General features: G+C 34.4%; 2 protein-coding genes across 2 annotated transcripts in view; both read right to left on the bottom strand.

Moving 5' to 3' along the window:
* The window catches only part of LOC106139233 (cytochrome P450 CYP12A2), a 6,406-nt gene extending 1,989 nt beyond the window's left edge, over positions 1-4,417 (bottom strand). The window contains exons 1-6 of the mRNA XM_013340630.2: positions 4,076-4,417; positions 3,453-3,583; positions 1,438-1,574; positions 724-848; positions 284-400; positions 1-210 (exon numbers count right to left, since the gene is read on the bottom strand). The exon at positions 1-210 is cut by the window's left edge and continues 69 nt beyond it. Of these exons, the coding sequence (XP_013196084.2) occupies positions 1-210; positions 284-400; positions 724-848; positions 1,438-1,574; positions 3,453-3,583; positions 4,076-4,143 (788 nt within the window). The 5' untranslated portion in view covers positions 4,144-4,417. The remainder of the gene's footprint in view (positions 211-283; positions 401-723; positions 849-1,437; positions 1,575-3,452; positions 3,584-4,075) is intronic.
* Positions 4,418-15,961: 11,544 nt separating this feature from the next.
* On the bottom strand, positions 15,962-46,750 carry LOC106139223 (uncharacterized). The gene is made up of 7 exons (XM_013340618.2): positions 46,612-46,750; positions 41,075-41,173; positions 34,513-34,600; positions 23,176-23,261; positions 22,361-22,468; positions 16,986-17,045; positions 15,962-16,450 (listed from the first exon to the last, which is right to left on the bottom strand). The coding sequence occupies exons 2-7, from the start codon at positions 41,171-41,173 to the stop codon at positions 16,364-16,366; spliced, it is 528 nt and encodes a 175-aa protein (XP_013196072.1). The 5' UTR covers positions 46,612-46,750; the 3' UTR covers positions 15,962-16,363.
* Positions 46,751-72,089: the final 25,339 nt, after the last annotated feature.

The following is a 72,089-nucleotide window of genomic DNA, read 5'->3' as shown; positions in this document are numbered from 1 at the left end:
GGCTTAAAATCTAGTTCTTCAGCTACTTTAAATATATCATGCACGACTCTTATCAGCTGCCTCGCAGGAGCATCTTCTGGAAGTTTCGGATCAAAGCAATTCAACCGACCTCCGAGGGCCACAACTCCTATTGATTCTAAGGCCCATAGATTCATTTCAACGTCAAACTTTGTTTTTAACATGTTATCTTCTCCTCTAACGGATTTTATCCTAAAAATTAAAATCTTCATTAAGCATTGAAACTAAGTTAAATTAATGAAACGAAGGATAAATAAATAAGTACCTCTTAATCATATCTTGAGCAACTTCGTCAAGAGCTGATCTGTACAGTTTTATAGTCTTAGGTTGCAATAACACTGGATTGACTGCAGACCTGAATCTTTTCCAAGTGTCACCATGACTGAAAATAAATGTTGAAATCAGTTTATCCTAGGATGATTAAAATAGAGAGAGATAGATACAAACATTATATCTTATCTTTATCCCTTACGGGGACGACAAAGGTAATGATAAAAGTAAAAGTATCGCAAAAGACACTAAATTGAGATTTAAATAATGTAGGTTGCTCATCGCTTTAAAGAAAATTCCCTTATCGCTTTAAAGAATTTCCTTTCATTGAGTTTAACAATCAGCATGACCATTACATTGAGTTTTACAAGAAGCAGCTGACACGCGCATTTTTTTTTCAGACCAGCGCGAAAGCTTATTTTATATTTTACTAACTCTGTAATCAGTCCTGTTGGCTCGCCTGTCTTTTCGCCAGTTCCTTTATATTTGTAGGTAGATCTGTAATACGCTAGAGATTGAAATCCTGGACGTACAGGTAACATATTCTCACCCCGAAGTATCTATAAAAAATATAATGTACTTTAAACTTTAACAGTAAATAACTAAAATTGACTAACACCGAAACATTGTATATTGACTTTTGTTTAGTTGTCATAAACTTAATATTTGCGTTCACAAGTTCAAACAGTTGTATTTGTTTACTATGAATTCAAAAAATATTAATCATGTTGAAGTTTCAAATATTAAAAATGGATTAATGTTAAAAAACATGGCAGTTTTAGCTTTGCACTTTTCAAAATAAAAAATTTAATATATAAATAAAGTGTCAATGAATTACACCTAAAACATCTATTAGACATATCTAACATGACATAATGAAATATTTTCGCGATACAATAAAAATACAGTTGTAGCGGGAGCGATGATTCGGCTCGACCGTCACCAAAGGGAAGATCTTCGGCCAGGCTGTCTGTGATGCCGGGGGACCAGGGCTCCGACGATGTTGTGTCGGAAATTGTATATATGATCCAATCCTTAAAATCTTTGCCTACGCGATTAAGAAAAATCTCGCTGCTATTGGCTGAGCGCGTCATTTTATTCGCTAATTTGTCGTGTGGCATTCAGTAATGAAGTTATATTAATTCTTACTTGGGCTGCACTTTCTGCATCGAACAACAAAACCATAGGTTCTCTGCCCAGCAGTCCATCTAGTCGTACCATTGGACCGTACAATTCGTATGCTTTCCTAGCATAATCGTTTCGGGTTGTGGTATTATAAAATATGCCTGTAATAAAAAATACAAGATAGCCCCAAAGTTAGTTCGAGACATGTGTTATGGGATACTAACTTAAACATACTGTATTTTATTCTTAAATACATCCAAAGATGCATTTAATAGGCGCCGTGTGGTTTTCGGCACCAATTGAAAATAATAGGACCACTCCATCTCTTTCCCATGGATGTCGTAGGCGACTAAGGGATAGGCTTATAAACTTGAGATTCTTCTTGTAGGCGATGGGCTAGCGACCTGTCACTATTTGAATCTCAATTCTGTCATATACAACCGATAGTGGCCTATCAGTATTCTCAAGACTGTTGGCTCTGTCTACCTCCCATAGTATAGTACCTATATATAATACGTGATTATATATATCCATTTAATAGATATATTGCCAAGACCGAGCCGACGGACCGCATAGCACGCGCGACGCTGCTATTATGGCGCGATAAACTATCGCTGTTTCGCTTTTCATTATGATGTGCAATGAGACAGCGATAGTTTATCGTACGATAAACCAGAGGCGCGACCATGCAACGGGTGCTGGTGCTTATCCGAAGTGCACAATATGTCAGCCTAATTGATCTCCGCAACTTTTACAGGGGAATCTAGCCCTTAAGGGATTATGGTTACACACTCATTTGCCTAGTGCAGGTTTCCTCACAATATTTTTCCTAACTGTTAGAGTATCGATTAGCTAAAAATCTAATGTAGCGTGGAAAAGGATCATTGGTAAATGGCGGCGGAAGGATTTGAACCAGTGTCTCCCTATGCATCGTTTTTTTATTCAGTCACTTTAACTGTTTGACCACTGACGTTAATTTGTTTCTTTGTAGTGTAATTGTAGGTCAAATTTATTTTGAACTGACATAAACTTACTGATCCCAAAATATCAGAAAAACTCACAAATAATTCTAATTCCGATTTCTGTAAAAAAAACATTACATTCAAATAATTTCAGGCTTTTGAAAATCATCAAGTGGAATTTTATCTGTTTCGTCAAAGTGTAATATAAAAAATAGGTGGGCTATTTATTTATATTTGACAACAGTATCTCACCTCTTACGAAAGCGATAATGTTTTGCTTATTCGAGGTGACTAAACATTATTTGTTCGTGATCATTTTGTCGATATCTAATTATAGTGCAATGTGTAGTCATAGAACCAAACATACATTTAGTGCCGTGTGATTTTCCGTAGTATCGTGTGGTTGCCGGCACTTTAACATCCAACCACTTCATATCTTTCCTATAGATGTCATAGAAGGCGATCGGCTTATTTTAAGATGACTCTTGTAAGCGATGGGCTAGCAACCTGTCACTACTTGAATCTCAATTCCATCATAAAGCCCATACAACTAAACGTGGCCTTTCAATCTTTTAAGACTATTGGCTGTGTCTACCCCGCAAGGGATTTATTTAGATATCTAAAGCAATGGACTAAACAAAGCGTTTTCAAACTTGCTGCGGTGAGTTTGCGTCTAGCATTGTGCTGATAACCGTTACAGTAGATAACTGTTGCAATTTAACTGTAACTGAAAGTAATAGATGGTACGAACGCGGCCCGCGAACTTGCTATAAACGTTATAAATACATACATAATCACGGCCTTGCGGGGTAGACAGAGTCAACAATCTTGAGCTGTTTGGCTTGATGATAGAATTAAGATTCAAATAGCGACAGGTTGCCCATCGCCTAAAAGAAGAATCCCAAGTTTATAAGCCAATCCCTTAGTCGCTTTTTACTACATCTGTGGAAAGAGATGGAGTAGTCCTATTATTTTTTCTCTTGGTGCCGGACACCACACGGCACGGCTTGTTATATATAACGTTTATAGTATGTATGTATGTAAATTTCAACAAAAAAATAAAATAAATAATATGACCTCCAGGTAAAAAGTGGTGTATTTGTCCGATCAAGGGAAGAGCCGAAGGGCCGGGTATCTCCTTCCATGGCTTCCCTTCCACCTTCACGTCTTGGTGTTCATTCACTGCAGCTGAGTTTACGGCTACATATCTGAATCAAAATTATCTATATTTAACTATACTTTTAGTCAAGATCTAAACTTATTAAACCTTGTTCTTCAATTAAGAAGTACCTATTCTCAATTTTATCCAAATCAAATCACATTACTACATATTTTACATACAAATAGTCACGTGTATATCCCTTGCGTGGTAGACAGAGCTAATAGTCTCGAAAAGACTGAAAGGTCACGTTTGGCTGAATGGATTTATGATATAATTGTGATTTAAATACTTACAGGTTGCTAGCCCATCGCCTACAAGAGAAATCCCATGATTATAAGCCTATCCCTTGGTCGCCTTTAACGACAACCATAGGAAAGATACGGAGTGGTTCTTTTCTAAAGCGTCGGTTACAACGCGGCACAGTTAAAGTGACAATTATTAACAGATGTTTACAAAATATGTAGGTAAGTAAATACATAACGCATAACCTAAAAACACTTGAGCGTTTCTAAATAAACAGAGTATTTGCATTATTTACCTCTGCAAAGGAAGCTTACTCCAACTTACAGTCGACGTCAACACAGATCTTAACTTACACGACTGCATATTGGCACAAACTAATCGACTACCGACGAAACACGGGTTATAAAGAACATAAAAAGAAGGTATCAGATTATCAGCCTGCTATCACAACTGTTCACATCATTACACTTCAAAATGATCAAAACAGAAAAACAGTTATAGATTAAATTGACTGTCAATGAAAGCCTTTATACGTATCACCGTGATACAATTGTTTTGTTTATACTGGATTAAACATATTGATAGTCAAGTTAAAACAACACACAACATTGCGTTTCTACGCGCAACTGGCAAGGAACATTCGGCATCGCGCCGGGCCCCAAAACTACACCGGTTTATAAATATCTAGTAACCTTGACAAGTCCAGCAAGATAAGGTCATAAATGTGGCTGATACTGTTAACACCATTTAGATTCTATCATGAAAGTGAAGAAGATCAAATTCGAATGGCATCTTTTGATTTTGTTAGTGTTAGCGCGGGGAATTTTTTGTTTACAGGAAAAATCAAATCAATATACATGTATACCTATGCTAATTATACTTACATATTCGTAAATAAACTAAGTCATAAAAAATAGGTACTTCATTGTAAGTTTTACTGGCAGGTAAGTACCTACTAATGACCGCGGTAAGTAAAAAAATTAAAAATAATTAATTGTAAATACGATTGTTGCTATGTCGAAAATAAGCTGTCTTGTGCTTCAAGCGCCAATGGATCGCTAAAATAGAAAGTTAAAGATATTGAACATACTACCTAAGGGAATTATGATTTAAGATAGCCACAAGTAAAAACTTGTAATACTTTTGGGATTGTAGTTTTTTGGATAAATCTAATAAGTCAGTGGTGAATGGTGAAACACAGAAATCGAAGTAATTTTAAATGCACATGTCGCAGCTGATACAAAAGCCACCGTCTAATGAAATTAAAACGTTCACCACCGCGGCGCTAGGTGCGCTTTGTTTTCAATATGGCGTCAACTAGCCGGTGTACCTGATTGATTTACGATATTTTTTGGGAAGACAGTAGTAAATATACGGTCCTTTGTAGTGTTATTAAAGAGAAGTAAAGATATTTATTTATTTAGGAAAGATGTTGATTTTATTATCTTCTTTCTAATACAAAGGTTTTTTTAGATAACAGCAAATAAATAATGCGATATATATTTCGCAGTTGTAAATGAAAAGAGATGATGAGATGAAAAAAAAAAAAGTAATCTGTTGTTAATTTTTAAATAACGTACGCATAAATATACATTTTTTTTATATTATGTATATGTCTAATTGATGACGACATTTCTTAAAATAGATTGTACTTACAAAAATATGCTAAATATGATTAATATCTCAAAACTATATTGATTTCTATAGCGACGATGTTACCAATAGATAAACCATATCAAATCATAACAAAAATGGTCAAGTGCGAGTTAATCTCACCCACCCAGGGTTAGGTACGAACTAGTGGGTAACTTATTTTTGAGACAATGTTTTTCTCATTTCATAAAAATAAATCGGTATTTATCGGTTTCAATAAAGTATCTTGCTTATGTACATATGTAAAAATTTACATAATTTTTTGCAAAATTTGCATTTGATAGGTAGTCATCACCCAAATGAAAAATAATATATTTTTTTTTAATTAAATCATACTATTTTCTTTTGACGAACGGAACCCTGAAATGTATTGTGTTATCTCGAGTTCTGCGATCAGCGTCTGATAACATAATCACAAGGTCACCACGAGGTGTCTGTCTGTGTATACGAGTATTTTCATTGTAAAAGGGTTAACGTTTGAAGGTATATAAATGTGTCTCGCATCATCTCAAATCATAGTTATAGTAGATCCCGGTTACCTCTTTAGCGAAATAAGGATACATAAAATCATCTCTCCTGGAGGGGCAGGCAGAGACTATGTAGGTATTTTCACTTGCCACGATCTGAACATGGCCTTTCCATCTTTCCAAGACTATTGGCTCTGTCTACCCCACAAGGGATATAGGCGCGACTATATGTTTGTATATATGGCGGCTTTATATCACGCTATGTTTTTCTTCGCCCGGAACATTTCCAACTTTACAAGTTAACATATTAGTGAACTTGTCGTGAAACTAGCAAACTTTTTAATGAGCGCTATTGCGAGCGTTAACAATGTAGTTGTATCGTTTAACTAAGTACAACTTACAGAGTTCCCAATATTAACTAACTTTTATTTATATTTTCTTCGCAGTGATTAGTTTTAGTTAATTTTTTTGATTTATATCTTTTTGTATGAAAGGGAATAAATCAAATAACTACTACTAATGACTGAAACGTATACGACTTTCGGTATGTCTACAATACGAAAGTTGTGTCCTTTTCTATGTGGCCCACTCTATCTAATAAATTAAAAAAGCATAAGAGTATCCTGACGTGTTCCCAGTTACATCCCCTGACATTAGGCTTCTGGGCCTGGCACAGAAGAGGAAGGAAATACAAACAAAATAACTTGTACAACCAATCCTTGATTTTTCTATGTTACAAAGGTCTATAGCAACTGTTACTATGGGTAGTAAGTACTATGGTAGCTGTGGTACCTATTGCTGCATTGGTACGTCAGCTGGCTTTGCTTGTCGATAATTAACTAATATCAATAAAGTAGCTTGCCAACAGAAATATTAGTAAGTTAGTAGACTCCTTTACTAAGTTAAATGAAAATAAATATGACAACGAAAAAAAACTCATCATGAAATGGTAAAGCGATGTTTTCCTTAGAAGATACCATTGTTATACAAACAATAACTGAAACAAAAGAATTTTTATCTTGCGGTATAAAATAAAAACTGATGTAAAACAGACATTTAGATATTTTTCAAACTACGGTTGCTTTCTTCAATGACCTTTAAATGATGATGAATAAATGACGTCTAATTTTACAAGGCAATATTTAAGAAATGTCTAAACAAAAGACAATTATATTGTAAAATATTGTTGTTGTAAAAAATATTATTTAAAATATTGTTTTGAAGATGCGTAAGTTATGATTTTGTTTCGTACTCTTATATACTCGTAACGAGTTGTTGGTTCCATATGGTATCCTGATCCCCCTACGTTCATGCACTTTTTCTGAGCTCCGACCAATGCGCGGATTTATTTACATGTTTACGGGAAAACTGAAGTCATGACTCAAGTCATCCTGTGACCACGGTCGGTGTAACCAGGTCGAAACGTTGGCAACAAAATCGGTATGTTCATTCGCATTAATTCTCAATTGCATATATTAATAATCATACAACGCGAAAATTTAAAATTATTTAATTACAAGTTAATTATTTACAACCATAATATTAAACACAAATACCATGTACCTTATCTTGCCTCATTCGATACACTAAATCTTGCGACAAAATTTAAGTAGATTGTCTATTTATAAGTTTAAACTACCTATATATGTAAATGTAAAACGGTTTTAATAGCTCTCAAAATAAATAATAACGAACAAAGGTAAATAAACGCCAAACATAAACAAAATTGTATTCTTCTAGTAAACAACGTACAAAATAAATGTTCAGATTATTGGAGCGTATAACTTCCTTGTATTGTAACAAATTACGGACATAGAACGAACGAATTAATCCACAGATTTATTAAGCTACTCTTCTGATAACAAAATGGATTTCCTTTGTCCGTCCGTCCATCATTTTATCGATGATGTAAAGATTTTCTGTTATTAGTTATTAAGGTTGTAATTTATTTTCCCTTTACTAAGGTAAATTCTTGGTTTACATAATGTTATACTATCTTTGAAATTTCAAATTGAGAATGTAAATACACTTTTAGAAATATAAATATACTGATTCTTAATTTAATACGCAAAACATTTAAATCCAAAACTGTTATTGCGAAAGATGAAATAAATACAATCCATTTAGGTACAATTGAAACCATGGCTCCAAAAATTGACTGAAATTGCTAACAAACTATTCATTTAATGACTGGAGTGTATACTCCAATAATGTAAATAATTTAATATTCCAATTCTACATACACGGTTGATAATTTATTTCCAATACGTGGAAACAGAGTGACCCATGATTGCCAATTTAATTAACTGGACCATACCATAAACGATTTTAGTTTCCAATATGTAGGTACATTCCTGATGGGCTAATTAGCTATCTGATTACGTCATGGGATGTTGTCTCAATACCAGTGTTGTTTTCATTATCCTACAAATTGTATTATTATCCTGAAATTGTGTAAGGACATACTGATGTATGTCCTTACACAATTTCAGGATAATAATCTAACTCCCACTACTCAAAAAATAATGCACTGATTACTATCAGTAATAATCATATTACTGATAGTAATCAGTGCATTATTTTTTGCAATGCAAAATGCAAAAATTATAAAAAAATATTTTGTTGATACTAATAGTCGAATAACCGAGATACTTGGAAAACCCTCTCTTATGAGTAAGGACTCAAACTTTGAGGCGAACTCGATCTGTGTAATTTGTACATATACATATATTTACTACTACTATGAATAAATAAATAACTAAATACTATGTGTTGTTGTTACATATTCTCAATTGCTGCCTCGGCTTGAAATGCGCTCTTCGATTAACGATGTTTCGGGCTCCACCACCACCGAAACGAAGATAATTCCGCCAGGTTAATGTTACAATCATTTTCAGTTAAACTAATTTCATGCCATCTGTTGTATCTCATCAAAGACCAGGGTTGCTGAGACAATGCTTTTGTCTTTTTAAGTATTGTCTCTTAGAGGAACACGGGCTTCCGAGTCGACTCTTAGTTTTATCTATTTATATGAAGTTATATAATGATATATAAATCCTCGTTCGACAATTTGATAATGTATACATATATACTCTAATCTTACTTGCCCAATTTTTCACTTATTGTACTTTAACCGCCGAGCTTGCATGAAGAGAGTTATGAATGTGGATGAAGCGAAGGAAGTATGCAGAGATCGTGGCAAGTGGATAGAGATAGTCTCTGCCTACTCCTCCGGGAAAGAGGCGTGATTTTATGTATGTATGTACTTTCACAATCCATTTACTCAACCTAAACACTGTAGTTTTGACCAAACCTCCCAAAAACCTTTTACACGTCAAAACAGTACACTAAAAGAGCGATGAAGCTCAAGTCTAGATGGGCATCCATTTATTTTCTCAAGGTAAAACCCTCGAAAGAGCATCACCTAGTGAGGACCAAAGAATAAATAAACAGACGCCACTCACACGCCGTCTCGCCATTTGATTACCTCCAGTACGTGCCACAGAGCCAAGTAATGGCGCCGGGACGTGCGGGGCGGTCGTGCAGTGTTCTGTGGGACGTGCGAAGTGTCGCCTTGATGTAACGTCGGGGGTAATGGCGCCAGGAATCTGCACCGGACCACAATTTTTTACACGCAAAATGATTGTGAGTGGATTTCGGCGGAGAAGGAATTGCTTCATCGCTTCTTCTGGACATCATCTTCTTCTGGCAAGCATTAAAAACTACTTAGGCTAAGTGGTCAAATAATCGCAATCACTTTGAATTTTCATCCAAATAAAAATATATAATTTTCAAAACGACAGCTGAAAATATGACGTTAAGACAATAAAGAGAGAAGGCATTTTCTTAAGATCTTATAAGTCGTCGTCGTAAACTTTCTATTTTTTCACGCCTATTACAACTCTCATATATCTTAATACAAAATTTTGTTGATCGTATATGGTTCGTAAAAGCAGCTTCAAAATTAATCGGCCGTTATCTCCAAAACGTGTCAATTTTCTTTTAGCAAAAATCTTTTGATCCGCGCTAAGCCTGAAAGGTTTGGCCGGCTACAAAAACACGTCGCCCTTTCAACGATTCAAGGGGCCTCACGTAACTTTTGACGCGATTATACACTGGTACAGTCACGAACATTTGTTGTGTTATTTTTTTGATAAAAAAAATATTTATAAAATATGAAGTATAAGAAAATCTTCATAACTTAAGCATCCGTCGAAAGGTTAAGGTGCCCGAATGAAACAAGAATAAAATAAAAAAGGTTGATGCACAAGGTGGCGCATGTTCAAATTCTACCGCAGCTGCGTAGGTATCAATGACCTTTTTTTCCAGTTATATTATTATTTTTACATTAGTTTAGTTGCTAACCGATGCTTTTACGATGAGTGACGAAACCGGCACAGTCGCCTTCAAAAACATTCGCCCTCTCAGCGATTGAAGAGTCTCACGTAAATGTTGACGCGATTATACACTGGTGCAAACACGAGCATTTATATGTCGCCTTTTGTGTTCTTGGCTTAAAAATATAATTGATATAATATTCAGAGAGTAGGTAGGTATCAAAGTTGTTAATTTATCTCGTGAAAGAAGAATCTCATCTTATAGATAAGCCTTTTCCTTTATTAGTTCACACTTTGTTTTTGCTTCGCAACCGGACCAGTAAGAAAGCCCTATCGGGCAATAAACATCCGAATTAATATAAATTAAGCTACGCACAGACACCTACCGGGTCATTTCAGATAACAAACAGCAGTCGTTTATATAAACTAGCTGCCGAGGCTCCGTAAATCAAACCCTATTTAGGTCCGCTCGTAATGAATAAGGATTACTTGCGCTTGGGCAATTAAGACTTGAGTTGCTGGGGAAAGGGAATTGTCTAGTTAAGTTTCTGGTAGTGTCAATATTTAAGTATTTGATACCCTGAATAGTAAGGGTTTATTTAATCTTGTAGCTCATGTACAATTTATATGAATTCATCTCAAAAGGTTTTCGAGAAATTCGGTACTAAAAATAAATTATATAACTGGATATACACAAAAAATGTAAGAAACAAAATAAATAAATTTAATCTATACTAATATTATAAAGCTGAAGAGTTTGTTTTGTTTGTTTGTTTGTTTGTTTAAACGCGCTAATCTCAGAAACTACTGAACCGATTTGAATAATTCTTTCACTGTTAGATAGTCTATTTATCGAGGAAGGCTATAGGCTACATTTTATCCCTGATTTTCTACGGGAAACGTCAACAATGCAGGTGAAAGTTGAATGAGTCGGCCATCTGCGAGCTTTCCACGCGAACGCTGCGCAAACCAACAAAGATATAGTAAAACAATGTACTAAAGATGTGAAGTACTCATTTTTTGCCACAAAAAAGTCCGCGAGAACATATATCTATCTCTTAAGGTTTACTTACAATAACCAATTTTATGTTCATTTTTTAAGATTATTTTTTCATTATAAACATAAGTTATTTTGAAACCAATTTTCTTTAATTCAGTATTAATCCTTATCCAAATAAATATGTTTATTACTTTCGGCTTTTCATGTAGACTAAAATTGCCATTTACAGTTTATAAATCAGACGAATAGGTTTTGAGATATAGTCGTTATAAGCAATTTGCAGCGAAACATTTAATACGGCGAACCAGCGTTCTTTCTAATACGCGTGACCGCCTGACATTGATAAAGCCGAGGAGGATGTTTGCAAAAATAAATATGATGCCCAAAATAACTATTCCACGCGGACGAAGTCGCGGGCACAGCTAGTATTTGATAAAAGAAAAGTTTTGCTTTATGAACCCTCCATTTTACCTGCAATATCTGGTTAAGGTTGTTGGCAGTATATGAATGAGGAAAGTTCAAGACCCAGAAAGAAATGCTTGTTTTGCTAGAAGCCTACATTTAACATTGGATTAATTGAGCTGTAGAAGAAAGTACAAGTCACAACAATGAGTAATTTAAGATGCTTTAATTTATAACGTATCTTTCGTAGGCGTCGTAGCATTCCTCGTAGTAACTACTAGTCGTAGCAGCCTTACCTATTTAGTGACGTAGCAAGTCTACGAAACTCGTAGCACCAGTTCTGTATAAATTTATTAGTGTTTGCCCGCAGGTTTGTTCCTATAAAATCAAATGTATTTTCAGATCCCGTGGTAATATTTGAAATTCTCTCGCCAATATTCCCTACGGAATCTAAATACTAAAATTCGTCTTTGTGCGACCCAGTTTTAGCTGTGCGTAGATCGATCAATCCGTGAGTTTTGTCTTTTACAAATTAAGAAGGATACTTTGTATTGCGTCTAACTTTTGACATTCATCAAAATGTAGTTTTTCTCAGTACTAACGTAGTGCCGTACAAAGGTTTGAAGATCAGGAAGTATCGGATAGAATAATGTTACATTGCATTGATTGGTTGTCTGGTTTTTTTATAGTTTCAAAAGTCAATACCGTTTGCTTTGAGAAGTTCCTACTGGCAAATTATTATGCAGACTTTCGCTTTTATTATTACTATTTATATTTATAGAACATTTCAAACATCGCTTAATAATTGTCACATCTTTTGGTTTCACAATATTGGTTGACGTCGAATAAATTACTTAAAACTAAGTTTAACGCAGCTTTCAAAGCGTCGGTGCAGAAGAATGTAATATTATCAATATGCATATTTTATAATGCAGCTTTAATCCGTTCTACTCTACAAAGTGACCTAAAAATAGTATAAACTAAAGGTCGTAGAAACAGAGTCATGCTCAATTACTACAATCACCCAAGTGTATACCTATTCAGATGAAAATCATAATAACAGCAACACCCACTAAGAACACATTTGTGAAATGTACACAAATATTTGTGCTAGAGAGGAAATTAAACCGGAACACACGATATAAAGCCGACACGCCATAACTGCGTAGAATGTTCGTACATGCTATACTATGTTCGTTTGTTGCAGACACAGCCTTGCTGCATCACTCAAATATTAATCTATTATTAATATTTTTATTATTATTTATTTATCTGTAACACCACCCGTACATGCGTCTTAGTTTGGTCCAAAGGTTCGACTGGCAGAAAATGGCATTAAGTCCACCTGTTGCACTGTACATTCTATGTGCATTACGAGTATGTTTAAATAAAATTATCAAACAGGATTCGTTTAGTGGCTTGTTTTACCATTCTCTTGCTGTTCGGGAAATTGACGTCGTGAAAGATGATTTGCGTGCCAATGGGCTAACAACTGAAGACGCGGTAGAAATGAAAAGAAAGAAGTAGGAAAGTGGACCCCAGGCCCGGAGCTTAATAGCAGAGGGTGCAACTGGGAAGATACCTTCATGAGAGAAAGATGTCACAATATAAAGCAGGTATCCCATAACTACGAAAAAAAAAAACAAAAAACACTCAAGACACATATGAATAATTACGACATGTCATGATGAATTACTTTACTACTAAAGGAGTTTATAATTACTGTGTTAATTACGCCACAGCTTTGTTTGTAGTTTTCGTCAAATTTGTCTTCCATACATGCAAACTTTCATGTAGGATTACTAAAAATTTTACAGTTTTTAGCAATTTGATTTTCAGTCTAATAATATATTGCAAAAAGCAACCCACAGATAAAATCGTCCTCCCAGCATTTTTTTCAGTTACATATTTCGTAGGCAGAAGCACAAGTTTAGATTAAGTGTCACGCGCCACGACGAAAATCTATCGCTGTTTCGCTTTTTATTATGACCCGAAACGGGAAAGCGATAGAAACGGCGGCGCACCTGCTATTTTGCTATGGAAGCAGGAGTGGTTGAGTCAAGATTTTTTCTAAACTTTTAGTTTTTCTTGTGAACTTTGATAGTAATAAAATAAAATTTTGTATCAACATTCAATTTATTACACGTATAACTTATATAGTAGATGTTGGAATCTCATTAACATTTTAGTCTCTTATTATATTTTTACACTTAGTAGTAGCCTAATTTTATAAGACTAGGTTATGCCTGGAACTTCGTTCCCAAAGGATTTCTGAAAACCCATTCTTAGCTGATTACTACGTAATTGAAATAACTTTAAAAACACATTTTAATAACTTTGGATTATTACGTTTTTTTTAAAAAAAAAAATCATTTCCTTATAAAAATGGAACAGATTATAAGTAGCTACCCGTATAGTATAAATGAAAAATCGGTGGAAATATTATGAGATAACTTCAACATCGGGAGTCACTATAAGAAACAGTTAAGTCAAATACATTTAAAGGGTTTATGATATTTTGTACACATATTTTTTTACAGACCCCCTTTTTGTTTAAATTTATTCATCCCTCTGCTTGAAAAAGGTCTCTTTTCTGTTTCCTTCCTTTTAAATTCTTATCCATTCCAATACAACTAACAATTTATACTATTTACAATTTATGCATTGGTAAATATGTCAACAACGTATACCTATAAAATAAAACTGGTACTAATCACTACAGCAAAAACATGACATTAGGATTGAGTGAATTACTTATGTATAAACTTTTTATACATATTTTTTACAGTTTTTGTAATAAAATGCTTTAAATATTTACATTCACTTTAAATTGAGAGGGTATCATCACACTTTTCTTACTTCCCTTGCCTTTCGACCCTCGCGTTGTTACATTTAGCATACCTCTCTCTTATTTTTAGGGTTAAAATCGTAAAAATAAAGTTTTTACATGAGAAATTTTATTAAAAATCTTACCTCAGGCTTATTTCATTTTAGTGAAGTTTGTCCTTAAATTAGGGCTCATCCCTTGAGCCGTCTCGAAAATTTAGTTTTTCAATATATTTTATCAACCTCTTTCGAAGTCCTAAAAAGTTCAATAAAACCATTATCCCATTCTTACCGGTGAATGACCTTTAGGAACTTCATCATGTTAATGGCAAGTTCTCCAGTATTTAGTAGGTACCAGGTTTTGTTTCCAGCGCTGAAAATGTTTTTTTAGAAACATATTTGACTGATATTTTCCTACAGTTTTTGATTGTCAAGTAAATAATAATAAATAATAATTTGATTGTCAAGTATAAAATAAATAAAATTAATAGACAATAAATTATATTATAGGCTTATAGATTAATTTTACCAATATAATAAACCTTGAATAAAACCAATATTATTTATAACCCTTATTATGAAGTCTGATATACCTACGTGTTATCAATATTTCCTTCTATAAAAATATGTTCCGTTTCTTAGCCCGAAACTAATATTTTTCTCAATCATTTAAAAATAATAACTACAAATGCAATCAAACACTTTATAACACTTGATTGCTTTATATTCCATTAAAATAAATACACTTATCTATTCCTACACATAAACAATTTATTGTACTCGTGACTTAAATAACATGGAAGAATGACATATTACCGCCCATGTTACCGGCTCCAAAATAAAGATACATTGTTTTACATAATTCATACTTTTTACTCGACCCATACATGTCATTTTTAATTTTTCATACAACAAAATTTACTAATCACGTCAACAACTATAGACTCAGTGGAATAGCAATTTACAAAAACATTTTACATCATAAGAAAAACAATTGGTTTACATTGCATACATATGTAAATAGCAGTCCTTTAAAGCTGACGTAAAAATTACTTTTATTTTATATTCTGTATGATATTTAAGTTTTATATTTAATGATATTAAGAGCTAATTCCACAGAAACTAAAAGGCACTATATTCATTGAAATTAAATCATTATTACGGGCAATGTCACATGACAAGGGCGAGCCTCGACTTTGCGTGCAAACTATGACGTGAACGATACTATTATGCAAACTGAAACATTTCATTTAAATAAAAAATCAACACTTCAATTTCAAAAACAAAAGTTTCTGTAGAAATTTCAAAAGTTATTTTGTCTTAACCAGGCTTCTTCATGGCTTATTAGTTGCATCCAAAACAAAAACAATTACTTAGCAAGTCAACACGACGAACTAAATTTCTATCGCTTTATAATGTTTGAGTTATGCTTTTACCTATATACCTTCAATTATATTGAAAATTATATTAAAAAGACAGACATGGCCGCACCGCATTCGCCGCACTGGTCGCATTTGATCCGGTCCTGTGGCGACGGAGGCGCGGGCGTGTGCGCAGGGATACATAGAACCATACAATATAATTTGATAAGCGCCTGCGGTGCGCGCAGCACAGCCATATGTGACTTCACTTTTATGATCAGTTTTCAGGGAAGAGGTGCTCTGTAAGAACCATTCTAAACACTGCAACATAAACGAATGCAACCGGACAAGTCCATTTTGTACTTGCAAGTAAACTCTCGAGGCAAGCAACATGACACATAAATACTTCGTGTGACGTCAGAGGGAGTGCAGACTCGCGTCAGTGTCGCTCTCCGCGTTGCCTAGCAACAAGGAGGACTCGCAGGGCGCGTTTCTGGAATCTTCTCTGGAGTTTGGCAGCTGGGCGGGTGGCATTAGTCACAGCTCGATGGCCGCCGCGCCTTTCCACGTCACTCCGGCGCGGAGGAGGTGGTAGAGGCGCAGCACGCACCATATGCATAAACACTGGTGACAAACATCGTTAATTAGTGAGGTCACAATCACGTCATAAAGTGTTCATCGTCTCCCTCAATGATTTCCACCTCGCTTTGTTTGAAAAAACCTGTATCCCCGCGGACTTTACCAGGTCGTCGCATTATCTCGTGTGAGAACGTACGTTGCGCTTTCCGGTTGGTCTTCACTCGAACTTTTTGGGCCTATCAGTTTTACAAGAAATGAATTAGGTCTCATTTCTCGAGCTTTACGAAAACCTCGACAGTAAGACCTACATATATAGTCAATTTCTTTAGGAACACAAACTGAGAATTAATGATAGAAACCAAGGGAAACAATCTTGATAGGTCTTTTTGTTAGAAATTGCATTCCTTAAATAAAATTTAGCTACCATTGAATTAACTCATTATAACAACAAATATTTAGTTTTGCATTTTCTTCTCATGGCAACAAATTATTTAATAAATGAACCTTTATTTTAGTAGGTATCTAAAGAATCAAACGTTCAATTTTACTGAAGTTAGTTTTCTATAATAATTCTACTTACATTCAAAAATATCCTTGGTATTAAAAAAGATATCTCCGCCTTACACATGGCGTCGAATTGCTGAAACAAAAATGGAATGTTGAGGCACGTAATCTTGTTAAACTGTTGTGTCGTCTGCTGACGTTAACATTCTGTTTACTCGTTGAAACATTTTTATCAGAAACTGCCTAAAAATATTTAAACGCTACAAAATTTTGGTAAATAACCTAGATTTTGTTTTTTTTTTCTCTTGGCGTTAGTCGTGGTTTCATCCTGACCTTCCTAGAGAAGGGCCCCAGGTTCTCCTTTGCGACTATGATCCTAGATTGTGTGAATCAGATTTTTTACACGAAACAACTCCTATCTGATATAGATTATGTATTTTTCAACAGAGAGATCGACTAAATGTATTGCAAATGACAAAAATTAATAATCCATTACATCCTGTATTCCTAAGCTAGTAAAAGTATATCTACATCCAAAAGGCAGAGAACATAGGACATTGAAATGATGACATATTTCATGGCAAGTGACAAGATGCGGCGGAATACCATAACACAAAAATCTGCAAGCAATATTACAATTTATTTCTCTTTAATTTTTATTCCAATAAAAGTAAAACTTCAAGAAATGACTTCTTTTATAATGGATGTGTCAGTTACAACGGTAATATTAAATTTATTACCAACAAAATTTCTTTCTGAAATATATAGTTTTTGAAAAGGTCGCGACTGTTATTAGATAACAAAACACGGCCTGCTAAATTATAAATATGACCTTTGATCTCTCTGGGAAAATTCGAGAAAATATCAGAAACATTTCGGTGGTAGATACACATACAATTTTAATTAACAACGTTCCTTTCGCTCACGAGGCCACACCCTGACTAAGGTTGTAATTATGACAATAACATCAATTCTCGTAATAAGGTTGACCTCAACATTATTTTGATCTAATAGGCCACGCAAAATTTCACTTTCATAAACAACTGGAAATAAACAGAATCGAAATGTAAATAAATTGTTAATTAATTGTATTCAGGGAGCAAGTTGTTCAGCCTACAACGTATTCCATTTTATATATTTTTGTCTATGTATCGCGAACTTTTAAATCTAAATACATAAAAGAGGATACTTACTGACTGATTGACTGACTGGGTCTAATTTGAAATTTAGCATCTAGGTTCCCTACGTTATCTAGGGGTGCACTTAGAGGGGATTTCCCGAAATTGGCAGAATCTGGGTAGTTTTTCATACCTTTATATAAATAAACCTAGTAAAATTCGTCTCGCTAGCAAAGTCGAATGTAATTAATCAGAGCGAGTAATTGAATTGGGCCGAGGCGACTTGCCGACCCTGCCCGCGGTCTAGCATTCGGAGGGCGCTATGCAAACGGCTTGTTAAAAGCAAACAAACGTAATTTGTCCTTTGTTTACTGGGCTACTAAATTAGCCAGCACCGCTGAATTCTGGTACGCGGGGTTTGTCTAAATTATAACAATGCATAACTTAGAAAGGATCATTGAAAGATATTGCAATGTTTAACTTTGAATTGCGATGATATTTAGAAATGGGATAATTTAGCTAACGTTATTAAAAACGGACTGAGTGGTTGACATATCACCGTGCATCTCAAACCTAAATGAATGCTAGTTTTGAAATTAACGACAGTTATTTGTCGTGTCAAAAACTCGCAGTTCCCAATGCAAGATGATGTCAGGAAGAAAAGTTAAAAGTCAAAACTTAAACAGGAAACGACTTGACTCTTAGTTGTTTACCTACAAATATCTGAACTCAGTTAAAAAGTTTTTTCAAATCTTTTTACACTGCAAAAGTTCATGCTGCTTCAGCAGACCCTCGAGGTTGGAACAATCAATCAATGTGCCAACTGTGTACGACAAAAAGACGCTGCGATCCTAAAAACCTATGGATTGGCAAAAATTGGCAAAAGCAAGCGATAAAGATGTTTGATAATTTCGATTACTTAACACAAAATCCTTGCTTAAAAGTACTTTTTAATTAAAACCGACTGAACATAGGCGCTGACTTGGTGGGCAAAAAAGCCCTAGATAGACCATATTCAGCGCCGAAAGCACTAAGTTGGCAATACAGCAACTAATAAGGGTCTCTTTGAGAAAATAGAGGATCATAGTATTTCACGATATCATATGCCCACTTTTCAAGACTATTGGCTCTGTCTTCCTCGTAAAGGATATAGGTGTGATGTAAGTAAGTATCCCCACCAAACTCAGCACTAAAAACAACGGATTCAAAAAACACTGACTCCGACATTTTTACTTCAATATCATGTTTTCAGTTCCTTTGTTTACTATTTTAATATTCTATTTCGGTATGGAGTAAGCCGAGTTGCCCATTGTTGCCTTTGTAAGGTTATTCATTTATTTATAGATGTTGTTAATAATGCATAAAGAATGAATTATTTCGTGTTAAATCGTGTAACGGGATCGTAATAAACATATTGTATTTTAAATATTCCTTTTAGTTAAGACCGAAATCCCATACATTATCACAGGATCGCGAAGTCGTATAAAAAAAATTAACATTATTGCAGTCAAAAGTCAAAGTGAGTTCGTATCGTTTGCAATACCCGTTCAATCAGTGAAATACCATACGAGAATAGAAAAGGTTTTTCCATCACGTATATTTTGAGCCACATTCGCGAGATAAGCGGCTGTGGGAAATTTCGTTTTATTTAATCTTTTATATCAAAGACCCCGGCCTTGTGTGCCTTTCATGAGCTCAGTGCCGTATTGTTTCCCGGTTATATTTGTTGGAAAATAGCCCTTGATGTATACATATTCATGCTTGTTATCTACGCCACAGGCCGGAATGTTATTTTGTCAAATTATATTTATTGCTAACTATACAGCTGAACATGGCCTTTCAATCTTTTCAAGACTTCGTATAACCCGCAAGGGATATAGACGTGACAATATGTACGTGTTTATTACTAGTGCAGAACTATTACAAGGAAATATAATTTTAACTTTAGATAAGTAGCGGTAAAATATTAAAAATCCTTTTTGTCTAAGAAAGAATGGAGCATCTCATTGAAACTCTTAACAGAAAACTCAAAAATACCCTTGGTTATATTATGTACGTACGTAATGTAGTCTTAATAATTTTATTTTGTTAAATAATACTGCATAGTACTGTAGATCATAGAATACCTTATACCAAACATACTTTATGAAAACCAATATAATAATAAAATTACTGTGACATTTATACGGACATGACGATATTATAAGGACCCGTGTTTGCAATTTGGCAACGGAACCCTAAAAAGCATGTGTGACAAAAACATGTGCTCTTAAAGAATTGATTGCTATTACAATATAACAATGTTTTCCGTGTTATCCAAAGTTGCTTCTGGCTAATTGGATTTGGGAAACATTGTCGAAAGTTGCGTAAAACCCAAAACTTTTGCGGCTATCTAATTAGAATATTGTATGGCGCAGAGTACAACGTTATAGCTTCATGAGATAATTCATGTTGATAGTTTATCTTCTACTTTGATTTAAAATTTAAGTAGGTACACACCGACTTCTTTTTTATCAAATGCAAAAACCGAAAAATTTCCAATAAATATTTTTTGTATCTTTCAGGGATAAGAAACTGATTTCTACATATTCTATATAATCGATTTTAAGTGATTTTAAACTTATAATTATATTTTTAAAAGTCTTACATTTTAAACCATGTAACAAAATATGCCAATTCAAATCTCCAGACCGAGTTGTTTGTCCATAACGTTGGTATACAGTGAAATAGTCAGTATACTCTTTTAAAAAACTATGGTACGCCAGCAACTCTGCCCGCGTAAAAAAAATACGTTAAATCTTGTACTCTCTAATGACAGTATTTTTCCACTTCAAACAATGCCGTTAAACTACTAAACTTGGACAATGAATTGTAATCGACAAATTGGCTCCCCACTCAACCCTTTGTTCGCTCATTTAGCCACTACGTGTTGTTGATTGGACCCTGTGGTGTTGTTTGGCCCTGCATGTTTTGTATGGCGTCATTGTAAATCTAATTCGGGACGCATTTTTAAATCGCCTGCAAAACTCTGGTTTTCTAAGCTCACGTTTTGTTTAATGTACGTCAGTATCGAAAATAGTTATTTGTTTATGATAATTTCGATAATTTTTTTGGAAGCCTATTAATTTTCCCTGACTTAAAAACGTGGAGTCATTAGATGTTTTTAAACTTCCAATCAAACTGTTAAACACTAGGTCCCTTATCTGTAAAACACTAGATTTACATGAAGCCATAAATATATAATTTCAATTTTTTTAAATATTTTATCTTATTCTTCAGACGTCTAAAAAATTAGTTTCAGAACTTTGTAAGTTTACTTTTCTCATATATTTTTAATCATGTTTGCTGTTTGTATAATTTCTTTGCTGTGATTTACATAGAACCTTCAGGGAACCCGTTTTCAATGAAAAAAAAACAATCACTTGCGAGCGCTGAAATAAAAATGTGATTTAAATTTCGAACTCGATTCAAATATTTTGAGATTGTAAATATTTTCCGTAGCCAACATGGCTGCGAGAATTTTACTTACAAATCGAATATTTTAAATACGTGTGCCATTGATGTGAATATAAAGTTGGAATTTGTTAATATATGTGAAACAAATCAGATGATTGGGTTTTAAACATAAATTTAGTTAATAAGTATTATTATTTAGGCATATGAATTTTAAACTGTATATGTGGGGTAGACTTTTTTGTGTTAAAGGTACACAACAGTTCAATAAAGTTTCAAATAAAAGAAGAAGAAATGTCTTAATAGTCCAAACACATAAAACAAATAGTATAAATATATGTATCAACATGATAATTTGATTATTGCTATGATTTTTATGGGCCGGTCGAATCGTTGGGATGGAAAGTCACGAAACTAATCCAATTGGTCCCAATTGAATAGTCCAGTGATCACAGTCATTCTATAAATCCTTTAGTAAAAATAAAAGTCACGTATACGTATATATGTGATATATACGTATACGTTTAATATGAGAGCGTGGTTTTGTCTCGTCTTCACACTTAATCTTAGCCAAACATAATTCAGTCACACACAAAATTAAGAGTATCGAAAACATATGCAGAAAAAAAACTACTATACTCATGGGATTTACGTTTAGCAATAATGTACGCAAAGCCTAGTAAAATAATAAACAAATGTAACTTTTTAGGAGAGATCATATAAACAAAGATCGGTTTAGCAATTTTTTCGGCACTAATAGAGAATTGGCATTGCTTTGGATATACTTAGTTAGACAACAAAATGTTGTACCATAATCATCGACATAACATTTATAAAATACCACAAAATTTTATTTAGTAATAAATTAAAGGAATCTTACCTTATTAATGTGATCTCTAAGTATGTTGGAGTATACCATGGCCATAGCCTCGAGGGCCATGAAAGTCATGCACCCTACCACCCAAGGCACTAGGAATGCGATATTTTCCTGCAAAAACATGATTATAAATAATAACACGAATAACAATCAAGTTGTTATGTACTAAGAAAGGGAACAAATTTTTATGAAGATGGATCCTTACGTTTATGTCTCCTTATGTTTACGGATCTTATAAGTAGTTGCGAATAATTATCTGTTCAATTGACGAAGGAAAAAAAGGCTAATGATGAGAAATTTCCCATAGAAAATCTCGTACCCGCCCTCGAAACTCTTGGGAATCGGCATATATCTCGGGTAGATATAAAAAGGTCAGTTTCACTGTTGGAAACTCGTAAATTGCATTCACCGTCAGGCAGCTTGAATTGCTTTCAATTTGCAGCTCTTTTGAAGTAAGGATTCCCAATTAAACGGTGTTACTACGATCGTTGTCTACAATTTACCAGCAGCAATTTAAAAACCTTATATTTTAAAGCATTTTAAAAGAAATACTTCATACATTTCGTTAGTTATGAGGTATTTTAAGCCGCTACTTGTTACATGTGCTTTTGAAGCGGTGGTAGATTTGCGTGAAGTCGTTAAGAGATACCTTGTATCCTTTTTCGATAATAAATCAAATCTATTTTAATAACTAAGGATCACTTCTTACAACGGGAAGAATTGAAATGTATCTCCTAATTGGACATTGATAGTAAAAACACAAAAGTGTTTGCTAAAATTTAGGTTTGAATCCTGGTGACTAGATTACAAATACTTACTTTATAAATTCCATAGAATAAGAATATACTGAGGACGATCATGAACATCTGCGTCCCTATTATTGCAAAATATGCTATCTGTACACCTGAAACAAATGAAATAAGAATATCAACCAGGAACCTGTGACCACTGAGTGAGTCAGACTCCCATCTGAACATTGCACGGGAACCTAAACCCCGTATTGGTTTATGGTTACACCACCCAGTTGCCTTAATGTGCTGGTTTCTTTACGATGTTTTCCCTCACCGTAATTGAAAGCTGCTTTAATGTGCCTATTATTTCTTATTAATCTCTCTCTCTCTCTCTCTTATCATATCATATTTTTGATAACATAGGTATTTTCACGTTAAAGGGTGCTCAAGTCTCTTACAGTCGAAGCGGCCATGGGGTGAGAAATTCGGAACAAATAAAAGTAGTACAACTTGCCACTTAGCCCTGTTAGGCATCTACTAAAATGCTTTTAACGGAATTGATATCTGAAAGTCGGGTTGAGTAGTTTCTGAGTGTTAAAATGGTTTTGCGACACGTCGAATAACAAAAATAAGGCTAAGTAAGCATTTTGCCTACTTGTTTATATTCCACAAAAAGTGTTATTAGAATTTGGACAAATTTTCCACAGATTTTACTTCATTAGAATAAGTAAGTCTTTTTATGCTGGTAGCAGGGATTGTGACAAAATTTTCTCTTATAAATTACAAATCTTCAACTTAAAATATATCAAGTACATGTAAGCCAAAATTCACGTTTACTTTTATAGCATCAAACAGAAATTTACCCAGGTGTTTTAATATTATATCGCCCAGTGTTAAATTGCACATAATTTCTATTCATCGCCCTTCCAAAACACGTGTATACATAAAGCTATACCAGATCAGTGGTGTAGAAAGTTAATCTTCCAAGAGTCGATATCTGACATACAAATACCGGGTTTGATCATCCCTTTGATCAGTGTGGAGACGTGAGTAAATAAACACGAAATCAAATTATGCAAAAAATGTGTAATAAAAAATCTGTTTGTGATTGAAACGCGTCTAGCGGTTGTACACATTTGAACCACAGTAATAAACAAAACTCGGGTTTTATTATTTATTTTCACCGAATGTAACCAGACACAATTTAAATTTATTATGTGAACGAAATGTTTCTATGAATATTTTTTTGTATTGAAAGATAAAATACCGATATAAAACTCAGTATAAAATATAAGCAGCCATAATTTGCGTACAAATCACAAAGAAATTGTTTCTTTATATATTGTAACTCTAATTTAACATTTTGACCTTGTATGAAAATCTAGATGTTCTTCAGAACTTCTCTCTTGTGGAATAATTATTTATTTTTTTGGAACACAAAGTTTTGTTTGGCAGTTTTACACCTACGCAGAACAATGCGTGCGAGATGCAAGATGACAACAAATAATTCGCATAGTTTAAATAAGCAACGAAGTGTGCCTTTGATCACGGATTTGATAAGTAAAATAAGATTGTATTGGATAAATCAGCTTTCGCAATCTTTATAGTGGAACACAACCGATGGCTGCTTGATAGTTACACATCCAGAATACCTAAGGGATTCAAACTAAAATGTACGTTATTCAGATGAGAATTATTTTATTAACGCGGTAGGATTCAAATCTGTGCCCCCTGTGTTTAACGCACAAATACGTTAATTCTTACGTTACTTCGATTACTATGTTTGTAACCATCTTACACGTTGTAGGTCGAGTAATTGATTTCGGCAGCTTCGACCGCAGTTGCCAAATGAAATTGCAGTGCAGCTCTGTTTGCGGGACACGGGCTGCAAATTAATTTCAACTGATGGCTGAACATTTGTTCCAAATAGCAACGCATCCCTGGAGCGTAATGCCTGTCGCAGACGTCGCTGTTATATATAATTTATAGCAAGGTATCCATTTATTTTATCCCTTATCGAAACAACATACTTAAAAAGCCTGAAAGGCGATGTTTAATTGAATGGTCGTATGATGGAATTATTCAGATAGCGATAGCAAAAAAGTTATCGAAGGCGCACAGAAAACATATATATTTTCATGACGAAATTATAAATTGACCGTAATATTAGGGCATATTTCTGTTATGGCATATTAAACACTAGGTCCACTATCAAAGAAACTTAGGCAAAATATTGAGCATGATGCTCACCCGTGTGTGTTACCTTGCTCTAAAATATATTATAATTCAGTATCCAGATCCATACTAATATTATAGATGTGAAAGTTTATTCGTTTATCAGTTTATCCAAATAAAACCATTATTAATACTTTCTTCTGATTAAGTATTTTTATACAATATGGAGTCCAGTACGGAGAGGGGTATAGGGTACTTTTCACAAGAGCCCCGGGCAAAAGCTAGTATTAATATTTATGCTAAACTAGCAATTCAAATTAATGAATTATCTATCTATCTAAGTTTATGATGGGCTATGACGTCTTAAACTAATTTATATAAGTTACGTTGTTCTCGACAACACAATTTTCTTACTTCTTAGCTCGAATGAAAATGGAATGCATTGAACTTCATTTTCTTTGATTAAGAGTATCACTCAACGTATAATTTAAACATTCATCATCATCTTCTGGTGATTTTATTTGTCCCGATTGGGTTCTGGGATTTGGGCATCTACGGTCTGCGACCACATTTCAGAACCTTCGTGGTTTAAAGTCGTCATGGTTTAAAGTCAGATAACTAAATGTGTAATTTAAAACTAGCCAGACACATTAGGAGGAGCTCTACAGGAAAAATCTTTTACATAATGATCTATTAGCCCTTGTCGGTTTTAAATACAGAATATTTGAAATTATTATTTTTTTATTATATTATACTGACCCGGAGCCCCGAACCAGGTAATACGATGATACAAAAACTAACTCTCACCAAAATTGTAGTTAGTTTTATTAAAAAAATGATAAGTCTAAAAAAAAGAGTCAAGTGTAGTCGAATACGAAGAGAATTGGGTGTCGTGAAAAAGTAAGCGTTCTACGGACACGTAATCGATTCTCAAGTGAACAAACAATCGCTGAAAATCGATCACAGCCGATGTCCGCGGGCGTTTTACTTTCCCACTGAGATTGCGTTACTTCAAACTACCCGTGTATAAGAATCTTAGCGAGTTTGGTAACTTAACGCCAAATTAAAGTAAATACTAGTTTATACGAAGTTTTACTCATAAATCGTCAGAAAATCGTAAAGCAAAAAGATCGATAAAAATTGTAAAGCACAGGTGCAAATCCTATAACGGCCGATGATTCTCTTTTAAGTTAGTAATATTATTTGAAAGTTAACTGGTGCTCTTATCAGGAAAAATGACATCGCATTGAACGGCACCAAGATAAGAGAGAAAATAATAAATAGTTCCCTTTTACTATATCCATTGTACATGAATGGAAATTCCTTTTAATTTGTACCATGAATCACAAAACATAAAAATAAAGAACGTACCCTGTTCAGAGATTAACTCATGTAGCTAATCAAGATACGTTCATAGCAGTAGAACAATGGCTCAACACGCCAATCCGCAGATATCCCATGAATGGGCTTGCAAATGGCTCTGCATTATGGAGAGTTTGATGTCTATGCAAACTGCGGTTATTACAAGTGACGGAGACGTCTGGATTGTTCGATTATTCTGTCTGAAATTATTTATGCCGTGTGGTTCCAGATACTTTAGAATAGGACCACTCAATATTTTTCTCTTGGATGTCGTAAAAATCGAATAGGGGAATAGCCATATTTATTGACTACAAGCTTCCATGTTGGTCTCGTAGTGAAGATCAAAAATACGGACGAATTGAGAACCTCCTTCTTTTTGAAGACTGTTAAAAAAACAAAGTTGTTCCTTTTCATCTTATAAAGTGTCTAAAAACCGCAGGATTTAAAATCTTTTCCATTATTTATACTTGTATAATTTGATTTATTCAGTAGTACATTATGTGGACGTAAGTAAGTTAAATTTACGAGTATGTTATATACGAGAGCTCTTCCCAGAAACCTTTAGGGACTTTTAAAAGGATGGTTGCAGATTTTAGCAAAGAGAATCGAAAATTTCTATTGAGCAAGTTACATACCCTTTGGTAATTTGTGAAGTTAGTTCACCCAAGAACATCAAAGTTGACTGCTCTTGCTGCGTACATACTAATTTAATATTTAACACTATGGATAGGCCAAGTTTGCAACTTAGCTTGATTTTCATTGATGTTATAAACGATGACAGACGTCAGATATAATAATGTTGTGTGGGCTGTGCTGTATGTAACGTGAACCTTGATTCTCTCTCTCATCTCTGCGTATTCTCTCTCTATAATCTGTTACCTTGATTATGGTGTTATTATAGAATTTGGATTATTCCAATTTATGTTGGTGCAATTCAGATCCTATGGGTATGCTTTTTTTTTGCTTGGGCTTTTGAGGGACAAAAACACTTAGAACTTTATAGGTAGACACTGGATTAATAAGAAAATATTTTTCATTGGTTTAATAAGACACTTTCTATCACATTTTTTCACTTTGTGTCGACTGGAGCATCGATAACCGATATCAAGCCAGGCCTTCCTTGGCTTGCTGGCAAAAACAGGTTGAGGCAAGGCACAAAAGTGATAACTGCGCATTTCCCTTTAAAATCGCCATAAATTTTGTATGACCAGGAAAATTGGTAGAACCACGGGTTGGCGGAAAGATAGTGGTTACATTAGATGACATTCACATTACCCAACCATTTGAACTGAGATCGCTTTTTACAAAAAGTATGAAAATAAGAGACAGGGTATACAAATAAACAGACTTGACACCCCAAATTTTGGGTAATTCATACGTAACTAATTCTCGGAATAGCAAATTGTTATCTTATTTGGGCAAAACTAAAAGCTTTCTACCGCATCAACGAATGATTTGTTGATTGTATAGCCTGATCAAACAATACTTCAGTTATAATCCGCCTTTCTGTTTATTTAGTTCAAGCTCGTATTGTGGAAACAACGTACTTTTAGTTATAAGATACAATAACATGTGCAGATATTTTTCTGTTAGATAAATCTTTGTTTTGTTAAAGTGTGTAAAATGTTAGATATACTCGTACGCGTATTAGACGATGCTTACGAATTAAGGATATAATCAAGTATTTACAACTAGGTATCTGCTTGGCAAGTTTTGATTAAATCGATTTCTGCCATGGAAATAAAAATTTACAGATTAGTGCAATTTCGTCTTTGTGATTCAGTGACCTATTTTCCTTTTGTATACAGGTATAATTAATAACAGTCAGTTCCAAATTCAATTATCACGTACACAAAAATATGCTAAGTAAGGTACTGAATGGGTGTGGATTTCGCGAGAAAACAATACGAGGCGTTCGACACGTTCCATTAAAACAATAGGTCGGATTCCGGAGTCACCGGGTGGTAATGAGAATTCTTTGCGACGCCTGTGTCGGGAACGGCGCTAATGAATGTCGATAAATATTGGATTTGTCAATTAAATGTGTATTAAATCTTTTAATAAAAATACCCAAAATTTGATGTCCTAAAGCTTTATTGGACGTGTGTGAATTTTATTCGTTAAGTAAATATTTACAACAATGTTTGTACGATAAAAGAGAATAAAGTGATTGTAAATAGCAAAAAAGAAGAAATAAGTAATTTTTTCTTTTTTGCTGTGCCATACTGGATCGAGTTTGGCTGATCAACCAATTTTACTGCGTCCTCTTTATCAAGCTCTTTGTTAATTCTTGGATCAGGTTTGTTGCACTAGATGACTTGACTATGTTTTTTCCAATTACAAAGCAATGTTAATTTTTCTGGTAGACAACGACTTTTGGAACTACCAATTTAACATAAAATCGATACTTATGCTACAAAGAATCGTTGGTTCTTTTCTATGTCACGACCGTCAAGTCAAAGTGAAATCAAAGATTAAACATTAAGAAATAAACAAACAAAGTACATGTTCGATAAAACCTGAGGAATTTAAACCTCAGAAGAACTTTAGAGAAATTCTTTGCAGGGTTGCACGAAATTACTTCCAGTGACTGATGCGAGGGTCTTAAAAGTAACGACGGAGTTCTGACGAAGAATTGTTTCACTTATTCGCCCTCAGTATTTTATTGTGTGTAATTTAAAGCAAACACCCACTTAGTGAGCTAGCTTAGGGAGTAATGGGAGCGGAGACGGGGAGATATCCTTGTTCAAAGTTTGCTTTTGTTGGTTCACTTCGTTGTATTTGTACGCGCTTCTAAGTTTATATTGCTACACTACACTACATACACTGGTATTTCTTATATCTTTTATACGTATAGAAACAGCCTGCGCATTCATGCATTAATAGGTTTTAGATCTTAGTATTGGCCTCCCTCAAGATAGCTGCGCCGGCGCAAATACCGAGAATTGCTTTATTTGGAGATATAATACTACTCAAGGCAAATACTGGGACAACGTGACACAGAGCATCCCCCGTGCGTCACTCCTTGAAAGGATATAACCAGGACTAAAACTTGAGGAAGAAGACTATACCAAGATTCATGTCTCTCTCTTTCTCAGCTTTGCTTGTTCTCGGTTGCATCTTCAGAGCTAAGATCCGTTTTCAACCCTACATTTAGAAGTTGTTTCTCTCTATATTATCACAAACCTGTAATTATACCATAAAACTTGATTCATTGTAATAAGATTCGAAGAGTCCGAGATATATAAAATAAAAGTACGTTAAGCTTCGTAATATTAAAAGTAAGGATAACCTATTCTTGGCTATGTTATTGTCAAAAACATGTATTTGCCGAGTCTCATATGAAATAAATAACCTTCCGTCCCGATATTCTTCTGTACTTTGAATATTTTAAAATGGATGAGCCTATTTTCAGCAATATTGCGCCGAGCCAGGGCTGTGAACGATACATTTTAATACGTCATGTGGCGCTTCCTTTAATTTTCATAAGCCAGTGATGGAGGCGGTCTGCCGGCGCGGGAGTGATATATAACGTCATTTGTCTTCTCTGCTATAACTCATGAGTATTGCGGTAGGAAAGGCAGTAAGTGCGATTCGTTTAACAAAATTATATTAGATAAACCTTTCTTTTAAATAAAAGTTAAGGTTAGTACAAATGATATAAAATTGTTTATTTTTTTTACCCTACTGTATCAAGGGTTTTTCGTACTTATATTTATTTGTTTTATCATAACATATAATTATGTCTATATCCCCGGACAAAGCCAACACTCATAAAATACTGAAAAGGTCACGCGGTTGACTTATTGATAGAATTGAGATTAAATAGTGACAGGTTGCTAGCCCATCGCCTAAAAGAGGAACCTTAAATATTAAAACCTATCCCTTAATATCCATTTACGACATCCATGGATAAAAGATGGAGTGGTTCTATTCTTTTTTCTGTTGGTACCGGGAACCAAACGGCACATATTTATTTGTTACTCGTTTTAAACACTAGATAATAATATAATATAAGACCGCTTGAAAAAAATTTCCTACGTGTTCTTTCCTAAAACAATGTGTACGTGGTAATAGTACTTATGGAAGGACGTATGTTATGAAATATACATAAATTGTTTAGTATACGTATGATTGTATTCGTTGTTAGTTTAAGTCGACTATTGCGAAATTTCTCCTCTAAAAATGTTTTTACGTACGTTACGTACCTATTAAATGGACATTTTTGTCAACTACAATATCAATAACTTATTTAGTTATTAATTTAAAATCGTTAGTACGAAATACAATGTACTTTTAAAATGCACAATCACTTTAAATTCAATTAAAATTAATCTGGTCGGACCGCTGTTTCATCACATCGTTCGGTTTGCTGTAAATCCATCACGGAATGAAATATTGATACGTTTTTCACAAACGCAGTCAGACTAGTCAACACTGTTTTTGTCTTTATATTTTTATTAAACATGTGTTTTAAACACATCTTAGTTTACGACAGTTCCAAGTCCTAGTCGTGAAAAGTTGAGATTACCACTCTATTTTGGCTTTCCTCTTCATCGGCGGCGGATATTCAGAACATATTTTCCTACAATATCCTTTATTTTTCAAGTTTTAATGAAGTTGTTATAAAACTATTTGCACCCAATGTGCCAAACTCAAATTCCCATTTTGATGGACAGATAGACTTCGCATATATTATATATAAGTATGAAAATATGGATAAGAGGAATAGATGAGTTAAGTAATAACTAGGTACGAAGTATAATAAAATTAAATATATAAAAGTAACATCAGTACAAAATTAGCGTAGCAAATTTATTCTTACATGCAAATATACCAACAAAACAAGAAAAAAGTATATCTTATTCAGAAAATCAGACCTGAAATGCATGAAACAAACGTGACTGTACGTTGTATAAATATTTAATGACCTGAATGGCCTGAACCACGTCTTGAAATTCAAAAGAGCTTCCGTCCGACGTCTGAATAAATAGAAATGTTGATTTTACAGCAAATGACTGAAAGAGGATAAATGTCAAATGTTGGTAATTCCGGTGTCGTGACGGCTAAGCCGATTTATCGATTTCAGTTGTTAGATTTTAATTGGCAGGTTTTGCTGCTAGATGTACAGTCACCTACAGGGAGATTTAGCCCACCTGTGGTTTGGGTAGGTGACATGGCAGGGGCATGCTTCTTTGTAGACCATGGTATTTATATCTTGTTTCAGTATCTAGAAATTATGTGCCAATTATAAAGAAAAAAGTGTTTATCTCTGTTTATCAAGATCATGACATTTTTAAAATCCTGATTGGTTATGTGTTACGAGTATTGTAAAAGGTAGGTATGTAATAAATTATAGAGAGAGCTTCTGTGGTCGAATAGGTAAGGTGCCCGCGTAAAATGCGTGATGGCGCTGAAGGGCACAGATTCGTATCCTACCTCGGCCATATACCAATAACTATTTTAAAGATTTATGTACATTGGTTTCCATGGTCAAAAGCATACTCCGGGTTCTTCTCCAGGGTGGTGAGGATGCAATATACGAGATATTACTAGGATAAAATCACGAAACCAAATAACCATCTCCAGATTGCAAAAAGATGTTACTGAGCAGCAGTATCGTTAATTAAACATTAATTTTCTGCTCTTTGGTTCGTGTTGTGTTAGGAAATATTCGGGATAAGTAATTAGATGACTTTTTGCGGTTACACATACAAAGACTGTTTTTCATGTTTACTTTTATGTTTGTAGTATATCCCATGTTATATTTTTTTATTGTACGCTTCATTTTCCCGGGTCTTCGTTCTATTGACAATTTAAAGATATAGTTTCCTAGTGGTCAAGCGTCAAGGTCTTGAGCGTTCCATAAGTATAAATCTTGCATCAAAAAGTTTCATAATAAATAAAATAGGAGTTTGTTTCTCGGCTATAACAACCCTTATTTATTTAATTGGACATGTTCGTTGTGCTCTCGGTCTGTTTGTTGGTACAAAAGATCATTACTACGTGCTAACAACAGTCATTTTAAGTTTAGTTAATCGATTTTTTCGATGACTCGCGAAAATATCGGAATAAGCAGCATAATGAGCTGAACGCCAAAGAATGAACCTTTTTTATGGAATTCATTACTCCGTAATTGCCCCTCTCAGTAAAGTATGGAGAGGAGAGATGAATAGGAAATTATGCTGCTTATTTCGACATATTCTATTTTAAGTGAAGAGTTTCTTATTTTAGATTCATCGGGAAAATTAGTAAAAACTGTATATATAGTATTACAGACACCTTCCTGCGCTAGAACAAAATCAAGCACCACACACACCAAGGTCAGAAATCAGAATTACAATATAAATTTTTTAAAATACCATAATGTACTTAATTTATGGGAGTAATTATAACTTTATGTTTAACTAAGTCTTCATTCATCATATTGCATGGCATTTTACAGCGCAGTTGCAAAGTTGTCAAATAAATCTCAAAATTTCATTTTGCTGTTACTATCTTAAGTTGCGAGTGACGTCACATTCACTTATCACTTCTATAGTATTATTGCGAACTCTATGGCTGTTAGTGTCTTTTCTGAGCTCTCCATATTTTTGTTCTCCTACAGAGATCCGTACTTTATACGAAATTGTATTCTTTTGTGTTTATCCGGCACGCAATTTTTATACCTATTTATAGAAATTGACGGCTTAGTTATAAAAATTTATAGGGTGTTTTATGTTCTGCGCAAAAACGTGTTTAAGTTCTGTCTCAAAGAGAAAGTAATAACTCCTATATTTCATGTGAAGATTAAAGAAAGTCTAACTTTTGACTCTCATCTTTCATTATTTATGTCTGGCGAATTTATTACGAAAAACTTTATCTAAGTTTATGTAAACTAGAAATACACATTATTGTCGAATTCTTTGTTACTCAATATTAAGAACATTTTCAAATACTTAGTCTTAAAGTCTGGTAAGTTCTTATGGGTAAAATATATGGTTTTGTTCAAAAATTAAAGAACCAGAAATTAAGTTTACCTAACTCTTTTTTGTCAGATTACCTATTTTTTAAAATGAATTTATAACGAACATAAATCGATATTGCATGATACAGCACGATACGCTTCTTACTTATCCAAGACACTCGATTGAATATTTGTTTAACTTCAAATATCTAATTTTCATAAAAATGAATAATTTCTAAAATTTAAAAGTCAAAACTTATATAAAACTTTAAATAGTGCTTAACTTTTTCTGGCTCTAAGCGGATTTTTGTACAGTCCAATTCTACATAGACCTCTTACAAAGACATCAAAACACTCTATTAAATGAAATAAGTACTCCAGTGCGCCCCATCCATCAAGTCACTGACACAATAATTGGAACGGTGAGGAATAATAAGCATCGTGAGTGCCTGTTTGGAAGGCATAAATATTTCTGAAGGTTATTGAGTGGATGGATTCCAATTCTGATTTTTAGAGGCCTTTGTCATAAAAGTTATACATAATTCCCCGTATTTTACGAATTATACGCAACTTTTTGGAACAAAGCTTAGTACTTAATTGAAGTAAATAAATTTATAAAATATGACTAAAATTTTTAGTTCTAAATATAAATTTTTAGCCATTTGAACCCCTTTTCAGAAAGTTTTTACTGTTTGCTATTGAAAATCGTATTTTAAAGGCTTAGTCGTAATTTAACGACTTTAGCGTGTAATAAAAACAAGTTTAGTGAATGTAGATATGATTATGTACTCATAATTTAAACCAGGCAAATTAAAACAAGTTCCAATTTTTTTAAAGTTCTTATCAAGCCTAATTTCAAGACAGTTAAAATTTTGAAAACCTTTTGAAAAAATATTGCGGATGTTTATCCAAGTAATTTTTGATTTGAATATTTTGCTTACCATAATATACATCGTCCAGCTCTTTGTATCTCTTGGCATTGACTCCGATTCTCCAACTATATAACAGCACCACTAGTATTGATATATTCTGAAACAAAGAAAAATGATATCGCTTAAGCAATCATGGAAAAATAAAAACGATTGGGTATTCATTTGAATTTGGAAGAAATCACTCATAAAATTTATCTTGAAACATCTTTCAGATTATCAAACTTCACTCAATCTTTCTTTCTTGGCAGACTCCAAGATGCGAAACCAGCATTTAGGGATTTAATCAGATTTCCATTTTAATATACATACATCATTAATATATTGGTTTATATTTATTTGTGGTAAAGTAAAATAGATTTTCATTCAGTTACTTTTTCTCTTATAATGCATAAACTATTACTTTCGCATTTAATTTTGCACGAAACTCGCCCGCAGAAACAGTCAAATAAAAATATATTTATTTACAAACCGTGCGTATTTATACATTAAACAGAATCTCCAGTTTATACAATTATAACTACAAATTTAATTAATTGCACTTAATTTACATATAAACGCTTTTAATAACATAATGGAGTCGCGATGTTGAAAATTAATTAAGAAGGACACCATTTAGATTAAATCTTCTACTGTGAAGCTCTTTTCTACGCCCATTTTAATTAGTATCTTAATTCATTCGTGACTTGAATCTTTTAGCAAGTAAGCTTTTAATTAGTATAGTAATTATCATTTATCGGGTTTTATTATTTTATCGCCTATGCGAGTGTTAGTGGTGTCTTTTGTAAAACAAATAAAAAGTATGCTATTTCAACACCGGCAGTTTTATTATTTAGTTAGTATTTTAAAAACTTTACGTAAGGTGTTATTACTTACAGTAGCTGATTTTCTTGGAGCAAAGGAAAAAACCGTATAAATTAAGTACCTGAATCACATTCAACTATGCTCCAAACGGCAGTGAAAACATGAATATATTTTAGTTTAAATGAAATTGAAACCCAAACATTCCATTTCAAAAAACAATATTTAGCCACATAACCCTTACATACGAATATAAACGACCCAAAGCTCACAAAACAAACATTTTGTGTTATCAAAAACTTTATATTACTCTCGGTAAAATCAATCTGGTATGCACTATTTTTTTTAAACCAGGATAAAAATCATGGTGCTGGTAAGTAAGGCTGGGCTTGGAATTAATACCTTCTTTTTTAGTTATCTGATTATTGAAAAAATCAACAATCATTACTACAAAAGAAAGCAAAACACTTCTTTTGACTACTTAGTTGAAAATCACTTTAATTTGTTCCGAGGAATAGTTTTTAAAGGACACGAGCCAGATGCCGGGGAAAGTTGTCCAAACTTCCGAGATGCATGTGCAAACTTGTGCAATAGAGGAGGTTATGAGATTTAAGGGCCCGCCTTTTGGCCGTATTGCAGCTTGATTTAAGTGGACGGAATTGTTTTACCGACTTTGATATTTTTCTAATAGTTTAGCATTACAAATCAATTTTGGTTCTTCTTCCCTCTGGCGGTTACATCCTCACCTCTAGAGTGGAGCCCGCGTTGCGCCTTTTGGATCATGATCTTACGAGTAGATGGGGTTAGTCCGGTTTTTACACGAAGCGACTCAAGTATGATCTGCTTAACCTTACTCATTTTTTTAAATCGTATTCTAAAGCCAATGTTGAAGTCATCAAAGACAGTTTAACTAAAAGACATAATCTTGAAACTAGTCAAAGAATTTCAATTATACACGTATTTATTACATATTTTAACATTAATGTGGCCCGGAGTGTTAAGCCATCGAAATCTGATAGGATATTCAATGTCCTTTCTGAACAAAGTACAATTAATTCTATGCCAAAAGTTAAGCTACCCAAGTAATGAGAAGGGTCCATGTCGAGATTCCTGAAACAAATCACGTGGATAGGAGAGGATTGCTTTCACATGAAGATAAATGAAGCGGAGTCTAGGGTTGCAGCGGAGAGTAATTAGTGGGAACACTGTAGGTATAAGTTCCTTGTATTTCTCAAGACGTGTTGGTATCAAACATAGGCTGGCAAAATTTTCTCAAACATGAACAGCTAATTGCCAAGAGTACGGTCATATAAGATTTGTAATAAAAAAATTAAAGAAGCCGTAACTAGTAAACATAGCAGCTGCTGGTTGTCAAACTATAACGTTTTTAATAACATAATAGGGATGATGACAAAGTCTTTAAACAATATAAATTACTTAAAAGGATGATTAAAAACACGTTATTGAATATGTTACGTGAGTTTTTAGTTTTAATTTCGACGCCATAAATGTTTTATTCAATCAAAATATGATGGAGAGTCCATTTAAAAAATTCAAAATAACTTAAAAATTCCAAGCTATCTGTAAACAAAAAAATAATGAAGCAATTTTTATTAAGATATCATATACATAATAGTAGGTGCTACTTTAATTATTCATAATTAAAACTCGCAGTCATAATTAATTACGTTAAAATAATGCGATTTAGCGATGATAATCGGGACCCTCATTAAACACAGCTTGCGATCTTGACAATTAATATCAAATAGAACTTTATGGCCCTCATTTTACGAGTCAGTAAGTAGAGTAGTTTGGGAATGTAATTATATATTTATTTTATTAGTAACAACGTTTGCTTGTTTATCACAATTACTTGGTTTAACAAATTCAATTGCGGCTACGTTTAAATCTATATACCTATTTCTGTAAAAATTAGGAAGAAATATGTACATGACCTTTCAATTTACTTAATGTAAAAAAACTTTTATCGAATTAAAAGAAAATTGGATTTTTAATAAAATATGTTGAAATAACGTTACTTTAACTCATAAGCTATTAAAATAATTAAGTATCCGTTTTTCTCAAAAGCATTTTTCTTTTATAATAGCGTAATTTTTAGTTACGGCATTGTAAAGGCCATCAAACGTCACAAATCTACACCGAAATATTAAGCTGTAATAGCCATTCTTAGAGCAATTTGACTTAGTCCACTGTTTCTGGCATAGGTGTGAAGAAATGAGGAATATAATTTTCATTCCATCACACCTACTAACAGAGGTATGTTGGAGTGAAAATTATATACCTCATTTCTTCAACGTAAATTTACGATTTTGTGAAAGAATAAACAGATGTTTTATCTATCAACTCTAACTTTCGTCCACGTTATGCTTTCTAATCTTATCTAATTGAGATAGTGAAGATTCTGAAAGAGTGTGATCCACGGGTTCGAATCTTACCGAAGCTATGTACCGATGAACTATTGTATCGTAGCATATTTCTAACAGTGTGCCACAAAATAAAATCACTTGAAAATCCTTTCTTCAACTCCGTACTTAAGTTAAATTAAATTACCAATCGGCGTGGCATATTTTATATTTTCAGCAGTGTAGCCACAAGAATAAATAAACAGTTGAAAATCAAACTTCGTACTTAAAAGTAACACTACAAACAAAGTTAACTTTGTATACCAACCAATGTTAATGGTTAAAAAAATAATTACGGCCTCCTTGGCGCAGCGGAAAATATGCTTGTCTGTGACACCGGAGGTCCCGGGTGCGAATTCCGGTCAGGGCATGATGAGGAACGATCTTTCTCTGATTGGTCTGGGCCTTGGATGTTTATCCATATAAGTATTTATTATAAAATATAGTATTGTTGGGTTAGTATCTCGTAACGCAAGTTTCGAACTTAGTTCGAGGCTAACTCAATATGTGTAGTTTGTCCCATATATGTAAAAAAAAAGGTTCTCACGGTATAAAAAAACATCGTAAGAAAAACTTCATACAACTGGATGCGTAACCATGATCAAATATGGGTTAGTTGAGGAGTTTACGGATGACCAACTTAGGTATTATTTACCTATCCCACTACACCCATGGATGTTAACGAAGCCAAATTGATATTTGCATGATTTGTAACAACAACAAACAGGCGGATAGCAGCTGTTGGTATACGACATCGCAAACCGTGTCTCTGCAAACAATGCCGAGAACACGATCGGAAAATGTTTATTCAGGCGTTTATTACAGAGTATTATTATATACTACATACATACATATGGTCACGTCTGTATCCCTTGCGGGGTAGACAGAGCCAACAGGCTTGAAAAGACTGAATAGCCACGTTCAGCTATTTGGCTTAATGATAGAATTGAGATTCAAATAGTGATAGGTTGCTCGCCTATCGCCTAAAAAAGAATCCCAAGTTTGTAAGCCTATCCCTTAGCCGCTTTTTACGACATCCATGGGAAAGAGATGGAGTGGTCCTATTCTTTTTTGTATTGGTGCCGGGAATCACACGGTATAATATACGGATATAATATAATACATGTGGAATGTCGATGGTCGAATCAGTAAAGTGCGATTGAAATGCGTGATGCGCATAAAGGCACAGGATCAAATCCCATCTCGACTATGCACCAATGATTATTTACGACGTTATATGTAGGTACATTAGTTTGAATATTGATGTTCTTACAGGGAGGGACAATATCGCGAGCCTGCACATTCAGGCAACTGGATGTTTAACCAAAATATAACATTTGACGTCAATAAGTGATACGATATATGCCTACATTGACAAATTAAGAAGTGAAAATTAAAACAATTTACAATAAAACCTTTCTTGTAGAAAGCTTTCAATAAAAGAACATTTCAGGAATAGAAATAGAAGTGCCGTGTGGTTCCCGGCACCAATAAAAAAAGAATGGGCCACTCCATGTCTTTCCCATGGATGTCGTAAAAGGCGAGCAAGGGATAGGCTTATAAACTTAGGATTCTTCTTTTAGCTAGCAGGCAAGTTACCTGTCACTATTTGAATCTCATCTCATCTCAAAAGCTGAACGTGGTCTTGCAGTCTTTTTAAAACTGTTGGCTTTGTCTACCCCGTAAGGAATATAAACGTAACTATACGTATGTATGAATAGAACATATTTATGAAATATCAGCTGTGAAATCTCATTGTAACAAAAAATAAAGATTTTTGAGATACATTTCAGTGGAAATCTGTAATATTGGGACCTGGGAACTATTTCTTGGAAGGCAACCAAGCCGATTTCGATCCAATAAGAACACGTTACTACGTGTGGCGATTTCATTGCGACAACAGAAACTTTTCTCAAAGAATTTCCCGAACATTCTCTCACGTTTTCTCATGAAGTTGAAATTTTGCACTCTAAATATTAAGTGCAAACAAAAAAAAAGTTTATTTACAAAGTTGAAACCGGTATTAAAACCGGTATATTCCAAACTTTTTTGTATTTAAACACCTACCTCATTATAGACATTACACCATATTTCAAGACGAATTATCTAAATTGCTCACGACTTCGCTCTTATGAAATGTTAATTTTGCTTTAACTTTAAAGCCGGAAAAACTTTCACAAAGAACAATATGGATGTATATTCTGGAAGATAAGATTTTCTGTAAGAGATTGCTTCTTGTCTATGACTAAAACTCGCTCTTTTTTGGTCTATGTATATTTGAATTTTTTTGTCTACCTGGGGGCCAACATCAGTGACAGGGGATCCTGTGAGACGGAAATAAGGAGACGAATAGGGATGGCCAAAAATGCCATGTCTCAACTACAAAAGATATGGAAGGACCGAGGCATTTCACGGAAGACAAAAAAGAAACTTGTCCACACTCTGGTCTTCTCCATATTTAGCTATGGCGCCGAGACATGGGTCCTGAAAAAGGCTGATAGAGACCGCATAGATGCCTTCGAAATGTGGTGCTGGAGGAAGATGCTACAGATACCCTGGACTGCCTTCCGTACCAATGCATCTATCCTGCGTGAACTCCAAATCAAAACGAGACTGTCCACCACCTGTCTCCGCAGGATACTGGAGTTTTTCGGCCACATTGCACGGAAAGACGGTCACAACATGGAGCAACTAATGGTGACAGGCAAGGTTGACGGAAAAAGACCTAGAGGTCGCAGCCCTACAAGATGGTCGGATCAAATCCGATCGTCACTAAACACCGATCTCCATAAGGCCCTCCACGACGCAAAGGATCGCAACAGGTGGAAGGAAGAGATCAAGGAGAAAGTGATTCGGCGGGGGAGTCACGACCCTCAGCAATGAGGTATACGACGCGAGGAGGAGGATATTTGAATTGTTATGGTCAAAATTCAGATGAAAATTTATGGAAATCATGTCTAAGGGTTCGGTCATGTGGAGAGGATGAATGAAAACAGGTTGACTAAGCAGATATAAAAGGAGAGTGTGGAGGGAAAGGTCGGAGTGGGAAGACCTAGACGAACGTTTCTTGATCAAATTAAGGACGTCCTAGTAAAGGGTCAGGTCAAAAGTACCCGAAACCGCCGAGCTTGCATGAAGAGAGTTATGAATGTGGATGAAGCGAAGGAAGTATGCAGAGATCGTGGCAAGTGGAAAGAGGTAGTCTCTGCCTACCCCTCCGGGAAAGAGGCGTGATTTTATGTATGTATCTATGTAGGTATGTATGTCTAAGGGCTTCACTTCATTTCTCAAAAAAAATCCAATTAATTAGTTACGCCTCCATGTTGTCAGTAACTGTCTGACTAACTTACCAACGTATAGAGGGCGCTGGCGTACGCAGCATGTTTGACGTGCAGGGTCCGACAACAAGACAGCGTCGTGTCGTGCTCGTGCGCCGTCCACGCTTTCATCTGTAGACAAAGTCAATCAATCAGTCAACAATCAATCAAATTAACAGCTTTTCCCATGAAGATAGAAATTACCAGGAAGTACAACCAGTTGCTACGTACATGGTTGAAACTTTAAATTAAAAACATAAAATCACGTCTCTTTCAAGGAGAAGCAGAGGCTATATCTTTCCACTTTCCCTGCATACTTCTTTCGCGCCTTCCATATTCATAACTCTCTGATTCGTCAGTTTCTTGTCCTGGCCTTTTGCCAGAACGTCTCCGATCAAGGTACGTTCGTCTAGTGTGAATTTTCTTAATCGGAGATTTAACAACTTTGTACCATTTGCTTTGAAGTACAAGGTGACCCAGTGGTGCAACCTACCAAGAGTATTTTATTTCGATATAAAATTCTCTTTCATAAATAGTACGTCACTTAAATTTTTCATCAATCCAACTTACCTATGTAGTATGTGTATGTTTATTTTGTATGCAGTATATATCTATTGTCATATTTATGTATGTAAACTATTTTATATGTAAGTGTATACGGTCACCTATTATTCTTAATTATATAAAACTTTTACAGTAAACGCACCACCCGTGCATCCATATCATTTTGGTCCAAAGGTTTGACTGGCAGAGAATGCCTTGTAGCATAAAGTCCACCTGTTGTACATTTTATGTGCATAAAGTTTAAATGTATAAATAAAACGCACTTAATCCTAACCTAGCCCGATTTTTTTCGTGCCAACTCAATAGCATCAGACATTACATGACACGTGTAGGTAGTCATGATAACAATGCTTGTTCGTGACATAAAAGCTATAGATGATCTCATGTCGTGATACTGAGGTACTCGAAACGCTAACGATCAGAACGTGCATATTGTAGCGAGTGGGTAGTTCCAGCGTGAATGGTTCAATACACACATATTACGTCTTTATCCCATACGGTATAGACAGAGATGTTAGTTACATGCCTCAAATGAAAAGTCCATTTTTACATTAGAAAGGCTACGTTTAGGACATCTTTATAGGGAGTCTGTCCAGGACTTAATGATGAAAGCGAGTTATTTAAAATATCTCACTTCCTAATTATATAGTAAAAGTATTTCGAACAGATTCTTTTGTTTGTATACAAAACAATTTGACAAATTTCATCATAATTCAATCTGTATAAAATGTGTACGGACCTTTTTTATTCAATAAAAACATACAGGCCACTAAGAACTTCAAATTAAAAAAAGAAAGAGTGAGTAATTCGATTGTCATTGTCATTTGTCTAAATAAATTTAAGCAGTTACGTTACCAAAATAAACCGGCATGGGTTTCTCTTTCATCACATAATTTTATAAGAACCATTGAAATTACTACACTTTCAGATCACAGTTTCAATATAGCCCCAATATACCATTTACTTCGACAATTTCCTCAATCGCTTCCGAGAAAGGGTATCACATAACACTTTCCTATTCATAAAGGTTTTACCTCAAGGGATTTTTATTAACGTATTCTCAGAAAACGCCTCATAAAGGTTCATGATTCTTAAATTGTCGGAAAGGCGTCTTTATGTCTGCAGATAAGAAGAGCTTTATCACTTCGGTAATAAGATATGGTATAAAAAAGTGAGGGAAAACCATTAAGCGGTATAGAACACAAAAATATCTTATTTATATTCATATTTATTATTATAACCTGCCTCCTACGTTGTCTTAGAAAAGGGAATCCTTAAAATCAGTTACAGTTTGAGGATTCCATTTTTTCTAAGCATACGTTGATTTTATTTTTCAATATTGATAAAAAAGGTAATTTCAGGGTTACAATACTAATCATGCAAAATCACGACGAAATTGAAATTGAAATTTGGGTAGGTTTCTATCCGAAGAATCCCAAGTAATATATTATTACTCATAGAGAAGTACATATCAAATCACGTCTGTGTCCCTTGCGGGGTAGACAGAGTTAACAGTCTTGAAATATTTTATTATGAAAATACAAATACTTTTAATTTTTTTCGGCATTTAATGCAAATAACATCCAACAGTTCAATTTGCATTTTATCGTATTTTAGCCATTGGATCACAATATTCGCTTTAATTTGCAGCCAAAACTCAATAATAACCAAAGTTGAAAGCTCGGCGCTTGGCACAAAGTTGTCGGATCCTGCAGATAACTGCTAAACCTTGTTTGATAAGAATCTTACTTTTGTTACTCCAGCACGCCCGCCGAACAAACAGGTGCCTAATACCACTTTTTATAAATTGAAAGATTTTTTATCAGACTTCTCAAAGATTTCTCACGGATTCGTAACAAAAGATTTCATTGTAGCTTTATAACCGTAACTTCTGCCTATCCTTACCAAAGATATCGGAATAATACAGTATTCAAATTCTTATTTACTTGCTCGAATGAAACAAGAGTTACAAAAATAATTACAATATAATTGTTATTTAGCTAATTTTTATTTGTTTAAAGAGTAATTTTAGACTGAAGTGTATAAAAGAAACAAAAATCTAAACAACTAAATGTTATTAAAATAAAATAATTTCCATTTAAATAACACTATACCTATACCTCTTCACAATTACAATTTTACACCTGATCAATTTATAAGTATACAATGATTTTTAATACTTAATGTCGTGGCAGATGTCTCTCCAAAAAAAAGCATAGATGAAGGCTGTTATGAAGAGTATCAAATCTCGTAAGATTAAGAAGCGGATATCCTCTTCGCGGCTGATCAATATGCCTTTCCGTGCCATGTCTGTTTTTATTTCAAATTAAATTAATTTATTTGCTTTCAATGTGTGTGTTTTTAATTATTAAGATACATATATACCTACATTCATACATACATGTATTCACGTTATTATCCCTTACGGGGTAGACAGAGCTCAGAAGGCCACGTTCAGCTGTATGGGTTTGTAATGGAATTAAGATTCAGATAGTTATAAATTGCTAGCCTTTAGAAGGAAGAAGAATCCCAAGTTTCTTTCCCTTAGGCGTCTTTTACGACATCCATATTTTTATTATTTTATTAAGAACATCCCAAAAATTACTGAACCGATTATGTTGCCCAACGAATTTTAAAATTCTATTGACATAAAATTTCAAGGTATACTTTAAAATTTTATTAAAGACAGCAGTTCGAAAGTTATCGCGTCAACAAACATACACGCAAAAAATACATTTTCGTCCTAAGTCGATAGTTAAAAAAATTAATGTACGAATGTTGTTGTCATATTTTCATAAATAAACATCCGTTAAGTGTTAGTTTCACGTTAAGATGTATTTGTAGATTTATTTTTTAGCTCTCCTTAAGTAGTTTAATTAAGGTTTATTTTAGTTTAATTTATAATTTTAATATTAATGATCCTGTCAATTTGTGAAATTTGTTCAATAAACAATACGTCCGTCAAATAAACAAATAACACCGTAACAAAATGTTACTACGAAGAATATACAATGAGATTCAGGCAGCCTCAAAATTTATTATGCAAATTGACTTGAGTTTCCTGCCATACATCTTGCATCATGGCGTTTTCACGTAAAACAAACGACCCGAAACAACTTCATTATTTACGGATAAAATATATGTTCAGTTATATATTGCTTCAAGAAAGTAAAAATAATACAAACCTAAATGTAACAGAAATATACAATGGCGGACTTACCGCCATTGTATATTTCTGTTACATTTAATACAAACAAACATGATCACGTCTATATCCCTTACGAGACAGACAGTGCCAATAGTCTTATAAGACTGAAAGGCTACATTCATTGCTTAATAATGGAATCGAAATAAATATCGAATAAAAAGTAACAGGTTGCCAACCCGAGTAAAAAAGAATCGCAAGTTGTATCCTTTTTTTTTTAAATAAATCTATTTCAATTTCCTTTGATTGACTTTAACAATCTGCACGGGAAGAATAGCGGCTGACGCACACTTTGTTTTTCTTCGATATTAGACCAGAATGGAAGTTAAATTTACTTAATGTTTTCTGTACCGTTTAAACAAACTTTTCCTCATACTTTTCTATTTATGCATTTTTTATTTACTACTGACAGTGTATAAGATATCCTTTGTGTTTAAATTTTCCAAAATTTTCAACGAATAGCTTTTTAATAAGAACAGTACTGAATTAGGGCTTTTCTTTCTTCATTCACCACATTCAAATTAAAACGAATAATACGACTCTTCCAGAAATCTAGCAACTCGTTAAGTAGTTTATTTAGTAAAATAGTTAAAATTAATTAATTTTTAGTCTTTAATTATATTTATACCTAAGAAATAATTATTAAGCCATACAGCTGAGCATGACCAATTAGTTTTTTAAAGATTGTTGCCCATTAATATTGAAATTAAGGGACATCTCGCCCCATAAATATTGACGCGATCGTGTCATCCTAATTATTTACCTTATCAATAATCAGCATATTCGAATCTAGCTTGTATGGCCCTACATTAATTAATACCAACTTATTCAACTTCTATACACTGGAAACAACTAATCGAAGGAGGCGCTTCGGGTCATTAAGCAGACGCTTTAACCACTGAACCATGAAATATCCACTTTCAATGATGATTAAGCATTTATAAAACAAGGATAAGATAAAACTTATTAACAATAATTTATGTAATTATTTTTTAAGACATACGCTTAAATGAAATATATTATTCGATATCATACATATACAGAAATCAGAACAATAATATCTGTGATTATTCTACTGATAAATCGTGATGTTAACCTTGTTAAAAAGAATTATTATATTACTATATTTACTATTTAATTATTACTATTTTTTTCACTCAAATATTAAATATAACTATGGTTACATTCCTTATGACGATTTCTTGGGCATTTAGTGAACGGAGAGAAGATAAATACAACATATTTACGGTCATAAAAAATGCATCCCAAAATCTTAAGAAAAATTGACACTTAAGAAATATAAAAAAATAATTTGGATATTTTTAAAATCATGCGAAACAATTACTCTTTATTAAGTACGCTCATAAATCACAGAGATTTTCAGCTCTATTTATCAACAATGAATAACTTCTGACAGATTCATTCAATTTGGCATGTATTTCATCATTTCCATGACAGTTGTTTATTTGCAATAATGATGAATGATCACTGCTGTGGTTTTAATATATAAATGTGTAACTTGTAGTATATAAGTTAATGTTTATGTTGAATCGACATTAAATAATTATCGTGATATTAAAAAGTCTGAAAATTTTAAAAACATTTATTATAAACTTTTTTATTTAATTTTTATCACAAATATGGCATTATAATGTTTACAACAATAATTATGTACCTTATTATAGTAACGATATCTTAATTATGTTTTGATATACATATATGTAACATTAAAAAGTTCAAAACTTCAAACTTTTTAAAATGATGAGAATTAAAAATATAACAAAACTATTGTCCACATTACCTTTTATCAGATTTGACGATTCTTCAATGTAGTTCAGTTCACATTGCATACCATACAAAAGTTTGTCAAGTTACGTGTATCACATATTCATTTGTTTGCTCCCGTGGGACGCGAGGCGTACTCTCCCGATCAAAGCCGGACGGTTACTGAGTGCTACGACGCTACGGTGCTACTAGACTAAGGTTGCTACGACGCTACGAATCTGCTACGACTTGCGTGTAGATAATTCGCGTAGATACATTCTTACAATTTTATTGTAAAAATGTATAATTATTAGTTAATTTAGTATTATTTTATTACCTACAAAATATATAATAATGCATAAATTTCGTATAAAAATGGAAAATTATGCGACTTTACAGTGCGTATTTATTTATTTATTCTAGCTGGAAATACTTTTTACGCACATTTTGGCAGTACCCAGTTCGATTTTTTTTTTATAACAGCTGTACCTAGCTCTTTGCCCATAGGATTTTCCATCTTTCATGAGGATTTTTTACCCTCATTAGGCCTAATTATACATTTTAATAAAACCTTGGTGGTAGCCCTTCTCAAGTGAAGTGCTTGGTCAAAATTTTCTCTCCCGAGATTATAGAACCTTTCGTATTTCTTCTGAATTTTTATCATTTTACTGGTTATTACTTATATTTTTCAATACTTTCCGCAGTTTAAAGATTAGAATTTTTATTACAAAATATAATATTAAACTCATTAATTTATATATTAAGATGGAAATAAAACTAAAACTGTTAATTAATAATGGTGTTCCTGTTGAGAATAAGAAGACAAAATGCTAAACGAAAAAAGCCCATTTACCTATGAGTTCCTAATAAAATAAAATATGGTGAAGAAGAAATTGTTTAACTTTTCAATAGCGACATCGTTTGGGAAGCGACTCTAATAAAAAATAGATTGAAAAGTATAAAACTAGGGATACCTAACCAATTTCCTCGGATAAATATATTATGTGGGAATCAAAACTTTTTTGTAGTGCTATAAAAACGCAGCGCGTTTTATTTGCAGTTTCTTGTTTAAATTTCACGGTTTAATATAAGACTTTACTTACTAGACAACGTTTATCATACCCTACAACTAGAACTTTCGTCAAACTTAAAGTTAATTAATTTTAATTATAATAAATCGGAGTTTCTTAATTCACAAGTTTTACTTTTTTTTCAGCTCCCAATTTAGTAATCAAATATAATAATATAACACGTTCTCCATTATAACTTTAAAATTACAAACTAGATTTTCATAAACCGTAGCTCACAAGCATAACAAAGCCTCTTTTAAAAACCTAACTCAATATCAATTAATTTGTTTAGTTACTACGATGATTTAAACAGTCACAGAACCAAAGCTGTACACTTGGACAGTGGGCCACATGTACAATGGCCTAATAGTACATGTATTCTATAAGGTCCACTGTACACAAAACGCACTAAAACTAAATCATTCTTCGTTTTAATTGGCCTAGATTAAAATAAAAACTTTATGCTTTATAGATCCGTATCAAAACAAACATTAACTTTCGGGATATAAACTTGGAACTGCCTGACCCGTAGACCAAAGTAATGACCATTTCAACAAATGGCATCATAACATAAACGGATAGTATTCGGGCAGTCACGAAATGTATTCGCATGTTAATCACATTTGTGTGTTAACATAATTTCAATTCGGAATCAAACTTTCAAATGATACAAAACCACGAGCAGTTCAAATGAAGCATAAAAGCATAACATTGTAATACAACTAACTAATTAACAACAAACTAATTAACATTGTTCAATTGATTTACTGTTAGGCTTTTAAAGCTAAACCGCTAGACCGATTTCGATAAAATTTTACATAAAAACTGTTAATTACCCGAGAAGATTAACTATATTAAACCAAATAGGTTGTCTATTTTCAAAAAATTCCTCTAAAACTATTACTAGAAAATAAATACTAAGATAAATTAAACGAGAGACAGATATTACCACACTGGATACAAGTTTGAAGGTCTTGGGGTTTTGTCATGGAGATGTGATATCAGTGTGAGTCCTTGTGGCTTTTCGTATGCATTAACGATTCCAAAGTCAATGTTATAAACCGCAAGATCATACACCTAACTGACGACGGTCCATCAGCACATAGCCTGTGACTTAATTTTATTGCCGACTAATTAATGTTATATTTCGACTCAAATAATAACAGCACCGTTGGCCCTCTCTCGTAACACAAGTTTCGAACTTACTTCGAGGCTAGCCCAATCTGTGTAATTTGTCCTGTATATATTTATTATTATTATTTATTATAAAATATGTGCCGTGTGGTTCCCTGAGCTTTAGAATAGTGCAATTTTAACTCCATTATCTTTTCGATACTGTTGGCTCTGTGTACCGCGTACGGGATAAAGGCATAAAATGATAAACAAATCAGAATCATTAATTTCAAGAAATCAGAATCGGGTCAAAACCCAATTGCAATTATTGTATTGAAGTCTTTATGCTTGCTTGTATATTCCCTCTTATCTCATGCTCAGCGTCTTTTGCAATATCTACGAGAAAGTGACGGAAAAGTCTTATTCTAAAGTGCCTTAATACACACAGCACGCTTATCCTACTAATCCTACTACTATTATAAAGGCGAAAGTTTGTATGGATGTATGGATGTTTGTTACTCTTTCACGCAAAAACTACTGAACCGATTACCATGAAATTTGGTATGTAGGTAGCTGAAGACCCAGAATAACACATAGGCTACTTTTTATCCCAGAGTTCCCGCGGGATTGATAGGGTTTCCATGAGGACGAAGTCGCGGACGGCCTCTAGTATTATAAATGCGAAAGTTTGTAAGTGTGTCAGAATGGATGTTTGTTACTCTTTCACGCAAAAACTACTGAACCGATTACGATGAAATTTGGTATGTAGGTAGCTGAAGACCCAGAATAACATATAGGCTACTTTTTATCCCGGAGTTCCCGCGGGATTGATTCCACGCGTATGAAGTCGCGGACGGCCTCTAGTCCTAAATAAACTCTATGATCCCACACAATTAATGAGCATATTTTTAGTCAATAATTTATTACTAATCGAAAATCAATATCGCGAACGTTCACGTTAAACACTCGATGTTTTGAATTGTAATTAAGGATATAAAAGTGACTAAACAGAGATTAAATAAGTTTAAATCTTACTTAAAGCTTGGCAACTTAATTTCGATTTTTTTAAATATATTTTATTTGATATTTGAGTCTTTTAATTAACACTGATGGAAACATACGTACACACATGCATATGTCATGGCTTTATCCCTAACACACAGGCATACAGAGCCAACTATCACGAAAATACTGAAGACGACTCAATGAAATGATTGGAATTCTTTTAGTTACAATCCCAAATGAATACTTAAAAAGCCTTGCTACATATACACAAAATTTAACTTTTTTTACAATCTTCACAATTCTAAGAATTGTAAGAAGGAAAAAATCAGTGAAAGGAAAATTTCCCTTTTTTGAAACGAATGCCGGGACTTATCATAATGGAATTTCCGAGTGGAATGTTGAAAGCAAAGCTTTGTTTTAATGCTGGCAACACTTTCGTCGGCTGTCTGTCTAAATATTGTGCCTCTTAATTTTTAGAGATGAATGCTAGCTAATTTGGAATTTCCGTGACAATTCTAAAATGTAGCTTCCGTAATAACTGGACAGATAACATTCAGAAATTCTCATTGTTTAAAATAGAAGCAACATTAGGAAATGGCGATTGTGTATTTTAGGGATTTTGTTCCAAACCCCCATCATAAGCACTGTTGCTTAGTGTAGTCTTGTCCTAAGCTGGGTTAGGTCATCACGACAGTCAGACGAGAGATCTTCTTTCTTCTGATTTCCCACTTTTTAAACATGACGTTTAGTCTTCAAAGTATTGAGCTCTATCGACTCTGTTGGCTCAGGAGAATCATCTTCCGTACAATAAAATTGTATGTGTTCGTCAAAATCAATGTAGTTTACAATAGGAGTACCAATCAAAAGACTGCGTAGTTAGTTAATTAAGAAAGTTGGGGTCCTTCGATTGTCATAGATAGTTGTTTGCAGATCCATCAGAAAGTTTCATAATTTCCCTACTGACCCAGCCCTGGGGAGTGGCTACCTTTGGTCAAATTGCTTGTTGACGAGCAAATTAATTTGTTAATGTATAATAAACTACATTCGTGAAATGAGATACTACATGAGTGAAGCATAAGTCCTGTCCCAATGTTAAGTCCTACAAAATTTCTAGAGTCCTGTGCATACAATATAATATAAATTTTATTACATTTTTTGAATAAAAAGATCTTTATATGTTGTAAAGAAAATTAATCCTTTGCATAACCAATCTTACAATCAATTGCATATATGTACATATACATTACAAACAAAAAATACCGCCTCTTTGCCACGAGCCCTGCATACTTTTTCATCAATTTCAAGACACAATAATATTCTCATTATGTATATTTTTTACGTAAATATAAGAAAACCTCGGTTATTTCCTGCATCTGCTTACTTTTTGTAAGTTGTTTAGCGAAAAATATCAAATTACAAGTTTTCGAGGGAAATCCGCGGATGAACATCGGCGCAGCGCAGCTTGTTAAAAAGTTTCCCAAAAATTTCGCCCTGACAAATCGTTTAATTAATAATGAACTTGCAATTTATCATGGCTGATTCGCATAGATTTTCGTTTTTACTGACATTTTCGTAATTCTGTTTCTTTTCTGCCCCCGTAGCATGTCACGCGCGACGCCGCTTTTATCGCGCGAAGAACTATCGCTATTTCGCTTTTTATTATGACGAACACGATACGGCGATAGCTTGTCGCGGTGTGTAAATGTCAGTCAAAATCTATGTAAATCAGCTATGATAATTTGCAAATTGGCTGGTTTCCAACTTCTTTACTTCCATTCTAGTCTGATAACAAAGGAAAAAAGGTTAGTGTGTGACATTAGCTTTTCTTCACGTGCCCTAAAGCTCAATCAAGAAATAATCTCAATTCCATCACTCAGCCATGCAGCCGAACGTGGCCTTTCAGTAATTTCGAGTACTGTTGTCCCTATCTACCCCACAACTGATAAAAGCATGCGATAAATGTATGATTTCCTTCCGTAATTTTTGTTGTTTACCTACTTATTTTGAAACAATATTGATCATTTCCTAACAGGATTGGTCGTGGGATGATATTTATTTGCAACTAGCTGTGCCCGCGACTTCGTCCGCGTGGAATAGTTATTTTGAGCATCATTGAAGCCCTCAAGGATGAATAATTTTCCCCGTTTTTTTTTTCACATAGTCCATTTTTTGTTTTCTCGTTAAAGTTGCAGCGTGATGTTATATAGCCTAAAGCCTTCCTCGATAAATGGTCTATTCAACGCAAAATAATTTTTCATTTCGAATCAGTAGTTCCTAAGATTAGCGCGTTCAAACAAACAAACTCTTCATCTTTATAATATTAGTATAGATTATGCAAAAAAATTGATGTACCTACGTGAGTGCTTGTTTGAGGATGCTATTCAATCACGCAAATTCTATTGGATGGATTTTGATGAAACTTACGTACACGGGAAGAATAATGCCTGGAATAGAACATAGTTTATTTTTTTTACAAAAGCAAAGCTCGGAAGCGCAGCTGTTAAAAAACGAATAAATTCTAAAGACAAAAAAAGGAAATTATAATAATGGAAAGTTAAAGTAGGTACCTATCTCTTTGTTTACAACATTTGATGTCTTGCCCATTGGAGACATCACAAATTAACTGTCACAGCTGGTGACCCGCGAGCAAGCGACGTAGAGCTGTCCGTGTGAGAAGCAAATCGTCCTGAGGTCGACTCCGGCTGCTCAAAGTGTTTGACCTTGTGATTTGTTAATTGTCATCGCGAAACATATAGCCATTGGAAACTGTACACGCTTAAATTGAAATGGAAAGTTGTTGGGAATGAGGGGAACGCGTGGTATAAAAACAATTTCACCAGCTGCACAACCAGTAAGAATTTTAGCTTCTATTATAATGTTATGAAACGACACCACTTTAAGGCAGTCTCATTACAAAATGGAATGTCTACTTTTAGTGCAATTGTATGCGCGGGCAGTCCAGATGCCGAAAGTGAATTAAGGAACTCTACCGAATAACGCCAGCCAGCGGCTACAATCGCGTTATTTCTTAAATTCTCGTGGCGCCATCTCGTATCGGATGGTCAAAAAATAAATATCTAAATCGCGGGAACTAAATCAATGGTGAAATGGTAAGTACTGGCGTTACTACATGTGTGTTATTCCTGCTAATCTTGAGGAGCATGGCAACCGTCGCCGATGCGGGGCGCGTCAAACTACCTACATAAAAAAAAAATCTTCTCAAAGATGTGGTGAAACGGTAAGTGCTGGCGAAACTAAATCAATGAATAAAAGAAGTTTTAATTATATAATTAATTAAAAATTTTGCCAGCGGCTACAATTGTGTTATTTCTTAAATTCTCATGAGGCGCCATCTCGTATCGGGTGGGCAAAAAATAAATATCTAAACCACGGGATCTAAATAAATAAACAAAGCATAATGAATTTAATCAATAAAATGCTATTTTTTTAATCATAATAAATATGATAATTAATTATTTATAGCTTTTTATATCGATTCAAAAATGACGAAGTTCCATACAATTTTGCACCCCCTATTTCATCCCCTTGGGATAGAATTACTAACTATATCTGTGCCGAATTTCGTTAAGATCCGTTTGGTAGATTTTGCGTGATGCGCGTACAAACATACAGACAGACAGACGGACAGACAGACAGACAGACAGACAGACAAAAATTCTAAAAAAAATTGTTTTGGCTTCTATTGACCCTAAAAAGACCCCTTATAATATTTTTTCTTAAATATCTTCAATGTACAGACAATGTTCAGTTACAGTTTTATTATATGTATGGATTACCTTAATGTTGTCATCAGCAATTAAATAAAAATAAAGTGGAACGACATTAATTGTGTTTGGCCCACACAAACAATTATGTACTTCGGTACAGTAAAACAACTTTGTTCATTTATACCGTAAAAATACCGGAAACAGACGAGCTTGTATAAAGAGAGTTATGAATGTTGATGAAGCGAAAGAAGTTATAGAGATCGTGACAAGTGCATAGATGTAGTCTCTGCCTACCCCACCGGGAAATAGACGTGAATTTATGTATGGATAGCATACTGAAGGTAAAATGTAAATACCTCGCGATATTGTAGCAAAAAAAGATATAATCATCAGGCAGGCAGCTTTTAATGCAAAAATTTATGTATGTAGTGTTTCATTATATAAGAAGGTAATTAAGGATAATAACAAAAGCTGATGATACATTAGGTTTCAAAATATCATCAAATAATAAGCCATGCCCTCAGCACGGCCCCAAAAGACCCAGGATTACTAGAACGTTTATCACACCATCTTTGTTAAGAAAAAACACGACGAGGAAACAAAGTACTTGTTCCTAACTTTTTGTTCAAACGATCAAATGTAACTGTCTTTTAATTTTACTGTATATCATTGAAAGGCTGCGATTCATACATATAACCACGTCTTTATCCCTTGCGGGGTAGACAGAGCCAAGAGTCTTGATAAGACTGATAGGCCACGTTACTGTTTTCGAAGTATGCCACGTTCAGCTGTTTGGCTAGAAATGAGATTCAAATAGTGACAGGTTGCTAGCGCATCGCCTAAAAGAAGAATTCAAAGTTTTTATACGTTATGCATTTCCGATTACCAAAAATATTCTAAAATAAACATGGAGACGACGAACCCACGCTCCTTTTATTTTCTTCTTTCTTTCTTTATCTTTACTATTCTATAAATCCAAAAAATTGCTTGGCCTTTCTTCATATTATAGTGGACAAACTTGTAAAATGTTTAATTTAGCCAAAAATAATATATCGGTGTAAAGTCAGCCAAGCACATTAAAGCGACGTGAGGCGCGTATGGATAGTGCTAAATGTTTTCCGATAACTACTGGGACCCGACTGGGCTCGGTATAAAAAGGCCTATATTTTTATTCCACGCCGCTACTGTTTTTATTTCCAGTGTATTCCTCCTGGTTCGGAGAGAATCATCGATCGATCGTCAATAGTCGATTCGATAAAATGTCCGATGCGCATGAAGCCACAGTTTCAAATCCCGCCTCGGCCATTTAAAAACAAGTCTTTTCTGGGAAGTAGTTACGTACATAGTTTGAGTAAGCGATGCTTAAGTCGAGTAAGGAAAAATCGTTGTGAGACCTGCACATTCAGGCAACCGGATATATAATTATAATGCAATACGTATTAAATTCTTCTGCAAAGGTTCCGGGAGTAGTGTATTGAAAAAACTGAAACGTTCCGTTGGGGTTTATGATATAATTGACATTCCAATAATGACAGGTTGCTAGTCCATCGCCTTAAAGAGGAGTGCCGAGTTTAAAAGCCTATCCCTAAGTCGCTTTTTACGACATTCATGGCAAAGATATGGAGTGGTTCTATTCTAAAGTACCGGAAACCACACGGCATTGTCGGAAACCAAACGGCATCAATATTCATCTCTTGTTCATTAATGTTAATTTTTTAAACATTTACTGAGAACCGGTTAATAAAAAACAAACCTTTTATTACTTGTATCATCAATGACAAAGAACCCTTGGCATATTAATTAAGCAATCTCCGCGCTAGATGAATTTCCAGTCTAGAAATTATGTTTCACTTAAATTTAGTTCGAAAATTTGTTAGAAAATGTACGAAATGTAAGAAATATCAAAGAGCCTGTATTATTATAGAAGGAAACATAATTAGTTAAGACCACAACCACCACTGTGGTTGACACATTTCCTAAGTGTAAAATACTGACTGTATGCTATATATAAATGTAGTATTACGTACGCGATTTTATGTATGTAACCAGTTGAAACCACTGAAGGAGTTTTATGTAGTTACTAGCTTTCCGCCCGCGGCTTCGCCCACGTGTAATTCGGTTATATATAGCGTTTTTTAATGATCTCGACAGGGCTTTTTCTTCCACAGGCTGAAATCTTGTTAAAACTGGAATTAAATATAGCCTGTGTTACTCAGGGATGATGTAGCTTTCTAATGGTGAATGTTTGAAATCGATTCAGTAGTTTCGGAGTTTATCGATTACATGTGTAAACAAACAAACATATAAAAAAATAGATTGTTCCTCTTTATAATATTAGTATACATACAAATCTATATAGAAAAAGTAAAGCGAGACAAAATCATCGTCTCAAAAGAAAAAAAAAACAGGATTTATAGGACGAAGAGGCCTTACAGGATTTCCTTGTAAACAATATTTTTAGTTTTTTTATTATTTACCAGTATGAACAGGTTAGAGGGAGAGCTGACACGCGAGCAAGCAACATACAGTTTTTGTTCGGTAGAGTATACTTTCAAGTTGGTCCCGTTGTTACCTAGTCAGGATCTGATGATGGTATTCCAGGGAAATCAAGGGCAAACCTCAAATTTACAGGCAATTACGTTTTTGACAATTTCATAGATCCGTTTAAGTATTTGCGTCTGATAGTCATCATCCCATGTGAATGAGCTGATGATGGAAGGTACAACTCCTCAACGGTTAGGAGTTGAAAGAAAATTCTTACGAAGTTATACGTACATGTGAGGCTATTTGGTTGACCTGATAATAAAAAGTAAATCTCATTAACGTTAAGAATTTAGGTGAAAATGGATGCGGACAAATTTCGTCTCTTCACTTGTTTCCTTTTAGCTGTTTGTATGGGTAGTGTTAACACAAAATAGGGATTTAAAGGCGTGATGTTATTAATGTTATGCATGTATGTACATAATTATGTATGTTAAAGAGACGACTGAAAGTTGTCATACAAAGTCTTTTTTTTTAAGGATGGGACATCATCAAATGACCTCTCCCGCTCTGGGTGGAACGGAAGGGAGTGTCAGACTTTTACTGACTAAAACCCACCTCGTTCCTTCAGTTGCCCTTTGCGTTCCGGGGCCACGGTATCTCGTTAGAACTTTCCCGCAGCCCCGGCTCAGTTTATCCCGTTTCCCCCCCTTGGGGGTTGACATTTCAAAAATCCCTTCTTAGTGCTCACTTATGTTACTAAAGGAACCTCTGTTCAAAATCTCAGACTCCTATACCGAGCGGTTTCGGCTGTGCGTTAATAAATCAGTCACCCAATCGCACCCCCTAAATCACGATTGGAGGGTAGTTTGAAAAAACTTATAATGTCAAACATATTTACTTGCCTATGTACGTGTTCATGCCAAGTTTCAAGTTTATAAACCCAAGGAATAAGATTTTTCATAGAAACGTTTTTACCCCTTTTCCCCCCCTTGGGGGTTGAATTTCCAAAAATCCTTTCTTAGTGCTCCCCTACATATTCCAAGGAACCTACATTCCAAATTTCAGCTGTCTACGACCAGTAGTTTCGACTGTGCGTTGTCTGTCAGTCAGTCACTCAGTAACGGAAGAGTTTTATATATATAGATAATAGCGAAGATTTCTATTCAATAGGTAATTGAGAATTTTTTTAACTTAAAATTTAGCTTAATATAAGCTAGTAAATAATATTTTCTCTAAAACCTTTAGCAAAATAAAGTGGAGTTTAGTCGGAAGTAAATCGAAGGATAATATTTGCGGGCGCACTCGGGCTGGTTTAGTGTACACAACCAAATAACTGTTGGAGTTGATATATTGTCGTTTTTGTGTCGAGGATACAAAAAACGGAACTGTTTTCTAAGTATGCTTGAAACGTCTCATTTGGAGGCTGATTGGGACACCGGTGAAAGGATTTGAATTTGAAGAACTAAATTAAATTAGAAAATACAAAACAACTGAAAAGTCATGATGAAATATTTCTCTGATTGCCCTAGGTCTCATTGTTTATTAACATAAGTATTTTCTATATTAATATACTAGCTTTTGCCCGCGGCTTCGCCCGCGCAAATGTATTTTAGATTATAAGGATACGACATAAAATTTCAGCCATGTTTTAATCCCGTATCGTGCGGGACTGTTTTAAGTTTATATTTGATTTAAATTCATATGGCTTCTCCCGTCTCTTCTCGTTCTGTTCCGTCCCGTCACAACCTGTTGTGTCCCGTCCGGCTCCATCCAGTCCTCCTATCCTGTCCCATCCCATCCTATTTAGTGCCATCCCGCTTTCCGCAACTGACACGTATTTTTTACTAACCAATATATTTTAAATACAAATGAACAAAACACAACGAAACGTCTTCAAGCATGAATACGAAACGACCAACAACTTATTAACTGAGGGTAAAAATGCTTTCAAAATCATAGAAGTCTTATTGATTGTCGAACGACAAACGATAGCGACTTTTACATTACATGGTGACGCCATCTATTGCTACATTATCAAACAAATTATTCATTGTAGGAATAAATTTTCTAATCTTTTGCATATCAAAAATTAACACTTATTAGGGTTCCGTCGTACCTTAAGGGTAAAAATGGGACCCTATTACTCGACTTCGGTGTCCGTCTGTCTGTTAGTTCGTCTGTCCGCTCACCCATCCTCCTGTCACCAGGCGTGTCTCATGATCCGTATTAGCTAGACAGGTGACATTTTCACAGATTATAAATTTCTGTTGACGTTAAAATAAAAATACTAAAACTGTATACATACCAAATTTCATCAAAATCGGCCTAGCGGTTAGGCCGTAAAATCGGAACGATGATTCACCCCCCCCCCCCTTTAACTGTTTTGGGGGTTGTTTTTTGAAAAAAAAGTAGCCTATGTTTGAACTCGTATCTCAAACTATATACATACCAAATTTCATCAAAATCGGTTCAGCGGGTCAGGCGTGAAAGCGGAACGATGATTTTCATACAAACTTTCAACCCCCCATTTGACTATTTTGGGGGTCAATTTTTGAAAAAAAAAAAATAGCCTATGTTTGAACGCGGGTTTTAAACTATATACATACCAAATTTCATCAAAATCAGTTCAGCGGGTCAGGCGTGAAAGCGGAACGATGATTTTCATACAAACTTTCAACCCCCATTTGACTATTTTGGGGGTCAATTTTTGAAAAAAAAGAAATAGCCTATGTTTGAACGCGGGTTTTAAACTATATACATACCAAATTTCATCAAAATCGGTTCAGTGGTTCGGCCGTGAAAGAGGAACAGACAGACAGACAGACAGACAGACTTTCGCATTTATAATATTAGTACGGAAGTACGGATAGTATAGTATTTTCATACGAACTTTCACCCCCCCATTTGAGTATTTAGGGGGTCGATTTTTGAAAAAAAACGTAGCCTATGTTTGAACGCGGGTTTTAAACTATATACATACCAAATTTCATTAAAATCGGTTCAGCGGGTCAGGCTTGAAAGCGGAACGATGATTTTCATTCAAACTTTCAACCCCTAATTTGACTATTTTGGGGGGTCGATTTTTGAAAAAAAAAAATAGCCTATGTTTGAACGCGGGTTTTAAACTATATACATACCAAATTTCATCAAAATCGGTTCAGTGGTTCGGCCGTGAAAGAGGAACAGACAGACAGACAGACAGACAGACTTTCGCATTTATAATATTAGTACGGAAGTACGGATACGGAAGTACGGATAGTATAGTATTTTCATACGAACTTTCACCCCCCCATTTGAGTATTTAGGGGGTCGATTTTTGAAAAAAAACGTAGCCTATGTTTGAACGCGGGTTTTAAACTATATACATACCAAATTTCATTAAAATCGGTTCAGCGGGTCAGGCTTGAAAGCGGAACGATGATTTTCATTCAAACTTTCAACCCCTAATTTGACTATTTTGGGGGGTCGATTTTTGAAAAAAAAAAATAGCCTATGTTTGAACGCGGGTTTTAAACTATATACATACCAAATTTCATCAAAATCGGTTCAGTGGTTCGGCCGTGAAAGAGGAACAGACAGACAGACAGACAGACAGACAGACAGACTTTCGCATTTATAATATTAGTACGGATTTAAATTCATATGGCTTCTCCCGTCTCTTCTCGTTCTGTTCCGTCCCGTCACAACCTGTTGTGTCCCGTCCGGCTCCATCCAGTCCTCCTATCCTGTCCCATCCCATCCTATTTAGTGCCATTCCGCTTTCCGCAACTGACACGTATTTTTTACTAACCAATATATTTTAAATACAAATGAACAAAACACAACGAAACGTCTTCAAGCATGAATACGAAACGACCAACAACTTATTAACTGAGGGTAAAAATGCTTTCAAAATCATAGAAGTCTTATTGATTGTCGAACGACAAACGATAGCGACTTTTACATTACATGGTGACGCCATCTATTGCTACATTATCAAACAAATTATTCATTGTAGGAATAAATTTTCTAATCTTTTGCATATCAAAAATTAACACTTATTAGGGTTCCGTCGTACCTTAAGGGTAAAAATGGGACCCTATTACTCGACTTCGGTGTCCGTCTGTCTGTTAGTTCGTCTGTCCGCTCACCCATCCTCCTGTCACCAGGCGTGTCTCATGATCCGTATTAGCTAGACAGGTGACATTTTCACAGATTATAAATTTCTGTTGACGTTAAAATAAAAATACTAAAACTGTATACATACCAAATTTCATCAAAATCGGCCTAGCGGTTAGGCCGTAAAATCGGAACGATGATTCACCCCCCCCCCCCCCCTTTAACTGTTTTGGGGGTTGTTTTTTGAAAAAAAAGTAGCCTATGTTTGAACTCGTATCTCAAACTATATACATACCAAATTTCATCAAAATCGGTTCAGCGGGTCAGGCGTGAAAGCGGAACGATGATTTTCATACAAACTTTCAACCCCCCATTTGACTATTTTGGGGGTCAATTTTTGAAAAAAAAAAAATAGCCTATGTTTGAACGCGGGTTTTAAACTATATACATACCAAATTTCATCAAAATCAGTTCAGCGGGTCAGGCGTGAAAGCGGAACGATGATTTTCATACAAACTTTCAACCCCCATTTGACTATTTTGGGGGTCAATTTTTGAAAAAAAAGAAATAGCCTATGTTTGAACGCGGGTTTTAAACTATATACATACCAAATTTCATCAAAATCGGTTCAGTGGTTCGGCCGTGAAAGAGGAACAGACAGACAGACAGACAGACAGACTTTCGCATTTATAATATTAGTACGGAAGTACGGATAGTATAGTATTTTCATACGAACTTTCACCCCCCCATTTGAGTATTTAGGGGGTCGATTTTTGAAAAAAAACGTAGCCTATGTTTGAACGCGGGTTTTAAACTATATACATACCAAATTTCATTAAAATCGGTTCAGCGGGTCAGGCTTGAAAGCGGAACGATGATTTTCATTCAAACTTTCAACCCCTAATTTGACTATTTTGGGGGGTCGATTTTTGAAAAAAAAAAATAGCCTATGTTTGAACGCGGGTTTTAAACTATATACATACCAAATTTCATCAAAATCGGTTCAGTGGTTCGGCCGTGAAAGAGGAACAGACAGACAGACAGACAGACAGACTTTCGCATTTATAATATTAGTACGGAAGTACGGATACGGAAGTACGGATAGTATAGTATTTTCATACGAACTTTCACCCCCCCATTTGAGTATTTAGGGGGTCGATTTTTGAAAAAAAACGTAGCCTATGTTTGAACGCGGGTTTTAAACTATATACATACCAAATTTCATTAAAATCGGTTCAGCGGGTCAGGCTTGAAAGCGGAACGATGATTTTCATTCAAACTTTCAACCCCTAATTTGACTATTTTGGGGGGTCGATTTTTGAAAAAAAAAAATAGCCTATGTTTGAACGCGGGTTTTAAACTATATACATACCAAATTTCATCAAAATCGGTTCAGCGGGTCAGGCGTGAAAGCGGAACGATGATTTTCATACAAACTTTCAACCCCCATTTGACTATTTTGGGGGTCAATTTTTGAAAAAAAAAATAGCCTATGTTTGAACGCGGGTTTTAAACTATATACATACCAAATTTCATCAAAATCGGTTCAGTGGTTCGGCCGTGAAAGAGGAACAGACAGACAGACAGACAGACAGACAGACAGACTTTCGCATTTATAATATTAGTACGGATTTAAATTCATATGGCTTCTCCCGTCTCTTCTCGTTCTGTTCCGTCCCGTCACAACCTGTTGTGTCCCGTCCGGCTCCATCCAGTCCTCCTATCCTGTCCCATCCCATCCTATTTAGTGCCATTCCGCTTTCCGCAACTGACACGTATTTTTTACTAACCAATATATTTTAAATACAAATGAACAAAACACAACGAAACGTCTTCAAGCATGAATACGAAACGACCAACAACTTATTAACTGAGGGTAAAAATGCTTTCAAAATCATAGAAGTCTTATTGATTGTCGAACGACAAACGATAGCGACTTTTACATTACATGGTGACGCCATCTATTGCTACATTATCAAACAAATTATTCATTGTAGGAATAAATTTTCTAATCTTTTGCATATCAAAAATTAACACTTATTAGGGTTCCGTCGTACCTTAAGGGTAAAAATGGGACCCTATTACTCGACTTCGGTGTCCGTCTGTCTGTTAGTTCGTCTGTCCGCTCACCCATCCTCCTGTCACCAGGCGTGTCTCATGATCCGTATTAGCTAGACAGGTGACATTTTCACAGATTATAAATTTCTGTTGACGTTAAAATAAAAATACTAAAACTGTATACATACCAAATTTCATCAAAATCGGCCTAGCGGTTAGGCCGTAAAATCGGAACGATGATTCAACCCCCCCCCCCCCCCTTTAACTGTTTTGGGGGTTGTTTTTTGAAAAAAAAGTAGCCTATGTTTGAACTCGTATCTCAAACTATATACATACCAAATTTCATCAAAATCGGTTCAGCGGGTCAGGCGTGAAAGCGGAACGATGATTTTCATACAAACTTTCAACCCCCCATTTGACTATTTTGGGGGTCAATTTTTGAAAAAAAAAAATAGCCTATGTTTGAACGCGGGTTTTAAACTATATACATACCAAATTTCATCAAAATCAGTTCAGCGGGTCAGGCGTGAAAGCGGAACGATGATTTTCATACAAACTTTCAACCCCCATTTGACTATTTTGGGGGTCAATTTTTGAAAAAAAAGAAATAGCCTATGTTTGAACGCGGGTTTTAAACTATATACATACCAAATTTCATCAAAATCGGTTCAGTGGTTCGGCCGTGAAAGAGGAACAGACAGACAGACAGACAGACAGACTTTCGCATTTATAATATTAGTACGGAAGTACGGATAGTATAGTATTTTCATACGAACTTTCACCCCCCCATTTGAGTATTTAGGGGGTCGATTTTTGAAAAAAAACGTAGCCTATGTTTGAACGCGGGTTTTAAACTATATACATACCAAATTTCATTAAAATCGGTTCAGCGGGTCAGGCTTGAAAGCGGAACGATGATTTTCATTCAAACTTTCAACCCCTAATTTGACTATTTTGGGGGGTCGATTTTTGAAAAAAAAAAATAGCCTATGTTTGAACGCGGGTTTTAAACTATATACATACCAAATTTCATCAAAATCGGTTCAGTGGTTCGGCCGTGAAAGAGGAACAGACAGACAGACAGACAGACAGACTTTCGCATTTATAATATTAGTACGGAAGTACGGATACGGAAGTACGGATAGTATAGTATTTTCATACGAACTTTCACCCCCCCATTTGAGTATTTAGGGGGTCGATTTTTGAAAAAAAACGTAGCCTATGTTTGAACGCGGGTTTTAAACTATATACATACCAAATTTCATTAAAATCGGTTCAGCGGGTCAGGCTTGAAAGCGGAACGATGATTTTCATTCAAACTTTCAATCCCTAATTTGACTATTTTGGGGGGTCGATTTTTGAAAAAAAAAATAGCCTATGTTTGAACGCGGGTTTTAAACTATATACATACTAAATTTCATCAAAATCGGTTCAGCGGGTCAGGCGTGAAAGCGGAACGATGATTTTCATACAAACTTTCAACCCCCATTTGACTATTTTGGGGGTCAATTTTTGAAAAAAAAAATAGCCTATGTTTGAACGCGGGTTTTAAACTATATACATACCAAATTTCATCAAAATCGGTTCAGTGGTTCGGCCGTGAAAGAGGAACAGACAGACAGACAGACAGACAGACAGACAGACTTTCGCATTTATAATATTAGTACGGATGGGCACTCTAACCGACTAATAGAGGTCAAAATCTTTCCTTCTACAACTTGTTGATCTCGCGCCCTGCGACGTCTTCGTACGAGCCAGATGGACGCTAATGACTACCTGACCTACGAATTTCTTGTATCGCAAATATATTTATTTCCGAGGCGTGTCTAGTGTCATTTGAAGCAACCGCTCACCAAACCAGCCTGTTATCAGAAAATTTGCGATAAAGCGTCCGTCCCATTTCAGAATATGACGCTCAACCTTTATAAATCGGCATTCAAGCCGCCGTATCGTAATGGCCTCTTTAAAAATAATCTGATGGGACCCTGTTTTGTCTCAACTTTGCAAATTTTGTATACAAAGTACATCGATTATTTAGAACAAGGAAGCTGTGTCTCGACCTTTTGTTTGTGTCTGTTTATCTGACTTCGATATCTATTTGTTTGTATTTATTTACTGGACGGTGATCGAGTTATTCAAGGTGTGTTTTGATATTAAAAAAAAATTTGTTCATCCGTAACTGATTAACTTTCAATATAATGTTTAATATAAACTTAAAATGAAGAAGTTCAAAATCGGAAGAGAAGTCAAGAAAAAAATTATGGTTATTGTAGTAAATAAAGAGGGCAATGCACTTTTGTAGTGTATCGCAGAAGAAGATCAATCTAGGTTCTAATGTAGATATCGTACAAGACGACTTAGGTTATTAAACACATGTTTTTCGGTTACCATAGCGAGAGGTGTAATATACAAAGTTGTGGACTATTATCAATACCCTCACATAATAGTTCGGAACGTATATCGTAATCCAATAACGTTTGATATACAATCGAATAACATTTATTGCGTAAACACGAAACGGGAAAGGACCATCCAAAGGCCGGACCAATACTTGTGTTACTTATTCTCATAAATTCTTTCATATTGACGTTCAACCGAACCCTACATTGGATACCCTCGTATCTTTTGTTGAATGTTTCCCAAATATTAGGAAAATTCCTAAAATGCCTTGCCAAGATTCAATATCGCGCGCCCAAGGGTCATTCTCGTAGAGCATTGAGCAGAAGAGAAATAGCAGCATTGATTTGTGTTCTGCCGAAATCTTTTGTTTTAGGTACTATAAAATAAGATCGTTTGCAATTGATGTTGGGTGTCTTCCTCGTGTCGATAATTCGAACCTAAATTTCAGAGCCTACCCGAAAATACGCTATATAAGTCCACTTCATAAAAAAACATTATATATAAGATCACGCTTATTTCCTGACTTACGCACGTCTTTCCACTACTCTATCATACTTCCGTTAACGGGAGACTAAACATCTGTTGGTTTACATAAACATTATTACCTTTATACAATTGAACTGCTGATAATGTAATTTATAAAATATTTAATTAACCTTATAATGCATTACGGAGTTCTCAGTAATAAAAATTTTGTATATTATAGAAAATACAAAGAATAACTGAAAAAATAACACTAACTCCTAATGAGGATTGATATGAAAACTACATCTCTTTGTTCTTTTGACTTCTGCTATAAAACTAATCTGTAAAGTAGAGTAAAAGCAATTCCGAAAGTTTAACTTAGTAGGCAGCTCAAACTTGTGCAAGATTGATCACTCCTTAGCTGATTTACATCGGAATGCCTTGCAAAAGAATGTATCCTCATCTGTGTCCGTTCATGGAATAAAGAAAAATAATTAAGAAAAATTTTAACTTATTTAACTTAGATACAATAATAAAATAAGGTATATGAATAAACTGTTGAATCCTTGCACGGATTCTTTTTTTAGTAGTGTGCTCATAAAGCACACTCAGCAGTGGCAGCACAATCATATTAAATGAAATTTCGTATTTTTAAATCTTCATATTGAAAAATATCACAATTTTTGCTTCTTTTGTTCATATGTATCATAGACCCAAATTATATAATATAATGAATGAATGAAAAATTATTTATTCAAGTAACCAGACTCATTATGTTAGTATACTTATAACTATGTAAAAGATACTGCTAATTACGTCTAATTAACCGAAAAACTAGGTTCAAATACCTCTGCCATATACTGGTTTTTATCGCGCGAAAAACTATCGCTGACCCGTTTCGTGTCATAATAAAAAGCGAAACACCGATAGTTTTTGGCGCTGTAAAAACGGTGTCGCGCGTGCGATGCTCGTGGGTCAGGATCGTGGTCATAGGCAAAGAAGCTTCCTCTCCAGAAAGAGGTCGTAACGTGGACTAACGCTAGGACGATGATGGAGCTAAATTGATTTAAATCTGACATTTACACGTGTCAACCCTAAGGCAATTTATCCTTATCGACTTAATTTAATATTCAAATCATAATTTTTAGGCAGAACAAAATGTGTATATTTTGTACTAGCTGTTGCCTGCGGCCCCGCCCACGTGTAGATCGTTTTTAGCGTAACTTGTTGAAACTACAATTATTCAGGCCTACATATAATAGATTTATAAGACAGACAGACAAAATTTCGAAAAAAATGTTATTTTATAACTCTAACAGGTTTTTGGAAGAATATTTAATGTACAGACACTCAATTTTTACTGTCTTTTTTATGTATGTATTGCTAAACATTTTCATTTTCCCTGCTTAATTTTCCGGACGGAATAAAATTTAACCTCATTTTAAATTAAGCATTCAAATCTGCTGAAATCATAATTTTCCTGCTTTCCATCAAATTAACATGGCTTTATACAATTTCTTTATTTTTTATGACTATTTAATAGAAAAATAACATTTGGTCAACCAATCCAGTAAATTGTTGCTAGTAAGTATATTGATATTTTGCCGTGTGGTTCCCAGCACCAATACAAAAAAGAATAGGACCACTCCATCTCTTTCCCATGGATGTCGTAAAAGCCAACTAAGGGGTAGGCTTATAAACTTGGTATTCTTCTCTTAGGCGATGGGCTAGCAACCTGTCACTATTTGAATCTCAATCCTATCTTAAAGCCAAATAGCTGAACGTTGCCTATCAGTCTTTACAAGACTGTAGGCTCTGTCTACCCCGCAAGGGATATAGACGTGATTATGTGTATGTGTGTGTGTGTAAGTATATTGATATTTGTTACATAAGTAACGAGACGTAAGCGATTTCACCTTGAAGGAACTTTTTCACACTGAAACTTCTTACCAAATACCAAAATACCAAACAATAAAACAATTCTAATTAAATTTATATTGTTTTATTTTCTTCCCATATATATTAGTCTTCAATACAATCATTCTACACAATAGATACACAAATCACAAGTACAGTACTTTGTTCTCGTACAATATACTAGTGCTAGTACAATACAGTACTTAATTCAGAGGCTGTATCTCGAAGCACCAGCCTCTTACCTCAATATGTAAGTCAATAATTACCTCTTTTAACTTAACGTTGTGACGTGTGTTGTAAGCGTAAGATGGCGTAGACATGTGTAGGACCACTTCATCTCTTTCCCATGGATATCGTAAAAGGTGACTAAGGCAATTCTTCTTTTAGGCGATGGACTAGCAATCTGTCACTATTTGAAATTTTTTAATTCCATCTTAAAGCCATACAGCTGAACCACCTTTTAGTCCTTATGAGGCTGTTGGCTCTGTCTACCCCATAGGGGATATAGACGTGATTATATGTAGGGAAGTATGTTTAGCTTGACCAAACATCATAACTACTTATCGTCTTCTACCTCCTGGCCATATTCCCGGGTACATTCTTACCTCTCTGGGGATAGCCCTGGTGCGACTTTTACCATGTTCCTGGAATGGGTCAGGTCAGGTTTTTAAACGAAGCGACTCCCATCTGACGTTCCTTTGCAGGGTAATCAAACACATATTTGTTCGTATAAATACCTAAACATATATCTATAGGTTACAACCAAGGGGATACCTTTGATATTGAGATCTTGATGAGATCAAACGGGCCTGTCCTATTTCTAATATCCGTTAAACCGAAGCTGTCTTTCAATAAATACCTACCTCAGACGGCTGAGGACTATTAAATAGTCCGAGATCTTACAGTTATGTATATTATTATTTTTGTTTCCAATTTTCATCCAACTTTTTTTATTATAAGTAGGTATTTATTGATTTATTGTGTAATAAGTATGTTAATCAGACGGCCTCTATGGCGGTAGTGCGCTTATCTGTGACACCGGAGGTATCGAGTTCGAATACCGGCCTGATATGGACATGTATATCTTTATAAGTATTTATTATAAAATATAGTATCGTTGAGTTTGTTTTCGTAACACAAATTTTGATCTTACATCGATGTTAACTCAATATGTGTTTTTTTTTATATATTTATCATCACCCATACAAAAGTTATCTGACTAACCCAACCCAATGCTAGACTGTTACAGTATGCTATTAGCATTAAGTTTGCCTATTGTACTTTATAAATTGAAAATGTTACGATAAAGACTAAATATACAAATCTATCTCACATATTATATACTACAAGATATCTAATTATCCACTATTATAGCACCTTATTTCACCACATTTCCGCGAATAAAGGGTCATCAGATTCGTACAAATTCTGCAGTGGGATCTTCAACTACAATAATACACTCCATTTTTCATTCGGGGACGTGGCTTGAATGGCAGCCATATTATTAGCAGACAGTGTGAAATGGACTGCATAAAAGTTCCCTCAACCAAGTGCTTGTTTACAATTACACATTCTAAGGGGTAGGCAGAGAATGTTTCTTTTCACTTGCCACAATCCCTGCATACTTCTCTCGCTCCATCCACATTTATAATTCTCTTAATGCAAGCACGTCAGTTTTGGGTACTGTTGACCAGACCTTTTGTCACGTCTTCAATTTGATCAAGGTACATTTAGGTACCATTAATAATTCACAATTCTTGTGTTTTGTAAACAGATTTTACGCAATTTGTGCTTAGAACATTTCTTAACAAAAGGATTGCGTAAAGTATAAATATTACTGAAATAAATATCTCTTTGTGGATTATAAAAAAGGTGAAATATAAAGCTAGCCTTTAATATATAAAGGTAAACTTAGTTAAATATCTTGTAAAATACATACGCCCAGTCTTCTTACTAATATTATTTATGTGGAAGTTTGTGAGCTTATCTGATAATTTTTCTTTAATGCAAAATTGAAATGGACTTGGATAAAATTTTACAGTTATCTATACATTAGAAAAATACACTAATCAACACGCGAGTGAAGCCCCGGTTAGATGCCAAATATGAAATAAAAGCTAATTCAATATTTTGAAACTAGTATTTTACTTGATGAAGAGGGTCTTTATTTGCATGAGGTAAGTAATAAATAATATTACTTACAAACCTCTTTAGAAATCACCATATTTCTATTCTCGCCAAATTATGAGCTGCGTTTAGAAATTTTCGTTCTACAGGGGAATTCTTAATGAATGGGCCATGAATTTAATATCGGATGTTGATCGTTAAACAATTTAGCTTATTGGATAATAATTTATTTTTAATACAATTGATATTATGTAATGTTTTCTTTGTTAAGGATTATACATACATTCGACAAATTATTATTTACATATATTGAAACTTCTTTTATATATTATTTTTATATACATACGTATGACAATATATTAGAAACATGTGTAGGTAACTAAAATCTAAATGTTAATTGTAAATTCAAAGTCAAAAGGTTAAAAAATATTATTATTTTCAAAAATTCCAGAAAACAACTTGTAAAAACAAAGTTATGCATTTGTAACCGAATAGAGTCACGTCTTATAAAAAGCAAGGGTGCTGTCTCGCTGATATTAAAAAGATTTACAGGATTTAAGATCTAAGATGGATTGACGATGCTAGATTTTTTGTAAATATCTTTCCAGTACAGACAAATATTTTATTACATATACGGATACCAATTTTCATGGAATTTCAATAGTTATATAGGAATACTGAGAAGGATTACCCTTTTATTCTGATGGAAAAACTATTTCCATGAATAATTTACGTAGTTATAACCCTTTTCCATTCAACTGATTTGAAAAAATTGATTGAATTAACGTAAATTGAATTAAAAATCGAATTAAATAGAGAGGGTACATATTTCTTTTTATCTATGTTACCTTATTATATGCTATAATATAAGATACTTAAGAATCTGCTACTAAGCTTTATATAAATAAGATGGACCCCATCATAAATTTTTCCTGTTACAATTATTACATAAATCGCTACCATCTCTCACATTATGAACGCGTCCTAGACTTCTATCGTAATATAAAATTTATTAACTTGATTTTGTGTAAGCACGTCTCGACCTCGCCGGAAAACTTCCATCTTTACGCCTACTTTATATGCCAAACAGAAAATATGGCCCGATTTACTGCCTATGGATACTACCATTGAATTTCTAACGCAATAGTTTATGAAATAACTCAAACTTTTATTAGATTTTGTGGGCTGCAAATTCTTAGGGTACGAGAATTTTGAATAGTTTTGACATTTTAAAGTTTGTTGTAAACTTTGAACTTAACCCACGACCTCAGCTTATTACAAATCGTATATTTTCACTCTCTTCTCTTTCCGTTTACTGAGCAGTCAGTCTGTGTCAAATTCTGTTTGTTCATTGTATTCAGAAACAGTCCAACTCATATTGGTTGACTATACTTCCAAAGCTCACAAAAACTTGGACTTTTCAACGTACATCATTTTGCTTTATATGTTCTGAAAAGATTTTATCAAAGTTATGTATCCATAATAAGTACATCATGTGATCATTGAGAAGGGACCACCTTCGAATAGAACTAATATATTCCAAATTTTCTCTCCAAATTTCCAATTAGTTTTCATACACTTATTCAATAGGTCACGTGTTTAATATCATTTGCTGAACAACCAAACCCAAATTACCAAACATTTGCCGTCATGATCACGGTTGACGTCACCCATACAAATCAAGTGTTAGTAGACACAGACAACAAATTAAGCAGACATATTCACTAAATTAATTTGCTAGAGAGTGGCAGACCAAACTTTAATCAGAGTTGCGGTACTCCAAGGTTATCCTGACGAAACGCCATACTGACACATTCCGCCTTCAATTATTCATGAGCCTATCGGGGTTCGTAGGTAGGTTATTGTGGTATCTGAGATCGTAAACATTAATCATGTTTTGGACATAAACTGCGTGATCGTATTACCATTTAAGACATAGTGACCTATTTGTTATAACGACTACATGTATACAACGGTGTGAGACTACTTTATATATCAGGGCAAGTTGAGGTTACAGGAAACCAAAGTACCTACTGACGAGTTGGCTTCAAGAAATAGCCAGAATGAATCAGTATAAAAAATTTTTGATATGCTATGCTAACTGGGAAAAACCTAACAAGCCGACAGTACCTGCACGCAATCACTACTAATATTATAAATATGAAAAAAAATCTGCCCCTCTGTTTGTTTGTCACGCATAAACCACTGAATTGATTTTGATGAAATATAGTACAGAGATAGACTTGACACTAAGGAAGAATAGTCTTAGACATTTGTATTACACAAAAAGAGGAACAAGGGGTTAAAGGAGGGAATGAATATTTTAATATATGGGCAAAAGCTAGTAATTCCATATTTGTGTGTACGTTTATGTTTATTATTTCACAAAATTTATATCAGAGGTGTGAAGAATAGGCGTTTAAATAATGTTAATATATTTTCTTCTTGCTTTATACATAACCTTTCCCTCTCTTTCTCTCATCTTCGCCCTCGTCCGATTGTAGCTTCCACGGAAATGTTTCGGGGCTGTGCTTCACATAATTTCATAAATTATGTTCAAGTGAAAACACGTAAATAATTATGAATTTGTATGTAGCGAAACTGGTGTGCAGGTATCGTGGCAAGTGGAACATAGTCTCTGCCTACCCCTCCGGGAAAGAAGTGCAATTTTATTTATGTAAAAATGCATCTACGATACAAAAAACGTTTACAAGTAAACAGGCTTGACTTAGCCGATTTAGCACAAGGTCAGCACACAACAGAGGTGTGATAGAATAGTTTGTAAATACTTGTCGATTCCGGGCCCGTAGACTGAAGGGGTGCTCCGCAGAGCCTTTGTCTCCCTTAATCGCTTTCGCCTACTAAATATTAACTCTGCTGAAAATACGCTTAGCTCGTTCTTGAGATAAAACTCTCAAGTTTTCATTACTATTTTTTATTTTCACTTTCATTAATAATTTAAGACTAATGGACTATTAATGACCGTTTTGGTTTACATCGAATCGTTTTTAATATACAATTCCATGTATCATTTGGATGAAGTGAAAAAA

The sequence above is a fragment of the Amyelois transitella genome, chromosome 6, assembly GCF_032362555.1.
Source record: "Amyelois transitella isolate CPQ chromosome 6, ilAmyTran1.1, whole genome shotgun sequence".
Taxonomy (NCBI): Eukaryota; Metazoa; Arthropoda; class Insecta; order Lepidoptera; family Pyralidae; genus Amyelois; species Amyelois transitella.
Note: the sequence above shows the minus strand (reverse complement) of the source record. Positions and strands in the feature narration are given on the sequence as shown.

Bases quoted from the DNA above. Each gene is read 5' to 3' on its own strand.
- LOC106139223 (XM_013340618.2), bottom strand. From the start codon at position 41,173: ATGAAAGCGTGGACGGCGCACGAGCACGACACGACGCTGTCTTGTTGT. The intron at 17,046-22,360 runs GTAAGATTCCTT...TTTTTGTTTCAG, and splicing joins TTAGAGATCACATTAATAAG to CAATTCGACGCCATGTGTAA. The intron at 16,451-16,985 runs GTAAGTAGAATT...GTTTGTCACCAG, and splicing joins TACCAAGGATATTTTTGAAT to TGTTTATGCATATGGTGCGT.